At 39.2% G+C, this 67599-nt stretch overlaps 2 protein-coding genes across 2 annotated transcripts; both read left to right on the top strand.

The window, feature by feature from the left end:
• Positions 1-32674: 32674 nt before the first annotated feature.
• LOC139739336 (uncharacterized) lies at positions 32675-35278 on the top strand. Its single transcript, XM_071649953.1, has 3 exons — positions 32675-32871; positions 34124-34418; positions 35102-35278. Exons 1-3 carry the CDS (start codon positions 32675-32677, stop codon positions 35276-35278), a joined length of 669 nt encoding a protein of 222 aa, XP_071506054.1.
• A 4159-nt stretch (positions 35279-39437) lies between these two features.
• Positions 39438-67286, top strand: LOC139739344 (N-alpha-acetyltransferase 25, NatB auxiliary subunit-like). The gene is made up of 24 exons (XM_071649959.1): positions 39438-39498; positions 42910-42995; positions 44828-44966; positions 46535-46653; positions 47281-47355; positions 48137-48323; positions 48916-49027; positions 49988-50074; positions 51206-51420; positions 52181-52362; positions 53192-53417; positions 54317-54427; positions 56025-56094; positions 57491-57590; positions 58240-58391; positions 59783-59838; positions 60483-60555; positions 61384-61663; positions 62921-63044; positions 63701-63772; positions 64416-64513; positions 65091-65204; positions 66008-66154; positions 66908-67286. The coding sequence occupies exons 1-24, from the start codon at positions 39438-39440 to the stop codon at positions 67028-67030; spliced, it is 3009 nt and encodes a 1002-aa protein (XP_071506060.1). The 3' UTR covers positions 67031-67286.
• The last annotated feature ends 313 nt before the right edge of the window (positions 67287-67599 follow it).

The raw sequence follows: 67599 nt of genomic DNA, 5'->3' as shown, positions 1-67599 counted from the left end.
GAAAGCGGGAGAGGGAGAGGGAAGAGGGAGGAACTAGGAATCTGCAAAAGATTTGAGAGGGAGAGCGAGAGAGAAGAGAGGAAAAGAGGGGAAGACAGATGATTGGAGATGAAGTATGTGTGCTCGTGTGTGTTCGCGGAAATGTGTTTGTACACGTTGCAAAACAATCACGAGAGCCCCTCATCATATAAACCCGTTTGAAGACATGAAGTTCGTATAACATCAGGAGGAGAATATGTACATTTCGTTGTAGTACTGCGTGTTTTCAGTACTATATATCGTCCCCCTTCTCCTCTTCCCATTCTCTCTCCCTCTCCCTCCATCCCCTTCTCTCCTCTCTCTTTAACTATCTCTTCCCTCTTCCTTCAACCTGCAATCTTAATGCTGACAGAAAATATTTGGAGGGGCGATCGAAACTTTCCCCCTCCAGGAAGACTTTCATCTCCGTGAAATACTTGTAAGATCTACACCTCCATGATCTCCCGGGGTCCCCCCCCCCCCTCCCTCCTCCCCAATCTTGCAGCCAAGCGGACCGTGGGTTAAGACTACAGAGAGGCGCCGCTATGAGGGAACGGTGGCGCCAGGTGGGAGCAGTATGATGAGCCAGGAGAGAGTCTTCAACGAAACGATGCAGTCTAATAACCCTTCTCATCATTCTCTCATCGTGTTCTGAGTTCTTCATTCTGTTCACTTCGTCTTAATCTTTGTGTGTGTGTGCGTGTGTGTGTGTGTGTGTGTATGTGTGTGTGTGTAAATGCATACAGTAAAAGTTGTTTTGTTTTTTTAATTTGAAAAAAAAAATCATTCATATTTCTTCAGTGTACTCCTTAAAAGGATATACTATGTTTTGTATACATATTTTGTATATTTGAAAATCGGTGCATTTTATTTATCTGAATAATCAAGCAGAATGATTTAGGGGTTCTTTTTGACAGGAGGCATCCTGTTTCATGTATTCATTATGTGTATTTGAACATTCAGGTGGAATGTACATAGCAACGGATGAAATCGAAATAAGATTTTAAAAATGGACACAAAAATATCATCTAAAGAATATCACCGTTGAGGAATCTCTCTGACCCTCCTGTATCCATGCTATTTATATCTGCTGATTTAGCAATTTTATCTTCCTATCATCTACCTATGATAATCCTAGGGTGGAGTCCCCCCCCCCCCCCCAACATCAGGCCCATTTTCTTGTTCTTTTCAGTCCTCGGCAGGCGCACTTTATAGGGCAGTGTAATTCAAACTCCCCACTCTTATCAATTTTTGAGCAGACAATAGCATGACAAGTGTAAAACAACTTTTCAAAAACATAATAATGACAAGAATACTACTTTATTCAAAATACCGGGTACTAATTTATTCAGGAATACTACTTTCACCCAGAATATCCTCTTTCTTCTACTAGAAGTTCCTGCAAAGACATCTACATCTACCAACGACTTCTCTGATACCCTATTATACACCTACATGGGTCAAAAGGGACAATGAGGGTAACATATCTTTGGCAAGGATGAACGCGGCGAGCAAGATTTGAACTCAGAACGTTCTTTTTAAAGATCCTTAGTCAATCCACTGAACCACTGTACTCTCATGCTTTTGCTATTATCTTTTTATTTGTCTTTTATTATTTATGTTATTATATGTTTCAGAAAGGTGTAAGAAGTTTAGAGAATTTTGAAAAGAAAATGTGAACAACCTCACAATAATATTATGAACATGAATGAATCTTTTAAAATAATTAAGCACTTTTCGTTGTACTGATACAAATGTTCTTCGAAATCATGAAGGCGAAGATATGTAAACCGATAATGATCATGCAAGAAGAAAACACTGAGGAGGCGAGAATCGAATAATCTATATTTCTCTCAAATGCAAGATTGCCCTGTCTGGAATTGATGACTGACATATAGAGTTGATCGGCCCTCTAGTTAAGTCACATTCGAGTTTTTTGCTATTTTTTGCTATTCAGACAACCACGCGGCGGCAACACACACACACACACACACACACACACATACATACACCTAAACATATTCTCAAAGGGATACTCGCTTTCTCTTTGTCGTTCTAATATATACATATTATAAAGAATACATATATGTTTTATATACGTAAATTATATATATACACGTATATAATATGTATATACATAATATCTGTATAAATGTATTATATATCTGCATTTACATCCATTCATAAAAAGAGAAAATATGTATTATCATCTTTCCATACAGAGGAGATTAAGAATATATTACAGTTATATGACTCCCACCTCACCAGTCTTCAGCTTCATTTCACCACACTTAAAGCCTCACATTGCATGTGATACGAGGAGATGATACCAGGGATGCATACCTCCTTGATGAGACCCATTTAACAGGCAAATCACTGCTTGTTACGTAACCAGGACATAATGACCGCCCAGAGGGGAGGAGTAATGACCGCCCTCGGGCACCAGTGGCTCTCGAGTGGACAATTAGCTCTCGATGGAACGCTCATCATCGCAGTCGAGTGTCGGAAGATGCGTTGGACATCAACTGGAATATCCCGCGATATCCATAATCTTTTGCTTCTGCACGCTGGGATATATCAAGATTATCATCAGCCGAGACAGTTGCATGTGCACTTAACACACATTGAGTGCAACTCAACACGATATGATTTTAATCACCTTGCTTGCCAATCGCCATCAGATAGTCTTCGCCACACAGACCGTGGTTGGGTGTGTTGTTTGCTTTTTTTTTCAGTTTCTACAGATAAGGCGATACAGAATCAATGCATCACAGATTCTGAGTTCTGGTTCCAACATGCATCTACCAATATATTCAGGTTTTATAATGTGCCTGTATCTACTTGAAGATTTTAGTTAATTGTAAGCACTTCCGAATGTACTTTTTGCGTTTATTTCTTCGCCCATCTTCTTGTATTATCTTATGACAAATTATCAGCGGGATTATAGAAAAATAATACGGAGTTTAAAGAAATTGCTCGTAGCAAGGATGCTGTCGGTATGACCAATCCCTTCCAGCTAACAGCAGGGGGAAAAGTGTGAGAAAACGGGTCATGACAGAAACTGTATATTTACTGACATTATACACACACACACACACCGACATACAATGTAAGCCGGACAGTCCTTTGTCTTTCTACAAGATCATTGTTGAAAAATGCACCTATATCTCCATCTACAAGGTATATTATGTATCTCATACCATACCTCAACATCAATACAGTCATGCTGTAACACATATGTCCACACGTTTAACTTTAATATGCACTTATTTCTCCGTGTATAACGGGTAAGACGGTGCTCTTAGCATCTTGCTGAAAGTGAGATCTTATCAACACACACACACACACACACACACACACACACACACACACACAAATATGTATGATTTTCGTATTTACCATGATATGTTCTCGATACACAACATTACCACTTTCACATATGATTGTTGAATCACATTTGCACTCGAGATGTAAGACATTCCAAGACAAAAAGGTTTGGGCGTAACTACGTGATATCTTGAGATTTCCTGATGTGCAAGCGTGATTATCATAGATGTGCACATCATTACACTTCAACATTAGTCTTATAGTCAATGCGTGATCAGGTTGTGCTCTCTGCTTGTTTTCTTTGGTGCCTTTCACGGCAATTCTCACAGGCTCTGGGTTTTGTATGTGTGTGTGTGTTTTTTCTTCATGGTCACATACATTATTGTTTGTTTAAAGTTTGGTTAATTGCACGCATTTCATTAAACCATGAATACATGAATATCTGTACTTTATGTATACATAATCATATATGTACGTGCGTGTGTGTGTGTGTGTGTGTGTGTGTGCGTGTGTGTGCGTGTGTGTGCGTGTGTGTGTGTGTGTGTGTGTGTGTGTGTGTGTGTGTGTTTTGTGTGGCGAGATTTTATGGCACATTCGAAAACACAAAGTCACTCGTAGTTGGACGGGATAAGAACACTATTGTTTCAATTGATTGACATAATATTTGGTCAAACACAGGTGCGGGGACATGATCGACAACAGAGCTAGCCTTTAAACAAGGCGACTCGCTCTGCGTGCCCCCGTATAGCGCGTTTACCCCACAAACCTGTTGGCCGGCGAGTGGAGCGAGCCGCCTTTATCCACTCGTTCAGGGATGTGTACTTTTGTCGTTGTTGTTGCTTTATATTCTTTGACAAATTTGCGTACAAATTTGAAGCAGAAAATACACACGGCACCAAGGCAAGCCTCGTTAATATTAAGTAACTATTCTTATTCTTATTCTACTTAATATTAACGAGGCTTGCCTTGGTGCCGTGTGTATTTTCTGCGTCAAATTTGTACGCAAATTTGTCGAAGAATATAAAGCAACAACAACGACAAAAGTACACATCCCTGAACGAGTGGATAAAGGCGGCTCGCTCCACTCGCCGGCCAACAGGTTTGTGGGGTAAACGCGCTATACGGGGGCACGCAGAGCGAGTCGCCTTGTTTAAAGGCTACAACAGAGCGTGCTCTTTTCGTTCTGCAAGCAATGTTCTGAGTTGCACACACATGTCACCGAACCTCCTACGCCACCACGCGTAGGCGGTCACGTGACTGATCAAATCGACTTTCGGCAGTGTGATTATAGTGCAGAAGACCTCTTCATTTTTATGTGTAGAATTGCAATGTTGTATACACTTGCGGAGGCCGTTGTCCAATTCAGTCAAGCGATTCGCTTATTGATAACGGTCTCCCCCACCTGTATACTGGCCATGAAATATACGTATTATTTCACCTGATTTTATATATTTGTAATGTGAACTCTTATTTATATTTTCTTGACTTGTGAATAATATGATTGATGTTGTCATACTTTTTTTTCTTTTATATACAAGTGGAAAAATAAACTTACTGAAACTAAAACTGAAACTGAATAGCGATGAGGATTTGACCAGCATCGGACAATGTTTTTAACCATAGACAGAGTGGGGTTTTTTTTCTAAGTGACTCCTGGCTGATTTCTCATGGGTTTATTTTGTCGGTATTTTTTTCGAAATCTACACTTTCTTAGACACTCTACCCAAGACCTATCAATGGCAGTGTTTTCTCAATAATTTATTCAAGACTGGAAATGCAAAATCCTGGGGGAAAATGTGTAGATACTTATGCCACATGTCTTGCGCAACTTACCAGGGATTTCATAGTCACGTTTAAAAGAAGTCTAGTTTAAGGGAAGCAAGGTGCCAAGTCTGATAAATTACTGACATCAAAATGATCATGTTTTAGAGGTATCAAAATTATCTCTGTTTGATATATGGCTTTTGTTTCAAATGTCCTTATTTGAAACGTCTTTCACTATTTGGTAACCCCTCCTCTGATACCGATTTTAGCAGTGATGGTTAGCAGTGATCGGAGCAATTCCCAAGGAAATTCTCCAAGAATGATTCCCTGATTTCTGTCACCCTTCGCTGGCCTTTGTATACAAGTTTCAAGTGACTTTTTTTTAATGAAGATGAAAACGCACCTTAGGCCGAGTCCAATAGTTGACGGCATACACGGGTTAAAACACTGACTGACATTCATCACACTGACCCCCGGGGGCAACTCTCTGATGGTACACTCTATCAGTGACAGAAACATTCGTCAATTTCATTACAGCTCCATTCAAACATTGTCGGAAGGGTCCACTCCAAAACCATTATGCAAATACAGACAAGACGCGTACACTGTGAGGACGTTTGTCAGCCATTCTCACAGAAAACATCTCTGCATACAGGGGACGATCCATCTCATTTATCAGGCCTCGAGTCTGACTTCAGGCACCATCTCGAGAAACGGTACGTCCGGCTCACCCCCGTGAGAGAAGACCTTACAAATCAACCAGCCCTATGCATGGCACTCGACACTCGCGCACGTGCTCGGCTGGACGCGCACGTGGCGATCGTTCCGGTGCAGCGCCCACCCGTGACGCAACCACTCTGCTAGAGTTCTACGTCGTCATGTGATAGCTTCAAACAACGGCGTCGGCGGAGCTGAGAGCTAGCCTAGCCTATTATGTAGCCCGAAACGCCGACAAATTGTAAGTGGCAGTAACCTTATCTAGTTCCACTCCACGTATGCTCTTCAAAATAAATTTTAGACAGGACGACTCTTCAGTGCGTGTACCCCATTCATAACAGTGGGAATTTATCCCTCCGAAAAGTATTCGGCAGTCGAGCGTGGTGGGACGATGCCATTTGTAGGACACTTAAAAAGCCATTTCAAAGACATTTCTGGCGTTCAAGTTTTTAATCTGTCATGGTGGGTTTGCGCCCTCGTGCGACAGTTTTGTGCCACAGCATCTTTCACAGAGAAAGACCTTATGTGCCTCTAATGCTGCTTTCCCACTTTCACAATTGGCGCCGCGATAGAAATCATGGTCTGAATCGTGGAGTAATCATGATAATCTTATCAGATCTTATCAGGTCTTGTGGTCAGTAGTGGCAATTGCATTGATAATAGACAAATTTTGGAGATTTTTAATCATTTATCAATCGTGATCATGTCTTCAGATCGCATTAGATCGTAACAAAGCGCAACAGATCGCATCTAATCGTGCTTCTAAACCACGGTGATCAGGATCAACCTTGGCGAAGATTAACATCATACACTGTTGAGATGAGTTGCGATCTCCTGCGATTTGTCACGAGCTGTACCATTGCCTACAACCAGGCAATGAATAACTAACGAGAAGATACAACTTCATGTGTGTAGATGCGAGTAGATACGAGTAGTCGCACTCTTTCCATGGACACTCATGATCTGTTACGAGTTCTCGAGACCATATTTTATCATTATATGTATCACGCAAGACTGAATGCTCCCCATGAGCCTCAATGGCACTCTGCACTTGAAGAGAGCACAAATATCCTTTCAACTTGCTTTGGCAGTATAGTATTGTGGAGCCTTAGACATGCCACCCAAGGGCACCAGAGGCAAGAAGGACAAGGGTAAGGGCGCCCCATCCCCTGAGTCTGAACCAATTCAGCCACAGCCGGCACTGGTGGAGACAAAGGAAGCAGAGGAGACAACATCCACAAAGAAAGCAAAGAGGAAGAAACGGTAACTGTGTTTACTGACGAACAAAAAGAGGAAATTATTGAGTTCTTCTTATGAAATGGGGTGATCTACAGCAAACGCCATGCGTGGTTCAAGAACGTCACCCAGAAGGATGATCTCTGGGCTGCACAGGCTGCCAAGATGAACAGTACTGTGGGGTACCTTAACAGTACGGTACCCAGGCATGAGCACCACGGTATATAGGCAGGCTGAAGTAATGAACCAAAAAGACGACATTGGTCAGGAGGAGATGTCATTACTGACTTGGACAGCACATGAGAGAAGTGGATCTTTGTACGCTTCAAAGTATTGCCTCTGGCACACTTCTAGAGCCATTTCTGAGATGCTAGACAGTCTATGTAGTCCGCCCCTGGAGGTATACGTATAGGAGACCGATACTTGTCTCCTGTTGCAACTATGCAAGGTGCCTCAGTGTCACTGCCAGTTTCAGTCCAGGTGAAAGGGGTTGCCTGAAACAGGTGACTTCCCTCTCAATTGCTGGTGCCACCCTGTGCAAAACTTTACCAAAGAGCTGTTGTCTCCTAAACCTCCGTGAACCTCGGTCGCACCCAGAACTGCCTGAATGCAACTCTCCTGATAGCCTTTCGTGTTTAGGTTTAGGACTGATGTGACTGCTTCTCGTCTTCTTCCTTTTTGGTAGTAATGTAAGCACACAGTAATACTGCCAATGTCAAGTTGTCATCCTCAACTTCTGCCATCATCAGTGGTTTTGTAGAATTTCAAGAGACAATGAAGTCCGTGGTCAGTTGGGCTGTATAAATACCCGTCATGCAGAGTCCATTCGTAGCTTAAATGTGACCACTCTTTATCCCGTCATGCAGGGTCCATTTGTAGCTTAAATGTGACCACTCTTGATCCTGATCGTGACAGAAATCGTATCCTATCGCAACATAGCGCATCGGTTCGTGATGATCGTATCGAAACGTATCGAAACGTATCTGCACGTACCAGATCGTGACAGATTGTATCGCTTCAAATTGACCAGTCGTGTCCGTATCATATCCGAGCGCATCAACTCGTACCAACCCGTATCGACTCGCATCACCTCATTATCCAAACGTGAAGTTTCAGATTAGTTGAATAAAAATTCCCCAATCAGTTAGGCCCTACGAATGGCCAGTCGTGGCGTTCGTAGCTAATCGTACGACGGCGAGAACCTATCATTATGGATATCAGTGTGAGGGAGACCAGAAGTTCAATCTCCATCACGAAGTCAGCTGAATCGATGCATATAAGGTCGAAGTATTGTTGAAGGACTTGCCATCTTTCTATTATTATTAATGTACTTTGGCTGCTATAACAAATTTAGATCACGAGTGTTTAACAATCGAATCATTTGGGCCTTCTATTCCCTTTCATCAATGGCATCTTGCCAAATATTGATTTTTTTCCTCTCACCAACTGATAAGGACAACGTGGAAAGATAAAACCAAAGCATCTTCTGAAAAGTCTTTCCCTATCTTTGTGTTTTTTGATATATGCTTTAGTGGCATACTAAGGCTGACAAATTTACAGAATGGAAGCTTTGATAATTACAGAATCCAAAGAATGGAATCTCTGCCAGCTGTGAAATTTGGAATCGATGTCGTACAAAAAGCGGCTGCGTGTTTTCATACAATTCCATTATGGTCCCGACGGCATAGTGGGTGGAAGGTCATCGTTAAACAATGCGCGGGACTGCGCGATACGCGGAGGCTGTGCGCAAATTTAGCGGCAGGCAGGTTGAATCCATGGCCACGTCCCTTCTCCTGTGGCCGGCAGCGCCCGACCAAAAGTTTTTGGCAGTTCCGCTGGAAACACCTGCAAGACGGGAGAGCGTCGCGAAGATGCTACGGGCGAAAATTCTCTTTCTCCCTCTTCCCCACTCTCTCCCTGTCTACATCTTAAGGAATAAGACATTCAGCACTGTTCAGGGCTTTTTCTCTCACCCTTCCCACTTTTAAAATGAAGCATGGTAATTCTATTCGTCAATGTGATTAAAAAGTCTGAATCTCATATCTTCCAGCTATTATTCTTTTCCGTCTTTCCGCTCAGCCGAAGAACGTTGAAAAAAAAGTAGAAGAAAGAAAAAAAAAGGAGCTTTTATGAAGAAGGCTCGTGTCTTTTATAAACATGACGCAAATAGTTTAACAAAAAGAGCTTTTAACGCTAGTCACGATGTGTAGCAGATTCGTTTATGGGCTGAAAGTGAACTCTCCTAACCGGTTCAGGACCGGCACCTCGAAATACCACCGGCTTTGCAAAACAAACGCGTTGCCCATGGTAACTCAACATTTCGTAATGAAAGTGGTTGTCGACTGAGTTATGGTAAACTCTACTTGTTTACTTCTTAATTTTTAGCGTTATGACTGTAACAAATCGTAGAAGGCTTACGTACGTGTATGTCATTCACCCATTTTGTTATTGTGCATTGAGATACTTTTCGTAACCATGGGTTTTTTTGGCCACAACATTGTATGCGCTTGTGTATGTATGATTAAATGCGAAGATCATGCAGCAAAATTGATTTCCCTGGACCTGAATTACAGAAGAGAAGATGTTTTCCGATTGCCATTGTCGTGTTTGAAAACAAATACAAAATAAAAAGAAAAAAAAATAATGAAAAGACGCGAATATAAATTTTGGTGCAATCGAAATCTTTTGCGCGAGGCAAGATTTGAGCCAGGTACATCTTGCTTCAGAGTCCATACCACAGTGCTTTCATGTTTTTGTAGATTCACATCCACAAGTTCCATGCATTGTCAGGCATTATCAAGTACAATGTACCAGTGAATGTGTTTGGATGACTAGTGACAATTATAGCGAGGCATCTTGCCCAATAGATGTGAGCGACAGATAATATTTCGAACCAAGGATCGCATGATTTAATGCTACATCACAGATTTCGTATTTTTTAGGTTCGAAGACACCATTTGGTGAGATTGAGCGAGAAAAATACGCCTTTGCTCCTACATATCGGTCAAGCATAAATGACTAGATCGCAGAGTAGATAAAGAAAAAAGATTAGTTACTATAAGAGGAAAAGATTAATACAGTGTGTCGGTCTCTCCTACATGTCAAGTTTTATGCATATCATGCAAATGACTACGTCACAACTTTCTCAGGTTGAGGCAGTGTAGAGGATCAGTTCCTAGCTGCTCTCTGTTTATATAAGAATACTTTCTGTATAAGATTTCGATTGAAAAACATATGGTCCAGTGATAACTTTAATAACATTGTTTCACAGTGCAATTTCTTCATTGTGGTGACTTTCCTACCATTTAAGTACTGTCGGGGTTACAGTTAGGTGAGTAACAACGAATGGCATGATGATGAGAATGAATAGGGATCCTTACTGTTAAGTTGTCATGGTAACATTGATGCGATCAGGAAAAGTGGAAACGGTTAAAATAGACATTACAATGCTGCCTCCTCACAAAATTCCAGTTGGGGATAACTAATGAGATGCCAAACCGATATATGGACGGTGTCAATTTCTTTCTAACCATGACATTACCGGTTTGGGAAGGTCATCTCTCCGTACCATCACACCTCTTGTTGGGTTTTAATTGTTACCCCCATTCCATTGTCTCCTTTCTGCTCAATAGTAGAACACTGACAAGCGTAGAACGTCTCTAACACTTATCCGCCCGAACCCAACAAATTTGATTGTATTGCTATATTGCAATGATCTTTTTTACATAGCAAATATTGCCACTTTTTTTCCTTTTCCCTCCCCTCAAGATCCCTCATTTTCTCTCTGTATCCCATGATTTTGCTCGGCGGAAAGTAGGGGCCGGCGCGCCGGAGATTTGGGCAGGTGAATTTGGCCGTGCTCGGGCGCTCCGCAGGATGTACGCCACGGGCCTGCTATAGGTTTTTAGCAGGTCGATTTGTACTACACGTCGTCATACATGCGCGCGAACAAAAGAGGAGTATTATTGCTGGGTCGGGCCTGCGACGGATCAATACGGACACGGAGGGGGACGGCGCGTGGGCCGGTTGCCGATGGAGAAGAGTCGTAGAGGTCTCGAAGACATGGTTACGAGTGAGGGAGAATTACGGAAGAGAGAGGAGGACAATGTCCGATGCGAGAAGGATTTGACTAGGCAAACTCCTCCTCGCTGATTTCATGGGCGTTCCTGGTGATGAACTGGCTGCCATGTCATCGTCTGAGCCTCGATCATAAAGAAAACGAAGTCAATCGAACATAACGGACCCTGTAGACAAGTGGTACGAGAAGCCAATGTCTTTGGTTTGAATTGTGGTGGATGATCAACTCATATAGGCTATGTCACCTTAGTTGGCTGAATCGCAAAGATGTTGTGAGGAATTGGCATGTTACCATAGTGACTATCACCCAATCTCCCAGTGGTTGAAGTGCCATATACCTCCACTCCCCCTTTCTCTCTGCTGCCTCAATAAAGATTAAGAGATCATAATTTCCATAATGATCTATTTCAAAATACCTCTGTAATATAAATTGGAACAATGAATGATATTCCATAGCTATCTGCCATAAGTATAGATGAACATTTTGTTAATTTTTATTCACATGCGGAGTATGTTTCCCCGTAGCACTGTATTCATACTTAACCTTCTGATACATCTACACAGTTTTAGGGCTAAAATCACAGAAGCAAGGGCTAGAATCCCAGAAACAATCGCTCGAAATACACACACACACACACACACACACACACACACACACACACGCACGCACGCACCACGCACAAACACACACAATCACACAATCACAATCACACAATATACACTGACCCGCACACAATAAATATGAGCAAGATATTGCCACAATTTAATGATATGATGACGGTAATAAAATATAAATTATAGTAGCAATATTGATGATAGTCACGGTCATAATCAATACCATAAGTCTTTCTTACAACGTTTACCTTCTTAGGTGCTCAGGGCTTATAAATGACAACAACAACAACAACAAAAAAAAACCAAACAATGCACATAGTTTTGTTATCATACGCAAGATTGAGTTCATGAGATATTAGATTGGATTCGAAAGTTTTTAGAGTCGAGCCCGTCGAGATCTTGACAGGTATCTTCTTTTAGGAAAGCGCGACAGGCCAGTATTGAAGGATGAAAGCTTCTGAGTTAGACAAAGTTTTCTTCATGCAAACTGTACTTTTGTTGTTGGGTGTATTCAGAGGAAAAAAAAAACTACGAACACAGTGAAATGAGTAACAACAACAACAACAACAATAAAAATGAATATCATCCGTAGTGCGAGGATAGCAAATGAAAAGTGTAGCGGACAGGTGTGAAGTGGTCCGTTTGTTAAGTCGGGTGCCATTCGCAAAAAAAAAAAAAAGAAACGAAACGAAACAAAGAAAGTTCCCTTGCATCATGTTTGCGTCATCCCATTACGTCATCTGAACGTCTAAGCCTGAGGTTATCTTTTCACATTTGCCCTTGACAATGAATAAAACTGCGATCAAATAAGCAATTCAATCATAGTCTATATCATCAAGACAGTGGAGGTCTAAACTAAAGAGTGATTCTGAGTATCTAAGGCTGGAGCATTCTCCATTGGAGCCCGTTCCATCCCGTTGACGACAGGAAGAAGAAAACCGAAGGCCTGAAATACATCCACGAGATGACTATTTAGAAACCACGGGAAGCAGAAGAAGAGAGAAGTGGAGATGGAGCAAGGAAAATAAAAAAGGAGGGAAAAATAAAGAAAGAGACGAAGCATGAAAGAGCTTAAGAAAGAAAGAAAAAAGAGAGGGGAAAGAGAGGGAGAAAGAATTAATTTCGAAATTTGTCAGGGTCAAAGCCTGGCCATTTCGACCCATGTTTCTCGCCCCTGAGCGTCCGTCGCGCCACTTTTAGATTCAGGATGAAATTATTTTAGGGTATCTGGCAAGGATCAGGCCGTTTGCGGTTTGGAGCCGCTCGAGTCGAGCCGAGTTATCCGGCAAGGCAAAAATGAGACGCTCAGCCTGTTTGCATAACAGCTAGAACTCGAGAAACAATAAGGCAACGGCCGCTTGTGGTGCGTGAACTACTTTCCCCTTAAGGTAAAACAAGAAACAAAAGTTCAGCAGGAACGAGAAAAAAAAAACACAAAAAGTCGTACTGAGCATGCAAAAATTTCTTGCAAAACGCAAACGCAAGTTTCATTTATTATGTAAAGTAGAGGAAAAAGCTACAATGAATGATACTCTATTTATACTATGTGCCACACTACAGTTAATATTCGTATATGTCCGTGGGCAATGAACCCTGCATGCAGGAACTTTTCATATGATTTGTTTCACTTCCAGTAAAACCATAAACTACTATAGAAGATTTCTAGAAGCAAGCCGCAGATCATTGGGAATATTGCAGTTCAATCAGTTACAATAGGAAAAAAAAAACAAAATAAAAGCTTGATTTAAAAGGTCATAGATGAGTAACTTTTAATGTTAAACAAATTGTTAACGCTAATTTTGATCAGAAACTATCAAACTCTTTTTTCTAGATGGGAAGAATGTATTCTTAACTTGGGGAGATGTGTCTTTTCCCTTGATAACGACCATTTCTACACGTTATCTTCCCTGACTCCGCTTCATTCAAGATGATTCCTTTCATCCCCTACCAGTAATGTAGACAAAATAATATTAAGTTAAGAACAAGATGGACTATAACAAGATTAATGTAGGCCCCTCTGGTTCATAGCTTACACCAAGATTTAAAAAAAGGGTGGTTTTTTGTTTTGTTTTGTTTTTTGGTGCACGCGAGTAGGAATACAATATTCGCCACGAGGAGCAGAAAAAGTTGCATATCACGAGCTATACACTCACGAGTCATATTGCCCACGATTTATATATACAGCTCACGAGTCATACAGCAAACGAGCGAGACACTAAGTGAACATGGCCCACGAGCTCGACACAGCAGGTAAAAAGAAAGGCCACGAGCTTTACATTACATAAAGGGTATGATATACATAGTGTCGAGTTCGTTGATTTTTTTTTTACTTGCCTAGAGTATCGAGATCATGAGGCTTATTTGCCTAGTTTCGAGTATACGTGGGCCTTATTATTTGCCTAGTGTCGAGTTTGTGGGCATGTGTTACTTGATGTCTAGTTCGTGGACTGTGTGTCTCGTGGGCTGCATGATTCGTGGTTGTCTAGCACGTGGGATAACCCTTCTGGCTTCTAACTGACTCCAAGGATAATTATGTTTAAAGAAAATAACTCCACTGCAATCTTTCTTCAGTGCACTATAGTAGGAATCATTCTTGGCCACGAGGAGTATAGAAACTTGTATCAAGGGCAACCATAATCCATCTGCTATACAGTATTCTGGAAGTTATAGAAAAGGGATCAGATTTAGACCCCTCAACTAGAAGGTTGTAGATTCGATTACCTACATGTAAGAATATGGTCGTAGTGTTGTGTATCATATTTGCTATTTGTTATTAGCCTCAACCCAGCTGCGAGTTGTGTATGGAGCTGAATGCGTTTTGAAGAAGGGTGAGGTGTATCATAGTGCGCCATTACAGAGAAAAGGGGGTGAGTTCTGATTTCAAAGGTTCGTAAAACTTGTAAGCAAGACTATAGCTTTAACTTTACTTAACCCTTTCTATGCCCGGGACTTTGGGCATGTGCACAGCGCTATGGAGCTTCCCGTGCCAATTGACACTCAAAGAACACAGAGTTACAGACATAACATCATCTGTGAAATTTTGCTCTTTTTTAGCTCTTTTTGTGTAATAACGATTGATCAACATCTGCTGTGATTGAAAAAAAATCCACCAACTGTCTTGTGCATTTAATTGGCATGATCAGGAGCAATATGAGGAATATACAGAGGTGCTTTTACGTACTCAGATGTCATAAACACAATAGGGAGTTTCCTCTTCTCTTGAATGGTTGCATCATCATCTTACGTCTTTCTTGTTATTTCTTCCTAAATTTCTGTTGTGATTTTCGCACTAAAAATCATCCCAGACACCCCTTCCAGCGATCCTATCTTTAGATCCTTTTTGTTTGATAAGCACTCTTTCATGGTGTTTTTAGTCTTAAATCCGGCGTAGAATAAGCTAGTAAATTCATTATTAGTCACTGGGGTTTATTATCTTTAATCAGGGCGGCAAACGGGAAAGAATCGTCTTTGATATTTTCACTGAATTATATAGTCCGCCTTGATATACATTCATGTCAGCGACCGCACCATCAAAGTACGTTGGCCTAGAAGAGATTAGCGTATTAGACCCAAGAGAAAAACCCTTCTAAATGCGTACTAAACGCCATATTTATTCATGACGATCTCGTTTAAATGTTGATGTGTAAAGTATCAAGATAGGAGGGGGCGCAGGGGGAGAAGGGGGATGGGGAACGGGAGGTGCGGCGTGGTCGGTTCCTGCACTTCTCCGCTGATTGATTTCCGACATGAGCGTTATTCTTAATTGATGCAATATTAACAAGCGGGATGCCCCCTCCAAGTCGACCCGACTCTCCATAGAATAGCGGTCGCCGGTGTTTTGTCTGTGAAAGAGATTTCACTTGAGACACCCACTTAACATCCCTGTGAGTTTTTCGCATTTCACTAGGAGATGAGATGGTCGGGGAGTAGAACGCAGTCCTTTTAAATGGTTGTTCCTACCTTTTTCCCCTTAATCATTTTAGTTTAATCCGATTCTTCTTTTCCTGTTCAAGTGCTTGGAGTGACCTTGGTCAGTTTTTTTTTCACACTTAATAGACAGAGGGAAAATGAAATAAAACCTAGAAATCACTGATATTTAAACAAGGACGGATAAAGAGGGGCAATACTGTGAGCTGCGTGTACGAAATAATGACTCTGCGAAGCATTCTTCCATCGGTTTTGCGTACATTGAATAGATTGCCAGTTGGCGTTTGATTCGGGATCCCCTTCAATATGAACGAAGCATCGTTATCGGGCAGCGATTTCAATCAAATTTTGGAGAACACTTCATGTACCATCATCTACTCTATTCTTACCTATATCACTTTTCTTCCTTCTCTACCACCAGACAAGAGAGCTCACCTGATAGAAATGGGGTCATCCCACGAGACCGACACCCACGAGTCATAGGGCCCACGACTTCGACATTGAAAACAGGTCCATGAGTCATACAGGCCAAGAGTCGTACAGCCCATGAAATCGACACTAGGCAAATAAGGCCTATGAGTCCGAGCTTAGGCAAACAAGGCCCACAAATTCGACACTATGCAAAAACGGCTCACGACTTTGACATTACATCACGGGGCTTGGTCTCGTGGGCCTTGTTTGCTAAGTGTCGAGATCATGGGCTATACGAATCGTGGGCTGTATAACTCGTGGGCTGTATGACTCATGGGCTTTACGACTCGTGGGCTGTATGATTCGTGGGTGTCGAACTTATGAAGTGCACCTATAGAAATTACGAAAGTGATATTAAACACCACGACCACTTTAAAGTAGAGTTTCGAACACAAAATGAAAATACTGAGAGATTGCTATTGTATGGTTAGTGAAAAGTGTCAAGATTCCTTATCCATTTCTTGACTGCAGGGCAAGATGTTTGTTCTTATGTAAGAAACTGTTTAATGTCATGTGAAAGAATAATTCTACAGTCAACGCCAATTGGACGATTTTTATACTAAAAAAGTAGCGCTGTTTACTGAAACAGAAACACGATACAAGCAAACACTCCAATAAGGATAACAATGCACACTATTAAAATTCAAAGTAATGATTCTTGTGTCAATTTTTTATTGGAACTGACTGACAAATTGCTCTCCATTGATGTTATTTACGACAATTTGTCAGTCAGTCGCAACACTATCAAAACTTGTGTTTCTTCTGTTTCTTCTTTTGGTTAAGGTATTGTTCAGCCCCTTTAATAATATTTTGTCAAGTTCTCGATGAAAACCAGTATGTCTACCCATATGATGTCTATTTTGTTTAAGAAGCCTTCCACGATGCCTTGCACAGAAAAGACAGCTTAAGGAAGTTTCAAGAGCCATCGACAAGACGAGATAGATCCTCTACTTCTCAATCCTTTCGGGTCTGAGATGTCGAGAAAGTGAGCAGGAGAGTTATGAAATCGCGTCCTCTCGACATCTCGGACCCGAGAATTCGAGATGTTGAGATCCGAGATCCGAGATCCGAGATTCGAGATTCGAGATCTTGACGTCTAGACTGAATTCTCTCGTCTGAGAAGGCGAAAAGGCGAGACATCACTATGAGATCTCGTCTTCTTGCCTTCTGTGACTCGAGAAGTCGAAAAGACGAGATCTCCTATCTTGCCTTCTCATCTTCTCGGACCCGAAAAAGGTCGAGGAGACTAAACTTCGTCTCGTCTTCTCTGTAGCTCTTACAAGTAAGCTTCCGTAACTGCTACCTTAAACTGCAAGCATCTTTTTTCCCGAACTGTACACTCTCAACAGAGTTAAATGATGCGTTGTCACGTGATACGCACTTGTAAGGTTAACTTCCGAGAGGTTGTGCCGAGGGGAAACCGCCTAGATTGCATGGAAATGGAAAAGTTAATGGAAGAGGTTAGCAACGCCGAATCCCAGTTTTCGCTGACGTTCGAAGCAGCGAAGAGTACAAGGCACTTCTTTTCTCCCGATAGGTCTACGTATAGAAGTAATATTCGTGTCTTCTGTTTAGCGGTTGTTTTTGACCGTGGCCTTAGAATGCTCTCTTTCATCTTGAGAGATGGAGAAATGATTTCTTTAATCTTGAGAGGGAGCAAGAGAAGAACGATATGAGGTGTTTCTCTTCTCTGACTGGAGGTCAATGTTGAGCACCCTATAAAGATTTGTACAGCTGGAAAATACTGTCAAAAAAAGTTCACCGCAAGAATGCTCATCACCCATCCATCTACTCCAATTAACCGGAAGAGAAGGTACAAAAGTCAAGAGGTAGTCAATTCTTTATATCTAGCGACCCCGCCCCAAGAAAAATAAAGATAATTCTTGTGATTCAAATAGGATTGTTGACGAGCAGGTGTTTGATATGAAAGGTTTACCGCATCACGTCATGTGTCATATAACAGCATCAATTGATAAGTGATGTCTGTGTCTATAAGAGAATGAATAAAGCTCAACTTCCGCTTCTATTTTCTTCTACATTTTAGAGGAGGAAACCATACAAAACTTGTCATCAGCAGGATAGGACACAGAAAGATCATTTGAGAGACAAAAAGATGAAAGGTCAAAGGTCATTGGCGCCTTCTTCCTCACCTCCCCCTGCGTCGATGACACGTAGCGATAGTCTTGCAAGTCAGTCATCTTAACAGTTTTATGGTGTTGCAGCTCCTAGCGCAGTCGAAATGTTTCAAGCTTATTTCTCAAACTGAAGCATGTGGTTATGATTATGCATATGATTATATAAAAAAGAGACTTGCAGAAAGTTATCAACTTACCCAAACTAATAGTCATGATGCGGAATTGAGCAAACTTCGCATAATTTCAAACCGGTAATTCCTCCATGCACAGTTGGATCTTGACAATGATATTTGACGATTCTTTAAAATATTTGGACTTCATTGACTGAAATAAAAGGCTTCTTATCATGAATTCTCATCGAAATTCATGTCTTCACTGGCAAATGGTTGTCATCAAGTGTTAGCTTTGTTTATTACTCGGGACAATAAGCTGAAGCTAAACCAAAGCACGAGACAATGAAAATAAATGAATGAACAAATTATAAGAGCGGTAATTATTCATGAAGCTTGCAGGCCGAGATACAGTAAGAACAAATAATTTTTAAAAAAGCCGAAGAGGAACGGAGAAGTACTAAATACTGGAGGATGACCTTAAAAAAAAGAAAAAAAAAAGAACATATATATATATATATATATATATATATATACATACATACATATGAATAAATGTATATAGGCCTATATATAAGTATATATGTGTATATATATATTTATCTATTCATTCATTTATCTATTTGTTTATATATCTATATATTTATATGTATATATATACTTATATATGGTGCCCTTAATGCTACAGAAGGAAATGATGACAATGACGATGACGACGGCTTTTGTTGGTGTGGTTGTCGATGCCGCCGCTGCTGCTGAAAGTGATAGAGATCACCATCAACTTCATTATGACATCATAATGCTTGTGACTATTTTGATGACCATTTTGATGATAGCACTGGCAGATATGATATGAGGTAATTTCTAGAGATAGTAACCAAGTAATATTTGGGTGAATTAAATATCTAGTTGAATACATAGGGAAACAAAGAAAAACGTTCTATCTTGAAATGCTTTTCACAAAATGAAACACTAAAAAAGAATAAAGAATAAAATTTGGTGCCTCTGCAGAAAACACGTCTGGTGATGCTGGCGATATACTGGTGATGGTCTCCTGACTGCCCATTTTGAGGGGGTTACGTGACGAGACTATTTTCGGGATCCCATAACATGGCATCGCACTTTTGCCAACGCTTTCTGCACAAACACGGCGTAATTTTGTTCTCCGCGATGTCGCGCCAATCTGGCGGCCAGTTAGATAGTCTGCTTCTATAAGAGAAAGAGAAAAAAAAGGAACAAGAGAGGGGTAAAAAAAAAGTACCAGCAAAGATAGAATGATGAAGAATAAAGACGAAGAAAAGAGAAGACGGAATGGAGAGGGAAAGAAAGAGAGGGAGAGAGTAAGGGGAAAAAAAGCTAGAGACAAGAAGCACCTGCTAATATTTTCATTTCCATTTCTACTCATCTTTCTTCCGCTGCCGGTGATGCGGGGAGGTTCGGCAGCGCGGTGTGATGCTTCTATTTTCAAGCTGCATATTTTGACAGGTTCCCTTTGTGTGTCTGAGGGGTGCAAACAATCAGGGGCTCGTTGGATCAGCCCTCGATACATATCCGGCCGGTAGTCTGATTTGGAGATGTTTAACCTTATTTATGCCAGGGATTTTGGACAGTGTGCACAATACTATAGGGCTTCTTGTGCCAATCGTCACCCATAGCACACAAAGGGTTAACCAACTAAATCTCACTTCTTTTTTTTATGACAAAGTCATTGGAAACAATTTTTATTGCATCTAATCTTGTGCAATTCTTAGTCTCTGAATAAGTAAGTAAGAGAAGTTAATGTCATCTAAGTTTCATGAGTATAATTTAAGCAAACTTTCAGACAAGGGTTTAGCTTTTGTTGGAAATGAATGTGAAACAGATTTATGTCATATTCATTACCCTAAGAACATTATCTAAATCTTATAATATATCTGACGGTTGCAGCATAAATTTACAAAGTTGCAGCTTTCTTCACTAAAGTTTTTTTTTAATTACCTGTTATCAGCATATGTTCCATATTCTATATTCTACATTTTTATCAGCATTTGTCCTAGGAATGCAACAAGCCATATCTCTTGGAAAACTGAAGCAGAACCTCAGATTAGCTTCCATGACCGATGTCTACTAATTTATCGTTTCTTCCTCAATTCTCTTCCCGCTGTCTTGAACCGATTTATTATTCATCTTTCATGATTAAAAGCAAATAGGTGCTTTATATGACGATGGGTATAAGTTGCGTGGTGTGGACAAGATACAGCTTTAAGTTTGATACTATCAGAGTTCTCTTAGAGCCTAACTCGTTCGGAATCAGATTTAACTGATCAATCCCAGGCGTTGTTTATTGACACGGTAATGGATATATAATGTCAACAAATCACATTGGAATGAAATCGATTTATGTTTTTCAGGAAAAAAAAAAGATATTGAGTTTTGAAACCCAGCCGAAATTTCAAATCTAAGCGGTGAAGTTCAAAGGATTCTCGAGAAATAGGGCGATAGATGGGGCGAAATTTCCTCCCTTTCCGACAAGAGTCTGCATCATATAACTCATCACGATGAATCGTATCAAGAAATGACATTTTCACCGATCGTGGCATATTTGCCATATTTCGTTTGTATTACTGCTGACTTAGGCCGCGTCCTTTTCTTCTTTTTTTCCCGCTTTTTGTCTGCGCAGAGCGAGACATTCGTTGTGCAAGGGAGCGCGTTTTAGCCCCTGGCATTCGTTGTATTTAGGGCAAGCTGACATAACAGTTCCACCTACTTGAAGGAGAAGTGAAACAGTTATAGCCGAGCTGGGAGCCCAAAATCGACAACTGCTTCGTCTGGGGATTAGAACATTAATATTTTTGAAGTTTTGGAACCGAGCATGACGAGTACAATTGAAACAACCAAACAAAATATTACCGAGGTGATAACGAAATTGCCATCAGTCTATGTCTCTGTGTGACTGATTGTCCTGCATTTTCGTTCTTAACGCTTCGTTTCGATTATAGATCATTGTTATCAGTCAATAACGGATGTGTGATTCTAAAGATGGTTTAACTGATGTGTTTTCGATGTCAGGCTATATATGACATGGTGATACATACAAACTGGAAAAAATTTTTGATGACGTGTGCTGGTGATGAGTATTCGTGTAAATCCTCCGATATTTGGGGAACTGTATAAAGACAAAAACGAAATGTATGTCCCCCTCCCCAGACCATGAGCCAATTAACGCAATTGGCCTTCAAGGGATATGGCCGTCTTTCCGAAGTCACTGTCCTTTTTAACACATTAATGAAAATTTCCACTCGGCCAGAAACCAGTCCTTGCGGTGTGCAATCATTTTTACACTTTGAAATTATCGTCTCAAAACAGACTCACTGACGACCAATCAAATGAGTTTGGAGGTAAGATAATCGAAATCAGTAGACGTCCCGAAAAATTTGATCGCAGCGTTCCATCACCGTGGTATTAGAAAATTAGGCCAATTGCAAATTAATTGCTGAACACATTCGTGGCCACGTCCGAAAACCACTTTATTGTTTAAGTTTTTGGTGCATGACGGCCTCGAAATAAATTTGCCGTTGAGTCTTACAGCGAAAGCTCCGAGTGTAGCCTCATTTAATGTACCGATGAAGAGCATGAAAACATATCAATTATTCAAGAAGATGTTGTTCACGCGATTGAGAACAATGCAATAACAATTATTGTGCTTCGTCTGTCGTAAGAGTGCACCACAAAGTGCATTCGGGACATTGGACTTCACTCCCCGTTTTCCTATAATATTATCCTTTCTTGGTACTAACCTTCAAGCGAAACAGTCTGCTAATTACTATTTCGGTGAAGGCGTTTCTGATATTCCAGTTGCTTATTGGCTGCTTCAGCCTTTAAACTTTGCAATACAATTCTTTAAGTGGACCGTGATCTCCGAATATGGAATAGAACAATAAGGAACGGAGACGTACATTGAGAAAATTACTATCTAAAAGGATATCACAAGTTTGAGAAGAAAACTTACCTTTACAGCCCTTTACATTCTACTTTTTTTTCTTTCTCCAGAGCATATCATTCTCGTTAATATACATCTCTCTCTCTCTCTTCTCTTCTCTTCTCTTCTCTTCTCTTCTCTTCTCTTCTCTTCTCTTCTCTTCTCTTTGAGTGGTTGGGTCTTTCGCCCCTTTCTTCCAGTCACCTCGCCAACGCCTTTCTGGCAGTGATATTGGCATGTTGCAATGAATAACTCCACACGCGGTCACGTTTCAAAATACCTTTATTGGTTTGTATGTGGATTTAATTGTCTATCAAATTTTTATACTCTGATTTAATGCGATGCATCCTGCGATGCATCTGGACAAGCCAATTGTTCTTGCCACGCCAAGGTAAGCTACTCTCAGAACAACCACTGCTCATCACATTAACAATGACTTCATTAGGAAATATTAATCATTACTTTTTGCATTGTCTTTAAGTTACAACTGGCTTCATAGCCATATTTGTAATGCAGAGAAGATAAACTAAGGCTGGTAGAAATTGATTTGTGGCACAAGCAGAATGTAGATGCAGGCATGCAATATAAATGAGTACTGACCAAGGTTAGCACATTACATTAGGCTTATTGGAGCATCTCATCAAACGCGTTTCTGTGTGGAGAGAAAGTAAAAAAAAATGAAAAAAGGACATCAGTCGTCATCATTCTGTTGCTAGGCAACCACACTCTTGGAGCTGGTAGGCGTGGAATCAGAGCGTGACGAGATGCCACCCAGTCGGGTCATCCGGAGAGATTCCCATCACTGTCATCTAGGGGACACTCAGAGAAATGGAGCTTCTGGGGGGATGGATTGAAAGATATAGGATGGAATAATGATATCGCATTGAGGAGATAACACAGCTGAAACGAAGAGGGTGGAGGATGAGTTTTAGAGGGGGAGGATGAGATGATATGGAAGGAAAAGTTGATAAACAAGATAAGTCGAAAAGATGAATCATAATGAACAAGCAGCACGATGAGAAAGACATTTTTTTTTCCTTAAAGAAGGAAGAGGGGAAGGTACTCGATAATAGAATATTGATAAAGAAATACACATAGATATGCGAAAGTGAAAGTACTACTGCAGGCGAGAAAGATGAGAATACGGAGAGAGAAAAAGAAGAGATATGTATATTTAGAGAGAGTTATGAGTAATATTAGCTCAAGACAGCTCTCCAATTCATATAAGGCAGAAAAACATACCACAGGAGGATAACTATGACAGTGAGTAAAGGTAAGAAATCTGAAAATTAAGAAATGAACGGAGAAAAATACGCTGAAAGTGGATGCAACCGACAAACACACCAGCAGTTAATACTGTCGGCAATGTGTGTGTATACACAATACCAGTGTCATTAGTAGATGATGTTCTTGAGGGAGTTAAACAATGTCATACGTTACACCTTCAAAAGCATTATAAAGCGTTCTTTCCCTCTCTATTAAGATATCAGCGACGTAGTATTTATAGTCTTTTAACAAACAAAGTATTCATCAACATTCTATTCTACTTTTTCACATTCCCACTTGATTTTGCGTAATATTGTACCTTACAGAAAGTAAAACTACGGGAATTTTCTTTTTTCTGGTCTTCTAGTGACTTGTTAGATTTCTACAACTTGAATTGAGCAGAATCATTATTTTCATATGTATCAGTTGTTGATGTCGATGAAAATCTGATGAATTGAACTATTATTTGCTATTAAGTATCATTTCATCCAGAGTATAATGTAATGTGTGAAACATACGTTTCGTGTGTGTTTTTTTTTATGGTGGATTTGTGATACGCCGTTAACATGGTTAATTTGTGATTTCCATTTTTATTTGTAGCATGGGGTGGGGGAGGCGTGTTTCATAAAGAAATTATTTGTCATTGCGACAAATCGTGCCTGTGACAGAATTTCTTTGTTATCAATGATAAGGTGAAGAGCTGTGACAAAATTTCACCAGATTTGTAGCTGATACCAGACAGTTGTCGCAGCTTTCTAGCGACAACAACGCTGCAGTGGGATTTGTCGCTAAAACCCTGATTTGTCGCTGAAATGGTCATTTTTGTTGTTGCGACAAGTGCTTTATGAAACACCCACTGCCTGATTGTTTACTCTGAGAGATCATGTTTACAATTAAGTGTGCTACTTAAGTACAATAATTGATGAATCCGAGGCGAAGGATTAAAACTCACATCTGACCATAACAATTTGATGAATGCGTGACAAATGCGAATAGACGTGAAAAGGAAGTGAGATAGCACCTCTGACACTGATTATAGGTATTATACCGTAGATACCCATTTTAGTGAATATGAATGTGAATTATGGTACGTTAAACGTGGCTGCCAGGCAAGCAATGAATGTTGTTGTTTTTTATCCAATATTTGTTATAAAAGTCGCAACATTTACCTATTGCATATCAGTTCATAGTATTTTCCTTGATTGCATTGTTGTACTATTTTGTGTCATTATGTGTATTTGAATGTCTTATTGCAATTGCATTCTTGTTGGAAATGAAATAAACGAAAAGAAATGAATGAACACTTGCGAGCAAGCAATCATTAGACTATATGTATTATAGAATAACAATAAGGCTATAAATTCCCTCCGAAAGACTTGGCAATGAATACGGAGGATAAAGTGCCTTGATAATGATGATGATGATGATGGTAATAATAGTAATAATATGATAATAATGATTATGATAGTAGTAGTAGTAGTAGTAGTAATAATAATAATAATGACAATAATAATAATAATAATAATAATAATAATAATAATAATAATCATCATCATCATCATCATCATTATTATTATTATTATTATTATTAGTAGTAGTAGTAGTAGTATAATGATAATAATAATAATAATAATAATAATAATAAGAAGAAGAAGAAGAAGAAGAAGAAGAAGAAGAAGTATTTGGGACGTTCTCCGTAGTTCAAACTACATCACAGCGTTTACACAAAATAGTCAAACAACAAAAATGATAATCAAATAGCATAGAAATGATACAGAAAGATAACTACATATAAGTATCTATTTGGGGAAGCGATACGTTGTCAGGATTTTTTTTTAAATTCATCGGTAGAATTAGCTGCTTTAATGAACGAGGGAATGTTGTCCATTCTTTGAATGCAGTTGCACTAAATAAGTTATCCTCAGATTTGCTAAACGGATCTCTGGAATGGCAAGCAGAAATGGGTCTTGCTTTAGAGCACCACCGCAGCTGCAAAGAGACTCGAACCAGCAACCTAATGATCGAAAGTCATTGATCTTACCCACTGAACCACAACACCTCCGACATTAACGAGAAAGAAGTTATAGATGATAACGATGATGATGATGATTGTCATTATAAATCATCATAATTATCATTCTTCTTCTTCGTCATCTTATATCGTTATCATTATTGCGAGACTATATGTTCGAGACTGAAATGTGAAAGCTAAATCGTGATGATTAGGAAGACATTTTGCCACCTCAGCTGAGCTTTCCGCACTGTGAGCAATATCTCATTGATAGACTCTTGTAAAGAAACACCAGATTGAATACAGGTGATCTTTGTTTTATCTTGTTTAAGTGGCCCCTCGACGGAAAAGCCATAAATGCTTGTAAGCAATCAACCATGGGACCAATGGCTTTCGGTAACATCCTAAGGACTAACCAATGATGATTAAGTGTCTTGCCTAGAGGTTCAGGGGGACTTGAACCAGCAACCCCAAGATTGGAAGTCCTTGGTCTTACCCACTGAGCCACAACACATCCGACATTAACAGGAGAGAAGGTATTGGAAGCTCAAATACAGATTTCAAAAAATCACTAAATTTCGTAAAAGACAAAACAAGGAAGAATTGTATTGACAGTACCAGAAGATTAGGCTAATGTGAAAGAAAAAAAAAATGTCGCATTCTAAGAACACGACGTACATTCTGATCATGACATTTATGAGAGTGAAAACGTGAAGAAGAGTTTAACGTTTTCATATAAAATAGAGAGAGATAGAAAAGCAAGATCACTATAAATGACTGTGAGGGACCGGAGGAGTTTCACCGATGTGGAGAATTGGTTGAAATTGAGTGAAACAGACAACATATTCTCGCAAGTAAACGGAAAACGGGGAAGGGACGAAAATGTAACGACAGAACTGGAGAATTGTAAAGTTCAGAAGACGACACGGAAAATCTCACACTGAGAAGGAAATGCAAAGACATATGAGAAAATGTTTTAAGATATACATCGTACGTATATACTTAGTAGTTGGACGATATATTGACCATGAGATGAATTCGTTGAAAATTGATTATTCTATCAAATTTCGTCAAACAGATGAATGTCAAGGAAGACCTGAAACTCTTAAGCTCAGCTGTGTGTAAAACGGCGAAGGCTGTTGAAAAATGAAACAAGGAGAAAGACAAAACAAAGTCTACCACCTAATGACTCTTCATGCACAGAATATCATTTTTTTTTGGGGGGGGGGAGGGGAGTTAATACATTACACACTCGGGTAAAAGATGAAGGTACTTAAGACTTTTATCTTTATCACTTAAACTTGTCGGTGTGCTAATCTAATTCTATAGTTAGCTTAATTGATTTGCTCCGAGAGCACCAGAATATTATTCTAGGGTCATCCCACGAGAACGACACCCACGAGCCATACAGCTCACGAGTTCGACACTAGGCAAATAAGGCCCACGAGTTCGGTATTACAACACGGGGCTTAACGTGTCGGTCTCGTGGGCCTTGTTTTCTTAGTGTCGAACTCATGGGCTGCATGACTCGTGGTCTGTATATGACTCATGGGTTGTAGGCCCTATGACTCGAGGGCTTTATGATTCGTGATTGTCGAACTCGTGACGTGCACCCTTTTATGTAAAACATTAGGAATGCCATTGGAAATGACGACACACCCAGAAAGAACGGAACGTTTCAGGTTGAGATTATCGTTAATGTTACACTCATGTTTTCTAAAACAATTGCGTAACATGTTAGCCCTTTGGCATTACGTCAGCCTTTACATCATCGCTTTCGTGTCTAAAACATTCAAAAGTGTCAAAATGTCCCTCATCAGTGTCTGAAAGTAAAGTTTTATCAAAATTGTAAGGAGTCACTCGCAAATTTAAGATTTCACATCCTCATAATAAATGGAAGGGTTACGTTTCTTTCCTTTTAGAATTAGCATGCATGACGGGAGGCCGAAAACGTCCCGTGTTTTGTTTTCTTTTTTTTCAGAAAAATATCACAAAAAAAAAGAAAAAAGAAAAAAAAGAACGATAAGCCTTCAACAAGCCAGAGGACACGACGGGAAAGCTAACACCCCGTGCGATCCCCCACCGCGGCCCCTCATTATCACGCGTAATTTGTGGACGTCTATTGGTGTCCCGCCAATTCTGTGTTACGAGTTGCAGACAATCAGATTGTGGGATATTTATTGTATGGGGTTGTGTTATTTTTTTTTCTCCCTCACCCTGCCTCACTTTCTCTACATCTGTCAGTTACACTTCTGAACATTGGTATCGATCGTGCTCGATCACGATATCCAACTCTGCTGGGTATGAGAGTGATCTTCGTTAAACGAATCGGTGCCAAAAAAGAAAAAAAAAAAGCAGCGATCGAGACAAGTGCAGAGGAAGTGTGGACAAGGCTTGGATGTCCTCGAATTGATATTGAACGTGTGGCGTGCCGGTAACAGTATAGTTTCGTATTTTGCTCCAGAAAATGTTAATATTAACAAGCATTCTAAACATTACACTCTCTTAGGCCGTTTGTTATTACCTAGATAAAGCTTCCATGTCAAATATTGTATCATTCTGGACCAGATATAGATTGTGTAATCTGAAAAAAAAAATAATGATATATTATACATAATCATAGGCTTATCATAACGACATCGCTTTGGATTAATGTTATGTAACGAGGTATAGGTTGAAAACAATTGTATTTTCGAGTCTATCAAGTGTAAAATAACTAAATTTCATTTATCTTTATTTCTCACTTCTGAACTAAATAAGGTGTTTACACAAACGGCTTTGCAAGTTATGTTAATAATATGACCAAAAGAAAAAAAATCATTCTTGTTTTGGGATCTTAACATAACATAGTTTACTTCCGTACAAGAGCATAACCTCTTCATATCAAGGAGTCATTCTTGGGCATTAATAGGCAAAGTAAAAAGAAAAAAATGCAAACATTCTGTCTTGTTCATTTCATGTGTTTTGACAGTAATTAATTGTTTTGGGATCTTAACATAACATAGTTTACGTCCGTACAAGAGCATAACCTCTTCATATCAAGGAGTCATTCTTGGGCATTAATAGGCAAAGTAAAAAGAAAAAAAAAATGCAAACATTCTGTCTTGTTCATTTCATGTGTTTTGACAGTAATTAATTGTTTTGGGATCTTAACATATAGTTTGCTTCCGTACCAGAGCATAACCTCTTCATATCAAGGAGTCATTCTTGGGCATTAATAGGCAAAGTAAAAAGAAAAAAAAATGCAAACATTCTGTCTTGTTCATTTCATGTGTTTTGACAGTAATTAACTGCTCTGAGACTTCTGTGCTGGTAAGTTTTACCGCGCCAACATGAATATTTTCCCTAATCTGCATTTGCCCATTGGCAGAAGAACTCGACGTCATTTTGCGACGCGGTTCACCGAATTCAAAGTCCCGCTTTACAGGGATAGAATGTCTTCCATCGGACCATGAATTGAAAGGACTGGTAATGGAGAATTCTACCTGATCCCCTTCGTTGTCACGACGTCATTTACATTTTGCACTTTCCCGAAAATTAATAATTTCTCTGGTATCGTTTCCGCGACTTCTCTCTCATTCGCAGTCGAAAGATGACACCCTACCCTTAAAGAAAAAAAAAAAGCGGCGAGGAGTTAGATAAGGGAACAATGCCACGAATCGTCCTTCTAGCATCTCCCACAATCCAATCAGAAGAGTACAGGGGACCCTTATCCCTTGCTCCGTACGGAATAGTAATAAGTTGTTCCCATTTTGTTTTAAATGTGAATAAATATTAATGGCGTTTTCTGCCCGCTTCGACTCCCATACGGGCGCAAGGGCAGCCTGTCTTGCGCTCGTCATGTGGGGGCGTATGTTTCATTGTAGGGTGACTGCTTGAAACGGGTACCGGTACTAATATTTATAGTGCTGAAGGTCTCGCCCCCGTAGATAGAATGGATCCTTCATGAACCGAATCACTTTGTTTCATGAAAGACACTAGTACATACTTGATTAGGGAAGGACTAGCCAAAACATGGAATGCCAGCATTAAAAATATAAAAAAAAAAGAAAGGGGGAGGGGGTAATAGGTCGATGGCGGTATAAATTTCTCTACAACTTGCTTTAGATTGTTTCGTCGTGTAGCTTCCAGAAATGGTAAAGAAAAAAAAAAAGAAGAAATGATGAAATGAAATATGAATAAGGGAGGAAAGGAGAAGAACTAGAGAAACACGATAAAAGCGGAGCAGAAGAAAGAGAAAGGAACCAATGAAAAAAGGAAGAAAAAAAAAGAAGGCGAGAACGGCGATGCCGATAGATTATAAAGACAACAATGAATAGAAACTGGTGGTGGTGGAATCAATTACAATTACATCCCTTGAGCTGGACACCAAGTAAAATCCAATTCAATTCAATAGTTTATTCATTTCTATAAAAAAAAAATTATACAAAGAGGTACATGTGACAATTTAACATTCATCTTGCTGGAAAGGACAGTTCATTGAACACAATATGAAATATATGCACGTATGGTATCATAGCAACAACAACAAGAAAGGAACAATGCACACTTTGTCATGGTAACATTAACGAAGAAGTATTCACAACGATGGAAAGGAGTGTTACACTAAAAAGCAAAGCTTGTGAAACAAAACAACAGCAACACCAATATACCAATAAAATGCATTTATATTAAATTCACCTATGTACCATTGTACATTTAATCATTGATATAATTGTGATGGTGATAATACAAGCATACTATCAACAATACTTGTTTTAGAATGCAAATAAAATATATAACGTAGCAATATTGTGGCGCAGACACTTTTAGGTCATGTATACCAGGAAAATCAGATCAAAAGAGAAGACAAAACAGGCGCAGGAGCCAGACACTAATGGGCATATTTTATTTGATGTCTTACTCGTGGGTCTTTTTCACTCAAGCTCGCGGACTGTATGACTCGTGAGCTATAGATAACTAATGACTCGTTGGCATTATGACTTGTGAGCTATAGGGCCTATACATGACATACATGGGCTGTAGAATTGTGGATGTCAAGTTCAGGACACGCACCTAAAATCACAATAATGATGGAGATGTAGATAAAAGCAAAAACTCAGTTGATTTGACGCAAAATGATAGAGACCTATATACGAAAGAATATGATGCGACTGTTCACCGCAGCAGAGTCACACGTACAATAGAGGGCTCACACCTGTAAATAAAATGGACTGTCCCAGACCCCTTCACAAATTCGTACCAAAGATACCAAAATAAATGAAGAAAAAATTAATTAAAAATCGATGATGTAGTTTGGCAAAAAAACTGAATAGCTGTAGATATTGAGTATGAATTCCTCTACAAACTGCATTTTGGTTGGAAGATGACAGCTTTTCTGATGGAATTTGAGGGGACTATATTTCATTGGGTACGTGTACGGAAAATAGGTGATTTTTTGAGTGACAAGAACTCGTAGTCTGGCTTTGCGGACCCCTGGACAGAATTAGAGCAGAACAACCCACCCTAGAAATCTGATGGATGAAGGTAATATCTCAATTATTCAGGTTAGAGAAGATGAAACACCTCATTTCTCCCAGCTATTTTACAGAATTTTTTGAAATTTGAATTTTAACACACGTCTCTATGGGGAATTATTTACCCGTGTGAGCCCTATACTGTCCCCACCTGAAATTGAGCGGAACTGATCGCTAGAGGGGGTAGTTCTCGCTTAACCTACGATGTGTGCACACATCAAAGGAAACCAAAACCCAAATGTTAGCGTGGATTGAATGGAAACAGCACACTATTAAGTAGAACACATCAGTTTGAGAAAACACTTGACTTACCTCTTTCAAAAAGCGTAGGAATAATATTACCCTTTACATAAGTATGTCGACAGAATGTGTACTTTTCATGAAAAGTGAAATTTTGTGGAATTCTCCTTAAATTTTCTTTCTATTGTTGTCCATAATGACGTCATGAACTGTAGTAGTCTCCCTATCTTTATCCTTATCTGAAACTTCACAAATTCAGAACTTATAAATGGATAGTTCAATTTTCCTCCAATTTTCTTCGATGTTTTCAGCTACTGAGCACTTATTGCTGCTTTTACTCATCTAGTTGGGCGTTGGCTTCCTTCAAGCGCAACGTGTTACACATCTTGCTTGTTCACGTCCAAATGTTGATGAAAATATAACCATTATGTTTATTTAATAATTTTTATCATACACTCGAAAATGAACGCGAGGATGCATTCAAACTGCACGGCAAACAGTAGCATGATAGAAGCCAATGTAGTATCTGTACAGATCAATAAAGATTGACTTTCTGCGTGCATCAGGTGAGTAATCAGTATTGTTTTCAAATACATGTACTCGACTTTTTTTTTTTTTTTTTTTTTTTTTTTTTTTTTTTTTTTTTTTGCTGCTGGTTTTCCCAAGTGGCGTGTGCAAAGTGAAGGACAATAATGATGACAGCATTTTTTTTTTTTTTTTTTGGGGGGGGGGGTTACATTTCCCACTTGATACATGCAATGATCACCCTGAAATCGGATCATAACAGAGGAAAATGAAAGCAGAAAATACTCTCAATTTGTTCGTGTTTACATACCCGTATATTTCTCAGTGCGTGTTGCGTGTATGATGAGCGTGGGTGTGTATGTACGTGCTACGAATATATCTGCAGCTTGCGTGCATTAGTGTGTATGTGCTCATGTGTGTGGTTTTGTGTGTGTTCGTATCACTCTTCAGCACACTCCCCGGTGAAGCCTGGAAAATGTCATTTTAGCTTTGCGCTATGAATTAAAAAAAAAAAATCATCATTACTCCACCCCGTCTTGAAATAAGACTATAACAGGGTAAGCGAATGCGGAAATTGTTGCTTGGTTGTGTTGCAATCCGCAATCTACATACAGAGTACTAGTATGCCGTCCGCTGTGACGCGACTGTGTCGTAATCTTAGAAATTTCACGATTGTTAAGGTAGGTCCCGATATTATAAGGACTGCTTCTAATACTTGACTACCAGTAAACCTGAATCGTCCTGAAAGAGCAGCAGCAAAGATGTCTTCATCGGATCAAGCGGCCTGCACGAGCGCAGCTACGGGAGCTGACTGGGAAACGGAGCCCTACAACGACCAGGAGGGTGTACACTGGCCCGTAGCTGGAAAACATATTCTCGCTCAGTTCGATGACAATAGTATAGTCGTGTACCAGGCGTTTTGTCCAGCTATTGCGGACTGGGCTGTAAAGCACCAACGGTAAGAAACCTAAATGAACTGCGCTCTGATCGCTCCCTCCTTTTCATCATTCCTTCTTTCCTTCTGCTTTTTTTTCTCTCTCTCACCCTCTCTAATTTCAAAGAACTCTATGTTTGCAGTGCAGAGTCTACACTTTATATCAATTCAACATAATTTTCATCTTTAGCGTAATGAATGATTGACAGAAAGATTCGTCTGTCCGGAGGAGTCTTTTTTTTTTTTTTTTGACGTTATCGTTATGCAATGATCATTACATGATCATCGCATTTTTTTTTTTTGACGTGGCGTAAATGCTCAATTCTGAGTGATACACGTCATTAAAACCAAAACAACAACAACAACGTTATCGCTCTCCCCAGTAGGAGGGGATCCGTGAAGCCAGACGCAGTCTCCACGAAACATATCCCCCCGACGACCAGATACAGACCGATCTTTCGGTCAAAATAAATGAGCACTTGACTTTGGTATATATGGATCTCTTTCAAAAAGTAGGGGTAAAAAAAGTACGTCACTAACAAGTTGATGGAATGTGTTCTTTTCATTAAAAAAAGACATTTTGCATTTGTTTTATGCTCATTGTGGTATTCTCGTTGAATTTACTTTATATTGTTGTTCAAAATGACTCGATGAACAGTGTGGTAGTTTTCTTATCCAGCGATGGAAGCACCAAAACTTTTTTTTTTAAATTATAACTTTTCAATAGATAGTCCGATTTTCCTCAAACTTTCGCAGATGTCTTCTACTAATATGGTTGTGTATGTACTTGATTTTGTTTCCTTTCAAACAATGAAATGGAGATGAAGAACCTGTTTTCCCATAATTTGTTTGTACGTTGATTTGTTGAAATAATCCATCGTAGTAGTGGCATTTATGAACTGATTCGTTGATTGGTAGACTTTGTCATAATCACGAGAGTCAGTGATTTAGTGTGGTAGATTCATCTAAACTTTCTGTTTCCGCACATGTCACAAGAGTAAAACGATTGATCTGAACAGGGGTATCAATACATTGTAGGACCTACCTGTATTTTCCACGAAATAATTTATACGTTGTAATGATTCTACTTTTATGTTAAGTCCAGTCAATACGTCCACCTGATGATTCAAAAAAGAAGTGGCATAAGAATCGGTTGATACGTTATTGCTTCCAAATATACCTTGTAGATGAAGTCATAAAATCAAGAGTAGGATAGAAAATGTGTTTTCATGTATTTCTGAGTGACAATTCATTGTTTGATTTGTTTCCATTCCAGCTTCGGAGGGGAAGCTTTTTCTTTCGCCCGTATGTCGTGGATTAAGACCAATTTCCTCTGGATGATGTATCGATGCGGCTGGGCGTCCAAGCCTAATCAAGAGCGCGTCTTGGCAGTGCGTATTCGGCGCGACGCCTTTGACGAGATTCTTTCGCGCGCATACACCCCGAACGCGCAGGCCAACGCGGGATTGACGAAGGAAAACATCGAGGTGAGACTGCAGTGGGATCCCGACCACGCCCCCGACGGTGAAAAGGTGCAAAGGAGAGCGATACAGCTTGGATTGAAAGGGGAGGTGAGAATATTAACGTGCTGTATTTCAGATACGATATTCTCCATTTTATCTGTGAATCAAGGTAGAGATTTTGCAACAAAATGATCTGTTTAAATGATTTGCTTTAGTATGTTTTATATGAATATTGTCATTCATCATTCAAATTGTGAACGAAGATCTGTGTGCTATGTCGGCTATAAAATATTACTTTACATACGTGTACGTATAGGGCCTATATTACAGAAGTGAGTTCTCGGCTGTGAAGAAAGTATTCTTTTTATTTACGCGTATGGGAAAGTGAAAGTGAATATTGACTTCTTCTTTTTTGAGCCCCGATAGGATGCAATCCGACAAATGACATTTGTCTAACAACATAAAACAAAACAAGATGTCGTATACTGTACCATGCTGTTTTACTGACCAAGGGTTGAAATCACGACTAGTTTTGTGATTTTAAGAGATGATATTCATCTCACTTGCTCTCACCTGCTTTTCATGTTTCTCTGAGTTTGATTTAATTACTTCTAATGTGTCAAGTATCGCACTGAAATTTCGTATGTTTCAGTTTCTGTTTCAATAATACATATTCATGAAATGAATAAAGAGGGTCCTACATGAAAGTCGACGAAGTAAACCTTTTCTATCCATATAGTGTGAAAGAGAACATATTGCATTGATTTTCTCACTTGTTTCGCCCTCTGTAGACATTACGGAAGTACGGGACAGAATGGATCGTCAACATTCGTGACGTCACTGATTTCGTCCACGAGCAGGCCAAGAACACGAACAAGAAACAGCTGAATCTCTTGGTGGTTGCCAGGGAACGTGTCTACCCCATATCGAATCCGAAAACAGCAAGTCTGATTGGACTGGGCTGTTGAGCATTGACACGATCGGATGTATGATATTGCCATGGCTATACAAAAACAGGCTTTACAGAGGTTGAACTGACTTTGGGCATGTGTAGCCAGGATCTGTGATGTTTTATGAAGTGAGATACAGGACATTACTGGCTTGTTTATCACGTATATCATGCATGACAAAGATACTGGGGTGTTGCAAGAAGTTGGAATCAATTGCAACCACCTTTCTTGCAACGGAAACTTGCGATTGATTGCAAGTTGTTGATCTATCTATTGCAAAGTTTGCAAGAAGATATTGTATTTGCAATCGATTGCAATTCGACTTTCTTGCAACACCCTATTAGTTTTCAGCTACCTCACGAGTTTGACATATCGTGTATCTCAGGCATTATGACAACAAGAAATTGGCGACTTCATCGAAAATAATGTTCTCTTTCCCCTCTTTTGCACTTCTTCCATTCCTTCATAAAGTGGGGAAAATCTGAATTGTCCCTGTTCCCTGTATAGCCGCACAAGGAAAAACCTGTTAATAATAATATACATGCGCCACTTTTGTACGTGAGACTGTCTTCCTCCCAGGGGGTTCACTCAGAATTGCTGCACTGTAAAAACATCGGTGTTAGATTTAACACCACGGGTGTTAAATCTAACACCGATCAATCTTCAATAGAGGACCACACCCACAGGTGTAGAAAATGTATTGTGACGGTGTTAAAAAGTGTTCACCTGGCACTTCGTGGTGTTAATTTGACACTGTAGCTGGTGATATTTTTGACACTGCACTAGAGTTATTCATTAATGACGCCGCATGATGTTGATTTGATATTGGTGGTGTTAATTTCAATGGTATAACACCCGTCCAGCTTTAATAGGACACCACACCAACTGGTGTTACCGTAAATGGTGTAAATTTGTTTACACATTTTTTTTTTCAAAAATCAAGTACTTTATCGGAAAATTCTTCATCGTCTTGTTTGAAGTTCAGAATTAACAAGAAATTCAGTAAGTAAGAATCTATCAAAAAAACAATTTTATATTTTGAAATGACACCCGGAGGTGTTAATCTAACACCATGAATGAGCACCGGAAATTTAACACCAGCTCGGTGTTTCACTTAACACCGGACTTTTTGCAGTGTGTGATTTTATTTTTCACCGCTTAGAGTAATCTGAGCTTAATCTTGACATAATGATGAAAACTGAAAGAAAAAAAGTTAAAAGAAAGCATAAGTGTTATTCTCCTTCAAGATAGCATACAGCTGTAATGCAGTTTCAGGCCGTCAAAATACATTTGTCATACATGAACTGTCATCATAATGCGCAAGTTTTCCACTTTTACTGGAAGTATAGCCAATCTAAAAAACAACCACTTTTACGGGAAGTATAGCCAATCTACAAAAACAACAAACAAACGAAAGGTTTATTTTACTTCTCAGTGGAAATGATCTTATACAAATTTTACATAAATTCATAACTATAGAGTCTTTTCAATCTTGTTTACAGGGCTGTCAAAGTTTGTAATCGTGTTGCATAAATTGCTAGATAGTTCCTCATAATATGTTTTTATCCCTAATTCCTCTGAGTCATAAAGTAGGCATAAAGATAAAAGTTTAAAGAACTTTTCGAGTAGTTTTACGGTACGAAATTCACTTGTATCACTGCCTGGGCTTTTATCTTTAATGATTACACAGTTATGGTATATAGAAGCAATATTCATTTTCTTATAACGAGACGCATTTTCCTTTGAATATGTCTTTCTGTATATGAAAAGACTCGGAAATGGTCTGCATGGGTTAATGTGAATTTCGTTATTCATATCATGTACGCTTTACTGTATAATGAGGTTACCATGCAATTGCATGGATAGGGTAGCATCGGCAATGTGTGCAATTCTTAACGACATTAAGAGTCTCTTTATGAAGTCTCCGTGTAAGATATAGTGTTCAGACACCCACTGTATATTGTGCATGGAAATTTGACTGAATATTTCTATTCTATATTCATTATTATTCATCTATTTTGTTTTATTTATTTTGTACTACATGGTAGGCCTGTTCAGTTCTGTTGAGCCCTGCAGTAATTACAAACATTCTATCCAACATGAAAATAAAAATACACTACAAACATCAAGAGTGGATTAATGACAAATAAGTAGGCCTATGCGAAAATACATGTTCATGTTAATGTATTTTTGTATGTGATAGTTTTATAGACAATGAATTAATTTTGAGTAAATGCAATAGATAAAAGTTCTTACATTGAAAATCTCAGACGAATTTTAACACATGGAGGTAACATGTTTATTTTCTTCTGACCAGGAAAGAATACCTTATTGCTTTTAAGAACTAAATACATTGTAATGAGAAAATGATCTGCAAAAATAAAATGAGTGTCATCATAATATCAAACTAATGACTGGAGATGCATGGTGCTTTTCTTTTGTCTTTCTTTTTGTCTGTTTTACTCATGAAATTGGCAATCGGTAATTCAGGTTTCATTCCTCCACACTGAATTTCCCAGAATCATCTTCTTTCTGGTGTGTAAGCCTATTATATTTATTTACCACTGTTTTATAAAATTGTTAAGTTATTGCTAATTCACTGCATGTATCAGTAAAGTTGTCTAGAATTAGGAGTTCGCTTGCGTGTTCGTGTCTTTATCATTGTATCGATTTTTATTTCATAAAATGAAGTAGCTTTTTCTTGGAGGAGATCAACGGAACACCCATACCAAGAACTGACTTCAAAGTTTTGAAAATGACAAAAAAAAAAAACCCTGTGAAAACTGCATGTGCGCACAATGATATACAAATTGATAATAATAATGATACAATACATTTATAAGGCACTTACGGATGTTTCTAAGCGCATAGTTTACCGGAAAATTAATATTTAGTCCAAAATAATACAAAAATGCAAAAAAAAATAGATACAGTGTATAAATGCGATAAATAAATACTACAAATCAAAATCAGTGTGCACCTCCATCGACCGACCCAAAACTGGACCATTCCAAAGGACTACTAAAAAGATAAGTTTTCAGCGGAGTCTTAAACTTATTAACGGAAGTGGCTAGATGTATATAGGCAGGTAGAGAATTCCAGAGAGAAGGGGCAATTGTAGAAAAAGCACGATCACCATATTTTGTGGAATCGCTACACAATCTTATCACCATTGCAGTCAATCCAAGCCCATTGCAGTAGATGCTGAGAACTCTCCGTCTAATGCTGTTATGTTTCCACGTGATTTTATTTATTCACCGGCATTTTTCTGGACATACACAACGAAGTGCAGAAAAAAAATGTTTCAGTACAATCGGGCATTAAGACAGCTATTTGATTTTACAGTTTTGCAAGTTTTCATCAAAATAGTGATACAGATCACTATTGCTTGCATCTAAAGTCATTTGGTATAAGTTTGGTTGGTGATTATTTCTCTCATTGGCGTACACAGTGGTAGTCTTCATGATGAGCAAGAAAATGGAAACATTACATCTCAGCCATATAGCATCTGTCTTCTTTTTTGTTTTGTTTTATTAAATGTAACTTTTTAACTTACTTACTTTTGCTGATGTCAATGACATATTAACATTTATATCTACAAATCCCGAACTAAACCTCTTGCTGTTGCTTGCTTCAAAACCCAGTTAAAACGTACGAAAGATTTAGAATTTCACTTATAGCATATACAGTATAGAAAAGAAACAAATTTAGCTCTTCATTTTCAAAAGTGGAGAATCGATTTTGACACCTGAAAGTGTCATGCGCTTTTCTTTAAGGTAAAGTCTTTCACATTACATACGGCAACTTTATATATAATGCATAAATAGATACGCTATTAATGAGTTTTATGATAGTTTCAGTTTGTTCAATTTAACTACTGTAGATTTAAAAAAAAAAAAACAAAAAAAAAAACCTTTATTGAGCAGAGGTGGCCTGGTTCAGGAAATTAACCGGACTTTCACACAAAGTTATTTTCATGTCAAATTTTGCCCATACCTATGTAGAAAATTAATAAAAAGCTGAAATGAAAGAGGAAAAAAAGAAGAGGAAGATGTATTTCATGGACATGGTATGCGCGGCCACACCCTCGTCGAAAATGCGCATTGTCTCGTTCGACTTGCCCTGCGCACAATAATCTCGCGAACTGCGAGAAATGTGGTCGTAGTGAACTTTCAACATGGCGGGTCGCAGTGGCCATGTGGATGCTGTGAATGAACGTCGACTGAAGCCGTTGTATGGTACGTACGACAATTTCAGATATGATGTTGAGATGTTTCGTGTTGAGTCTGGCTTAGGAATGTAATTAATTGTTCATTTATGTGTTTCCTGAAAAGGTGTGCCCACAAGTTGACTTAATTGTGGCTCGAGGCAGTAGGCCTACATCCGTAATTACTATTTCTGATGGGGGAGAGTCCCCTGTGCTCGCTCGCTGCAAATGCACCGTGTGGTGTCTTGTGGTGAAAAGCACGCATATGAAGCAGCAGATTGGATGGCACAATAGAAACAGTGTTTGCATTTGACCGGAAACTCACTATGCAACTCTGCGGGCAGACATGCCTGAGCATATTTTGGGCCTGAATACTGTCTAAACAAACCCAAGCAAGCCAGATATCAACGGTGAACAATTTCGACAAACATTAAGCCAAAAAAGGATTCTACTTGTCAAAAAGGAATGGCGCTCGTGTACACAGTACTTTTTGCACCTCATTATTGTCGAATGATCTCCAAACATGCACAAACTCACTCATGTTATTCAGAGACTCCAACTCTCCCGTTTTCAACTGGAGATCTCCCGCCAAAAGCCCATTTTTGCAAAATCTCCCGTTCTCCCGCTTGAGATTTGATTTCTCCCGTCCTGGCTCTGTGTCTCCCGTTGGAAAGGATTTCTTACCTATTGCTATCGTATGTTGAAAAAAATAAGCCTTTACAGCACCAGAGAACATCTAGAACCCTGGGAACTTCGCACACATCAATTTGGAGTCTCCCGTTTGCTAAGGGTTTCGGGCGGGAGAATCTCCGGATCAGAAGGTGCTTGGTTGGGGTTGGAGTCTCTGGTTATTCAGTATTAACAGAGTGAGCTCAGTGAGTAACCCAACATAATTGTATCTGAGCCTCCAAAGTTGTTTGAAAAATCTTCAATCGCTTGAAATGCAGCTCAGTAAGTACGAATTCATTCAGCGTATGCAGTAAAAAGGGTCGATCGTTTGATTTGAATGTAGCGATTACAGCGGCTGTTCTGTGGTGTCTCTGCTGAAAAGCTAAAATTTGTTTTTCCCTTTTCCTCAAATGAGTCTTGCGGTGGCAGTTGTAGCTTCTATACAAAGCAGTTGAGGGCGAGTGTGTGCGCATGTGTGTGCAGCCCCCATCTTTCTCTTTCTTTTCTATCTTCTTTAATTTTCAGGTATTCCAAGCTTTGCCTTTCCTCCTTATAAATCATTTCTTTGTGGGTTTCCTCTTGTCTAACTTTCTTAATTTCCTATTCAATCACACTTTCTGCCTAATTGTTCTTTGTTTCCTTCACGAGTTATCTTTCCCTCCAGCTACCTTCCCTTTCTTACCGCTGATATCTTTCTCTTTAATTTGTTTCGCTTTGATGTATCCTTTTCTTTATTTCATTTACAACCTGTTATGTAGTAGCACAATTCTTTTTTTTCTTCATATTCATCCTTGCTTTCGTCCAGTTTTGATTCATGTTTCATTCTATTTAAATTGTAGGTAGTAGTTTTTTGTTTTCAATATTTTTTTTTGCTTTCTGCTTTTCTTTTCAAACAAATTCATCCCTCCCTTGCTTTCCTTTATAATGCAAGTTTCTCTTCTTTTTCCCCTCCTATTAACTTTTGTTTTTATTTCCCCTCAAGTGTATTTTCTATTTTGTAAACCTTATGTATTATTTTTTCCAGGTTTACTTTTTTACAAATTGTAGTATCTTTTCATGTTTCCTCCCCCTTTCCTATCCTTTTTCTTTATATTCTTTCACCTTTGTCTTATAACCACATTTTTCACACACACACGCACACCCACACACACACAAATGCACACACAACACAACAACAACCCCAAACCTCCATCAGTCGCTACCGCAATACTCGTAACAAGCTGAGGGAAAGACGGAAAAAAAAGATTTATCTCTTTAAAGATACCTTAGAAGAACTTGCTGTGATCGCTATGAGATCACTATATTCAGATCAATCGCAGCGCTTGCTGCTGTGCCGTGAACGTATTTTATATGCTGTACACTGCGCTGTCTGCTCCTGTGTTAACGCAATTATCGCAGAGCGAACTAGCTGCGATCGACTTATTCGGACAATTATGTAAAAGTATCAAAACAGCTAAAATTCATTTTCTACTGGACTTTGGGTCTCACACAGATGCAAATATTTGTGGCTGTTGGGTAATTAGAGCAAGTTTGTGCATGTTTGGAAATCAATTGACAAGGAGGTGTGAAAGTACACTAGCACCCAAGGAATTACCCTTTTTGGTAACTAGTGGTTGTCTAACTAACTAGAATCTAGACTAGATTCAGGTTTTAAGTTGGGTGATGACTGATGTGAAATGGCCCAGACGGGTCTATTATTAGAAATGGTCTAATTTAGTCTAGAGACTGTAACGCAAGCCGCCCATAATACGACCACACCGCTGTCCAAAATGTGACCGCATGCTACACTTTTAGGGCCTATATGCTTTTGCTCACATTTGAACTTTGGCGTGGGAGGTCCAACCTTGGTGCAGGTGCCGTGTGTGTTAGCTGTGTTTTGTATGGGGACTTTTAACTAGGTCTAATCACTGACATTTTATGATGACTGATTCATGAATTATTCATGTAAATAACATTCATTAGATTCTTAAGGCCGTTTCTTGTTTTGTAAGTTGTAGTTGATAGTCAAGGCAAAGTGAAGAACATGACATGATTTGTAATATTAATAACCTGATTGCAATTATGAATTACCTGTGCTGTGCAGTATCAAAATGAGGAGCTTGGACTTGAATTGAAGCCCGGGAGTCTTGTAAAAGCATACATATTAGACATTGTGCTGCAGTCTGCATTGTCAATGCATGTTGCCTAATGAGGATGCATTAGATGACTTAGAGTCATAGATCAAGTGTCGGTATCGTGTTTACTTTTCAGTTTTGATAAATGAGTCATAGACCGATCTTTGCTTTGAATTATATGTGCCAATAATGTTAAAATAATGAGTACTGGAAATAAATAAGTGCCGCACTCAGAGAGTTTCACCTTCTTCTCAGTGAGCATTTATACAAATCTTAAAGGTATTGTTTACCATTGGGAGCAGTGATTTAAAAATGTTTGCGTTTATCACATGTGATGCATGTCAGTTGTATCACAAAACATCCTGCCATATAAAAATTTTGCAATAAAGCCTAAAATATCAAGGAGATATTACTATTTTTCTCACTAAATCGTAACTGTAGATGGTTTATTCTAGAAGCTAGTATTGTTCACATTTTGTATATTTGACAATTTACTTATCATTGATTATATTGATTAACATGTGTACATTGGTTGTTTCTATTGCTAGCTAACATTTTAGAAGTATTTTGAAGCACCAAAGTTGGGTTTTTGTTTCATCTGCAAATGTTAAATAGTGCCTTTAATGTAAATCTTTACATGTAAAATATGTCTTCAACAGATAACCTTGACAATGGTAACTACAAGATAGCGCTGCAGGCAGCTGACAAGCTTCTCAAGAAGCACAAAGATCTCCACTGTGCAAAGGTACGTAGGAGGAACTTGGCATCTCTTTCCAGTGTGTATCTACTACAGATTGCATTTGTTGGTCAAGGAGCAGGTGATTCGCTTGGTTACAAAGACTGCATATCACCCGCCATGCATGCTTTTATCCTTGAATTATTACTGTGTAAGCTGTTGTTTTTCGTGAGAGTTTAATTTTTGCGATTTCATGAGTTACAGTTGGATTGCGAATTTAACAACACACGAAAATGCCTCGATCACCTTGGTGATAGTGCATTTACGTTCGCGTTGGAGTCAATTCGCAAAAAGAACATCTCGCGAAAATGTCTATGACCTCTTTATTCACGAAAATATCTGTACGCGAAAATAAAAGCGTATACTTCTAGAAGTTAATAATTAATGATAAAATAGTAGGGGTATTTCTAATGCTTCTTACCACTCTGTCAGAGGGCCCAAAGGGCACCAAAAGAAAAAAAAAATAGCTAGTGATCAAATATTTGAATACTTAAAATACTTTAAACTTGCCTTAAATGCTTACTGTGCCAATCAGTTGTTTGTGTTTTGTAATTTTCCTCAGTGAAATGTTCACTCTTTTGCCAAAATGAGTTGACATATATGTATTTATGATGTACAAGCTTGAATGAATCAGTGAAAACTGGAGGCATGACTTCACTTTAGAATAGATTAAACTCATGAGGTACAGTGGAATAGGTTTTAGACGGTTGCCAAAGTCACATCCCAAATACACCTGTGCGTCAAACCTGTTCTCCGAGATGGGTGCTCGAAAATTTTAGCAAAATGACAAAAATTAAACCTATTTTCCTAAATTGTGTGTGTTTTGCTGATGTGTGAGTCAGTTTTAACAGACACAGATGGTACAGGTACAAGCTTTAATGCAGGGCTCGACACTAATGGTGGCCTGGTGGCCCAGGGCCATCAAAAATGAAAGTTGGGCCACCAAATTTCAAAAAGGGCAAATTTGGTTGCCCGCCTCGGGCCACCATATATTTTCGAAAAGTACTTGTATGTCAATAAATTTGTAACTTTTTAGCAGTCAAATTTGTTTAAAGCATGGATGAAAAGGACTGAATGAGTGCCTGAGAGTAAGTGTTGCGAGTTTGTTGAGGTTTATTTATGAGTAGATATGTCCAACTTCCAAGTCTTACTATGATAAAACTTGAATATCTGACTCATCAAAAAAAACAGAACTTTTAATGTTTTTTATTGGATTTTTCTTTTGGGCCACCAAATTTTTCTCTGGGGCCACCACAAATTTGAAATTGAGGATTTTGGTGGCCCCATCAAAGTTAGTGTGGAGCCTTGTTTAATGTTAATGAATTTGGACACTTTAGAGTATTTATGCATCCCTTGGCAATCAGCCAGTTGGATTGCAGAGATTCTGAAACCTGCTTTTGGTAGATAATCATTATGAATAGTAATGTCGGATATGCCACCTTTAAAATATTTGCTGTATTTCGTACTGTGTTCTTTTAGCCAAAAGACTTCAGGTTTCATGGGAAATCTGTTTTCCCCAGTCCTAGTTTTGTACATGTCTAATGCAGGAAAGGTAAAAATACTTACAAAAATATACATTTTCTGAAATGCTGTCAACAAGGTAAGCATCCCTGTGATATTGTATCAGGGCAAATCCCCCCCTTCCTGACAATTACCCCTTGCCTACATACTGCTTAGTGATAAGATTAGAGTAAAGATTAGGGTTAGGGTTAGAGTTTGGATTAGGGTTAGGTTTAGGTTCAGGATTAGGATAAGGGTCTGGAGTAATTGTCCAGGGGGTAATTGCCCTAGACCCCCGTGATATATCAGTTATGCATTTGTGACCTTTTACTGACGGACAGGTTCTAAAGGCTCTGGCCCTGCTGCGCATTGGCCGAAGAAAAGAAAGCTTTGCCCTGACAGAGGAGGTCGTCGCTGTGAAACCAACAGACGAACCAACACTGTCAGCACTGTCAATATGCTTCAGGGAGATGCAGAAACGTAAGGAATTCTCCAATACTTTAGCCTAGCTATTGGCAAAAATTGAGAATGCATATTTTGTTTTGTGTTTCCTTCAGTGCTGAATTTCACTGCATTCTCTTAATGCATTTATAATCCTTTTTGGAATTTCTGTGAATTTTGTACTACCAAAGCTACATTAGATTGTACACATGGCCTGAGACCCGATATGATTAAAGGGATGGTACAGTCTTGGTTGAGGTGAGGATTTAGCTTTTAACTTTTTGCGTGATACTTAGAAACCACTTGGTGAAATGTTAAAGAGTATACAATTCTAAGAGGAATTGAAAGGTTATTTGATGAATATCAGTTAAGAAATGGCTGAGATATCCAAAAACAAAGTCAAACAGAGTGGTCCTAATAAAAGATGGGTCCCACCTTTTACGAGGATCGCTTTGTTTTGGATATCTCGGCCATTTCAAAACAAATTTTCATCAAATAAACTTTGAATTCCTCTTAGAATTACATGCTCTTTCATATTTCATAAGAGTTTCCTCATTATCTTACAGAAAAGTTGGAAACTTGAAGCAGCCCCACCTCAACCAAAACTATACCATCCCTTTTAATGGATCAGATTTCACATCTCTGTAATAAGATGTTACACCTAAGAGAACTTGTGTACATAGGATGCATTTGCATTTTGCAGCAGCAAATATTTCTAGTTTTATTATTTGAATTCAATTCCATTTTTTTTTTGGGGGGGGGGGAAGCTAAATAATAGCACAGCAAGACTGGAATAGGGTTTCCACTGTCTGGATGTATTTGACTTGTGTTTTGTAATTAACACCAGTGCTTTGAGGGACAGCAACTAGAGCATAACTGTTGGTGTAGCAATGAATAACTTACCTGGATATATCGGCATCCTCCTTACAAGTGAGCACTTTACCATCTGATTGCTAGGTGCCAGAATGTCGAGAGTTCACTGTGCAAAACCAAAAACCAAAACAAAAGCATCCCAACAACAAACAAGTAAACCAACCATTTATATCGAACGTATCATGTAGTGCTATGATATGAGATTTTTGGCATGTATAAAAATAAACCTCTTGGTTATAGTATTAATTGCCATTTTTTGTGCTTGAAGTTCTGTGTTTATAGGTATCGATTCTTAAATTGGCAATCAAGCTTTACTGCCATCATTGCGTGTATGAACGTAAAAAAACAAAAAAACAAACAGGTTTTGTTTGGCAGAGAAAAGAAACTACGTTTGTAGCTTGGTGCCCACTGTGTCTGTGGTCCTTTTTATTTCAGGATGTTAGGCCTGTACCCTAGTTTTTTTCCCAGTCTATGTTAGTGACCATTGTTTTACCATGAGTGTAGATAGGCTATTACTTATCTATGCTATTTTGTACTCAAATACTGTGTTCAAGTCTGTGCACCTAAAATGATTTGTTGTAAATATTTTGTTGTAGATATTTACCCTGTACATGCATTCCTAAATATATAAAGACAAGATGAAAATGCGTAGTGCTTACCAGCATGAATCTAGATGTATTCGAGCATGATATCTTGCTTCTTACCCATTTTATTGTTTGTTTGTTTGTTTTCAGCCGAACTTATTGTAGAGATATACTCAAGTGCCCTGAAAAGCCAGCCACAGAACGAGGAGTTTCACACACATCTCTTCATGGCTCTAGTCAGGATAGGCAATGCCAAACGTCAGCAACAAGTGAGCTTTTTTCTCCATATTTATATTATATTGGATGGCTGTGAATGGGATATCACGGAATATTGCACGAGTTAGGGCCAATATTGCACGCATCGAAGATGAGTGCAATATTGGCTCTAACGAGCGCTATATTCCCCGGCATTCCATGAATTCATGCCATCCAAAATACCGGTAATTATTATCATCTGCAATTATGTAGAGAAAGCATATACTGCACAAAAATACAGTAGGCCTACTTTTACTTGTCTTTGAAGTTGACTCGGCAGTCCCATCCCAGTGCTGAAAAGGGAAGCCCCTTAAACTGCGTATGAAGCAAGCAACTAGCAAGATAATTGCGCGCTTGTGAAATGTAACAAAACTTCGCGCACTAGTACATGTAGCAATTGTTTATTCCATGCCTTGCAATCGTTACGGCTGTAAGATTTTAAAGTAGTGAATGCCAACAATCAAACAGCGGTTAAATGCCTCTTTTACTAGCACACATTATCCTACAGTATCAGCTGAGCATTGTTCATCACATTTTCATCACTGCCGGTTCACACAAGTTTTCTGTAGATTATTGTTTCAGATGATTTAATGTGTTCAAGTTTCTATCTAGCTATGTTCAATCCCTGTTTGTTTATACAGGTTGCCATGGCATTATACAAAGTCTTCCCAAAGAACCCGTATTACTTCTGGGGCGTTATGAGTGTTGTCATGCAGGTGAGTTACGCAAAGGCATTGTTAGGTCATGATATGCTTAATGCAGAAGGCACTTTCTGTACAGGCTGAAATTCTAGTGTACAGATAATTTCGCATATTGCAACTTGTTGGACATTTTCCTGTGTTGGTGATTTCACAGTTGTGAGGGTCCAGTAATCGTTGATTCGATTCTGTTGCATCGATTTGCAAAGTTCACAAAAAATAAACCACCGCAAAAGTTTCAGCTCTTACAGTACAGTACTTGGTAGATATTTGATGTTTATCAGTCTGAAGAAACATTGAAAGCAAGTATTATTTCAAAACAGTGTTTATCCTATTGTTTATTTTTTATGTGCAATATAGTTTGGGTTTGTTTATTTTCTTCATCGTCATGATTCCTCTGGCTCCTGGTCTTGCACTGTGTTCTAGTGTGTGTTTCCAACACATTGATTTTTCAGTTTGCCTATGTCCTGCTGCAGGTTCAGTGAGAGATGATATCACAATTAGTTTACAAGAAATATACTGAACTTTTTTTGTCATCATTTCAAGAGGGCATATTTAACTTGAGAGATATTGCTTTAAAAAAAAGTGTTAGTTTTTCAGACCAGCAACAACTGAACAAAGTCTTTTCAAAATATGATTATGTGTAAACAGTTATGATTTTCACTAAAACTTGCGTGAAAGGCACAAACTATGGTTCAAGGTAGCATCTGTGACAACATCAAGGTTTAATGTGGAACAAAGCTGCATTTCAATACACTTCTTCCTCTATGAACTGTTCCTCCCGACTTTTATCCTCCAGGGTATAACCAGCCCAGACCAGAAGTTGTCCTCCACCATGTTTTTCCCGCTGTCCGAGAAGATGGTGGAGAAGATGGTGAAGGAAAGGAAGCTGGATGCGGAGGCCGAAGTCATCCTCTATCTCATGATCCTCAACTACCTCGCCAAACACGAAAAGGCTCTGGAAATCCTCGACAGTGATCTTGGAAGTAAGTCTTGTCCCCCGTCTTGTGAAGAGTTATGATTGGTTCAACTCAATTGTAAGTCCCCCAATCAATCATAGCTTTACAGTTGATTGTAAATCCCTCTTATAAAAACATTGCGATTGAAATCAACAGTAACTTTTGCCTTAATTGATTGCAAATCTGTCTGAAGTTGCGACTTATTCTTAATCAGTCACAACTTTAAAAAGAAATCAGCACCAGAATTGCTGTGTTAGCAGGTCATGATTGATTGCTTTCTTCATGAGACTGCATGCTCTTTGAGTATCTACTTTATGTCCTGTGGTAATGAGTTCTTTAGGTCTCTGGCCATGAGTGTGTAAATAGAGTGTTATTTTTTTTTGACTTATAGTCTTCATTAACCTCTGTGACATTTCTCTCTGTCTTTGTGTTCATGATTCTCTTCTCAGCTGCTAATCATACTTTGCCATGCCCTCAAAAGTCTTACTGTGCCTTCAGAAGTAATCCATTTTGCATCTCAGACCTTCTATCATTGTCATCTGTCCTTTTATCAGCCTTATTGTCAGCCTTTGTTGATTGTCAATGACAGTGTAACATCCATCCTTTTTGTTGTTTGCAGAATTAATGAACAGCGAGTTTCACGGGATTCCGTGCCGGAAAGCTGAACTCTACTCCAAGATGGAGAAGTGGGCGGAGGCCAACAGTGCCTACAGAAAATTGCTGCAGAATGAGTATGTGCATTAAATCCATTTGCTCCTCTATGAGATGAACACACTAGACAGACATAATGGCCCGAATTCATGAAGGTGGTTTAAACGTAGGCCATGGTACAAATTTAGACCATGGTCTAAAATAAGCGTTAAATAGGCGTACCAATACATGTGCGCAGCAATGCACGTTTTTTTACTGGATGCCTGTTAACGTACGCAATCTGTCAATCATATCTACGCAGAAGAAATATACATAAACCATGGTTTAAATTTAGACCACCTTCGTGAATTCGGGCCTTTACGTTGTATTTACTTCACACTAGACAGACATAATATATTATATTAATATTTACTTCACTACCATATCAAGGAGTACAGTTTTTAGTGCGGCATTAATATGTTTTGCTATATGGATTTGTTGCAAGGGATAAATTTATACAACTCAGGCCAATTTTTTTCTTCTTCATCTGGAATAGCAGGTCCAAGAAATGTGATACTAAACTTGCATTTGAATAATGTGTTGTTCTTACATTTTGAAACTAATGTCAGAAAATGCTCAAAATGAACCAAAGATAGTGTCTAAACATCCCAATAAGGGATGTTATCAGGGAATGCTGCCATTGTGTCTACATCGTGAATTAGTGCAAATGATCCTTCTGTGTGGTAATGTAGTCTTCATTGCGAAATACAAATCTCTGTGTCTGCGTCTAGTCTGGGTCATTCCACTCCAGCCAGTCAAGCAATGAAGTGTGTTAAATGCAAGATATGTAATAGTGGATTTGATTCAGTATTGCTGCATCATGTCAAAAAAAGAAGAAAAAAAATTTAAAAACCTGCATAATTGTCCATCTGCTACATTTAGGACAAGCTTGTTGAGTCCTGTATTAGTTTTGTATGTAATTCTCAAATAAGTGACTTCATGATGCTCTTGTAGACAGTGTTTGGTTGAATGCTTTTTTGTGAATTTCTTCCCCATTGCAGGCCAGATAATTGGTCTTTCTATGAACAGTACTACAAGTCAGCATTCAAACTCATAGACTCGGCGTGGACACCCCCAGAGAGTGAGGAGTAAGTGTCACCCAGAATATGTTTAACCTTTTCTGTGCCAGGTACTTAGGACAGTCTGTACTTTGCTATTGGGTCTCTTGTTTCAATCAGCACTCAAAACACACAAAAGGTTAAAGTAGAATAAAGTATCAATATTCATTTGGCAGTAACTAGTCAACATTTGGGGTTTTTTGTATGGTTTCATTGATCTACTAGAGGTTATAGGCAGTTATTATTTTCCAAATGTCAGTTAATTAAAGGGACTGTACAGTACTGGTTGAGGTGGGGATTCATGTTTTGAACATTCCTAAGTGAGATAATGAGAAACCTCTTATGAAATATGAAAGAGCATGTAATTTTAAGAAGGATTCAACGTTTATTTGATGAAAATTGGTTTTCAAATGGCTGAGATATCAAAAAAAGTGATAATAATAAAAAGCGACAGGCCACGCCTTTTATTAGGATCTCTTTGTTTCACCTTGTGTTTGGATATCTCAGCCATTTCAAAACCGATTTTCATCAAATAAACTTTTGATACCCCTTAGAATTGCATGCTCTTTGACATCTCATAGAATGGTTTTTGAATATCTCGCAAAACATTAAAAGTTAAATCCTTACCTCAACTAGAACTGTACTCACCCTTTAACACTTGGACAGAAGAGATTTAGGTTTAAGGTAATTGCTTGACATCATTACTGCTTTTAAAGCAAAGATACAGATACACTAACAACCCAGCTCCTCAAAACAGATTATTTAAATGTGGCACTTTCATATATTGTTCTATTATGTTTGCTGAAGTAATATGCTCTCTCAGTTTGGCCATGTTTCATGGCATTGTACTTGTAGTGTAATTTGTTGCTCATGAAGGAAATATGTAACATTTTGACAAAGAGACTTCTCTCTTCAGTCAAGCTATAGCAGTTACATTAATTGCATTCGAGTAGCATTATATACCCACTTTTTAGTCTGCTGTTATTCTCAAACGATGTCATTGTTATTTTTTTTCTTTGTGATCAGCATTTTATTTGTAGTGCAAAGACGAGCACAGTTTTCTTGTCAAACACTATAGATACCTCAATAACATGTCCTAAATGACCGCACGTTGTGACCAACCCTGACCAACAATCAAATCCTCTGCCGCCACGCCCACAGAGAAAAGTCCAAGCTCGGTCAGGTGGACCACACCTTGGACCTGGTGGTGAGCTTCGTCGAGGAGCGGGTGGAAGCGGAGACGGCCAAGACCAACACTGGCGGGGATGCCGGGGGCGGCCGGATGGTGAGGGGGCCCTTCCTGGCCCGCCTGGAGCTGCTGAAGCTACTTGTCGAAAGGGGGCGTGAAGAGGAGACGGCAACCAGGGAGAGAATAGGTACAAATCTTTTCAAGATTCCGCTATGAATCCATCAAACCAAAGTCTAAAATATCCCTTCATTTTCTTGTCCACTAAACCACTGTTCAAAATTAATAGGAGGGCTTAGATGTTGTGAAAGAGAATACAGTATTAACTCACATGGCCAGCTTCTCGCTTTCTGCGGATGATACAGGTTTTTTCTTATTAATTGATTGAGGTACATTTCCAAACATGGAAAATTTGTGAAGTTTTGTCTGCAAGTCAATTGGAAGCCTTGTGAAATGATGACATCGCCACTTCATAGTCGTGTGATTTCAACCAATGTCATGGTATCATGTAAGTGTATAGAACTTTAAAGTTCTTTAACCCATTCCATACTGAATTCTGAAATGCCCATAGACTTAATACGCAGGCCACCAGGTCCCGTACGGAAGAGGTTAGCTTTCATATTTTAGGTCAAATTTTGATGATACTTCCCCCATTCCATTTCGTTGCGTTCCATCTGTGAAGGTAAGTGCAGAGAGATTGTGGCATTACACTGTGAGTGATAAGCAAAGGATGAGATCAGATCAACAATGCCTGTCATCAGATCTTGGCAGCTAACAGCATAATGTTTTCTTTCATGTTGGGAACATCTCGTACCCTTGTGGAGGAGACTTTATTTGCTTACGGCATCTTGTCATATTGGTTGGATAAGTCGTGAGAACTGTAAGACATTATTATTATTGCCCAGCTTCCCATTAAGTCATCATACCTTCGTCTGTCTCCGTCTATGTAGGTACTGCACCGGACCTGGTCAGGCACTACCACTCGCTGTTTGGAGCCAAGTTCTGTTGCTATAGCGACCTGTGTCGCTACACCGACCTCCTCGCTGGGGAGGACGGTGCCATCTTCACCCAGAGCCTGGTGGATGCTAGGTCCCCCAATTCAGAGGAGGAGGGGTTGTCAATAGCAACATCGGTGAGTTCCCTCATCTTTGATTATCAAACACTGTGGTGGCAACATGTTATGTTAATTTGAAAACTTGTTGGAAAAAATAATGCCTGCTGTTTCTCCTCATATCAAAGTTTGTTGCTCTCCTCAAATTACCATCCTCTCAAATTACAATTCTGGTCTAATATTGAAGGCTGCTTTAATCTAGTTTCAGTCAGAGATTAGCCAGAGCATACAGTGTACACCAAATATTTTGCGAGGTTTTATTTTCGCGAATTTCACCAGTCAGGTTCTATTCGTGAATACAAAGATGCACGAAAATATTGACTCTGATCCTGATATGAATGTAACATGCACATATACTTTTTCCCATTCAGTACTGTACACCATGATCGCGAATTTAACCACTTGCGAAATCATCGGAAAGTTCCGATTTGCAAAAATTTAGACTCGCTAAACTTAATGGCATATGCAGTAAGCTTAGTCACTAATTCAGTGAGGGTAGACCCCCCCAAAAAAAAAAAAATGTTAAAAGACATTACAATGTACAAGACCTGCAGGTAAGGAATGACAAGGATTCTAAGCCTCACAGGCATTATTTTGAGAGATTAATGCTACAGTGGACTCCCATTATAACAACGTCCTCGGGATCGGCAGTTTTCTTTTGTTATATCAAAATTTCATTATGATTGAACAAATAAACAAAAAGAATACATAGTGTGGATAACATTGCGGCCTGAATTTTTATTTTGTTGTAACAGGAAGTTAGTTATAACCATGTTCATTGTAACGGGAGTGCACTGTACTCCACCAGCTGTGTTTGAAACCTCTTTCTTTTGTCTTTGCCTTCCAACAGATCAAGGGTCTGCAAAGACACCTGAATACCATCCAGCTCAGCAGGCGGCTTGGCATCCAGGCCGACCTGTCCGTCTCGGAAAAAGTCGACGTCGCCATGGAGATGGCAACCACCCATCGGCAGAGCCTGCGCCTCGCCGCCGGCAACATCAACGCTGACCACCAGTACGCTGACGACTACCTCTTGCTGGCAGTGCATATTCTCCTAGATGTATGGGAGGAATCAGGTTGGTTGATCAGGTGTTCTTTGTAAAGCCAACAACTCTGCATCATTAGCATCTTTCTTTCAGTTACAGTATGGTCTTCTTTATCCAGGGTGGCCTCATCAGTGTTGCCACTGCTCTACCAGAGGGGCCTGCTATTATTATTACCCTGGCATTGCCAGGTACCCATTTTACACCTTTGTCAGGAGGAACATAGTGGGCAAAAAACATCTTGATGCAGCACTTCATAGGATTTGAATTTGGGACTTCCGATCGATAGTCAAGAGCCCTATCCACCATGCTATAGTTCCCCGTTCTTTATCTATGTGGACGGAATTAAAGGGTGTCATAATTATACTTTATGAGGGTATCGCTCTTTAGTATTTGATGCATACATTGTAGCAAATTTTTGTGAATTTGCTGCTTCCTTTAATTTAAGTTCAGTGGCTTAACCGTTGAAGAAGGAAACTCTTCATTTCAGCTCAAGTTTGAAGCTGCAGCTTTATCTTGTGATTTAAAGACTCATCCCGTATTATGGGAGTAGGTAGATAGTGATCAAGCACATCAAATTTACTCTCATCTCCACATTCACAGTGCATGTAACAGCTGTATGGCACAGTTTTTTTTTTTCCATGTACTGTATAAGTTGTTTTTTTCGCGAATTTCACGAATCACTGTGGACCACAAATTTAACAACACACAAAAATGTCGCCATACGCTAGGAAACTAATGCACATATGATAGCCTCGGTGTCAAATTGCAAAAACAACATCTCGCAAAAATTTCTGCGACCTCATTCGCAAAAATATCTGCACGCGAAAATAACAGCTTATATAGTACATGCCTCTAGTGAATGGATGTGTGATTTTGATTTGGAGACTCGAAGTGAAAAAAGTTATCTTTTATTTTACCCTTCTCTCCAGAGAATGATAAGCACTTGTGGAAAGCCATCCTTCTGCTTGAGATGGGAATCAAGAACAGCCAACACAACAGCCAGATGAAGCTCTTGCTCATGAGGTTATACTGTCTTGCAGGTAAGCGTAAGCGGGAAGGGTCAAGAGTCAAAGGTTAACAGGTTGAGATGAGTTGATATGGATGTCCAAATTGTATGCATATATGCAATACAAGTGGAACTGTAATACAAGTATTCAAAACTGTTTTATCATGGCAGTGATTTGAGGTGTAGCTTGCTCAACACACAATTGTTTTGCCAGTGATATGTGTAAGATGGTCTGGTATACTGAAATCATACTATAAGACTAAAGAGGTTCTCCTTTGTGTTTGTATTTGTGTTTTTGTTATACCCCCGCCAAACGAAGTTTGAAGGGGGTATATAGGAATCAGCGGACGGTCGGGCGGTCGGTCGGGCGGTCGGGCGGTCGGGTGGTCGGGCGGTCGGTCCGTTGCAAATCTTGCGTCGCGAACTACTTCCTCAGTTTTCAACCGATTCCCATAAAACTTGGCACAGATGTGTGCCTTGGGTTGTAGATGTTCAAGACGTATTTTTTGACAGTACCCAAAAGTACGTTGCCATGGTAACGGCATATTATGGGCAAAAATGGGTACAAATCTTGCGTCGCGAACTCCTCCCACAGTTTTTGATCAATTTTTATGAAATTAGGTACAGATTTTCATCTGAATATGTTAATGTGCAAGACACATATTTCCGCAGTGGCAAAAAGTGCGTTGCCATAGTAACGGCATGTTATTGGTAAAATATAGGGCAAAATGCTTCATGGCAAAACTGCTTCATCAGTGTTCTTCCAATTCTCATGGAATTCATATTGAATGTTTGTCTTAGGATATAGGTCAGCATGACACATTTCTTGACAGTGACAAAAAGTATGTTGCCATGGTAACAGCTCACATATTATGAGCCAAAATGATGGAAAATTTTGTGTTGCAAACTACTTCCTCAGTTTTTGCCCAATTTCCATGAAACTTGGTACAGATGTGTGCCTTTGGTTGTAGATGTGCAAGACGCTTTTTTTGACAGTACCCGAAAGTATGTTGCCATGGTAACGGCATATTAATGGCAGAAGATCAAGGAAAGATCTTGCGGATTTAACTACTTCCTCAGTTTTTTGACCAAAGCTTATGAAATGTGGCACACACCTTGATCTTGGTGGGAAGATGTGGAGACATATTTTTCGGACGTGTCGGAAGCTGCGTTGCCATGGTAACGGCATATAAATGGCAGAAGATCAAGGAAAGATCTTGCGGATTGAACTACTTCCTCTGTATTCGACTGAAGCTCATGAAATGTGGCACACACATTGGTCTTGGTGGGAAGATGTGCAAAACATATTTTTTTGACGTGTCGGAAGCTGCGTTGCCATGGTAACGGCATATTAATGGCGGAAGATCAAGGAAAGATCTTGTGGATTGAACTACTTCCTCAGTTTTTGACAAAAGCTTATGAAATGTGGCACACACAATAGTCTTGGTGGGAAGATGTGCAAGACATATTTTTCGGACGTGTCGGAAGCTGCGTTGCCATGGTAACGGCATTTAAATGGCAGAAGATCAAGGAAAGATCATTCCTTGGGTAAGACTGTCGTCACGGGGCGGGGGTATTAATCACCTTCAGTGATATTTCTAGTTTCTTTTTTCCTGTGTTTGTCTTTGCAGGTGCATTTGGTCCTGTGCCAGACCTCTTCACTAGTCTAGACATCAAACACATACAGCAAGACACACTAGGGTAAGAATACCAGCATGTTCACTCATAGGAGAATACTCACTGGAGACATCCTGGGAATTTCAATACAGTACTCTCCGCGCAATCGGGTATCGCTTAAACGGGTACTCCGTTTAATTGGGTAGTAATGTCAAAATCAGTTCCAGTGCACATTAAATTTACTTGATAATCGGGTTGCCTCTCCGCATAAATAGGTGAATAATTTCCTTCTAATATAATTTCTTCCAACATTTTATCGCAGATGTATTCCACGGCTAATCGCATTCTCTGCTTAATTTGCAAAGAAGACCAATAATTTGGGGAGTGATTAAACATGAGTTTTCTGAAGACATTGTCCGTAAAAAAGAGTGTAAATTATTGCTCGTGACTGATCAAGTGTAAGGTATGTATAATGTGCCGTGCAAGCATGCGTGTTAAGCATGCAGTGTAGGTGTTTGGTGCAGTGTACAATGCACGTATACTATACACACATTGTATGTGTCAACTGTGAATGAGACGTGTTCTTCTGTTAATCGGGTACTCCGCTTAATCGGGTAAGAAATGCTCTGCCCGAGCCTACCCGATTATGCGGAGAGTACTGTAGTTCATTTCAATTTTAAAAGTCCAAATCCTTTGGATGTGGAACTTGGAAACAGTACAGCATTATCAGTAATAATCATTTTCAAAATACATTCAGTCTTACAGTTGCAGCAGTTTTCACATGAACAGTTAGGGGTCTATTTGAATGACGTTCACTACTCTTGTACTTAATTGGAGGGTGTGAGATGAAGCAATGTTGAAATGCATTCTGAGTAAAGGTCACATGTTCATATGATCTAATACCAAATTGCTGAAAAGAGAGAAAAATAGCATGTAATGAGCCATGTAGAATTATATGTATATGGTGCTGTGCAGTACAGCAGTGTGGATAATCCCAATTTCATTTGTTTGTGTCTGAATACACTGATATTGTTTTAAGTTATTGAAGGGACCCTCGAGGTGAAGGGAGATTTATTTAATGTTTGTGTATGCTTTAAAACATATGCCAATGAAATATGTAAAGTATGACTGATTTCTGTGAAGATAATACCAAGGAATATTTGATGGTGTTTGCAGAATTTATCAAGTTTGTAAATTTTGATATGACATAAAGTGTAGGTATCTAGATCAGACATACAGAAAAATTGATAGGTAGATAAAATTCCGAGACAGCTAGATATACAGGTACATAGGTTGATGGATACGTAGATATAAGAATTATGTGTAAAGAAATAATGTACGTACAGGTGATATGTAATTACATGCTGTAGGTTTTGCCCTAGGAATGACTGTTCCATTATTTTAAGATGTTTAACTAGCCACTGACTTCCTGGAGACACAAAACATCTTCAGCTAAGAATCATGTAATCTCTCCTTGCAGGTACAATGCAGCAAGGTTCGTGAAGTCACTGGGTCACTTCTCGTCAGCCAATGCGCTGTACAATTCAACGCTGCGGTTTTTCACCTCAAATCACAAAGACGTAAGTCTATGCTCTTGGCTCTGCCCCCAGACTGATGTTACTAATGTCTCCCTAGCTCAAAGCTGACTTAAAGCTCTGCCAAGTACTGATGTGTGTGTGCTCTACATGGTTTTAACTGAGGGTATGAGGGATTACATTCATCCAGTCAGAAAAATTTACTGAATGTCCAGGTGTCCCGTTTAGAATGAATGTACTTACATGAATGGGTGAAAAAATTGTCATTAGGTGTTTCCTGTTGGAGAATGGAACTGAATATCATTTTCCATGTGACCTTTTGACATATTGAGACATTAGGATATGCTTCCCGATAACAGAATGATGTACAAACAGACATTGTATGCCAAAGTCATTGTAAATCTAAGTCTGCTTTAGAGTGATGGAATGTTCACTTGCCATAAAATTGACTGTCGAGTATAGAAAAAGCACTATTTCTAAATTGTAACCAACAGAAATAATCATTTTCTTTTGTTGACGGAATAAGTATTTTCAGTCTAGAATCTCTATCTTAATTCTTGTTTTTCATGTCAAATAACAGAAAGCATATAAAAATATGTGTGTTTTGCTTGTGTAACAATGGTCTGCCTTTGTGAAATCTGCCCCTTCCGTCTCTTTATTGCTCTTGTTTCTTCGTCTTTTGTCTCCACACCAGACAACAGAGCACATCATAGCAGCGTACAAGTTTGGTTCCTTTCACAAGATCCCAGAGTTCCTGGCCTTCAGAAAGAGAGTCCAGCACTCGCTTCACTTCGCCCAGACGACGGTGGAGAAGATGCTCCTCGACATCATGCTGGAATCAGAAAGGTGAGACGGGAGATGGGGACAGAACGGAGGATGGTGCTTTGGGTAGAATGGCAAGATGGTGGTGCATGGAGTCCAGGGTGACATCGACGATGGAAAGGATTAGGTGGTAGAAGGATAGATGGTGGGGGGGGGGGGGGAATGTTGCGAATGGTAAAAAGGTGAGGTGGTAGAGAAAAGAGTCCAGGGCACTATAGATCATAGAAGGGATTAGGTGGTAGAAAGATAGATGAGGGGATATTGTGAATGGTGGAAAGATGAGATGGGTCAATGGCTAGACTGAAGGATGCCACAAATGGTCCTCGACATCATGCTGGAATCAGAAAGGTGAGGTGGGACGCGGGCAGAGCAGAGGAAGTCACTAGGGATAGGAAGGCAAGGTGATAGTGCATGGAGTCCAGGGTGCCATCAGTGATAGAAGGGATTAGGTGGGAGAAAGATAGATGATGGGGTATATCTTTTTTTATAGCTTGGATTGGAACCAGATGTGTGAATAAACAGTTGGGCCAGGTGAGGTGGTTAAGAACCAGTTTCCATAATGATGAATGGCTATGACATCACACTTTGGTACTCTATTGTGTATGGTGGTAAAGTTAGGTTGGTAGATGGGTAGAATGGATGGTGACACAGATGGTGGAACGGCCGAGATGGAAGAATGGAGGACATCCTGAATGATAGGAAGTTGAGCTTCCAGATGGATCAGATGGTGGATGCAACAAATGGATAAATGGTGGTAGATATAAGAGTGGAGGATTTCACAGGTGGTAGGAAGATTAGATGGTGGAAAACATGAGGGGAATATCACAAAATGTAGAAAATCAAGGTGGGAAATGCCAAAATGGTGATTGGGTTGGGTGGAGAATGTTGCAAGAGATAGATGGGTAAGCCCAAGGTAAAACCATAGGAGGTGATTGACGATGTAGATGATTATCATTTTGTGACAAAGACAATGCTGATGCTTACTACATTATTCCTGCGGATGGGTCTGATGATAGCAGCAGTAAGATAATAATGATGATGATGCATTGTGATAGTGATGATGATATGATGAGAAGGAAATTAATGGTGACTTTGAAGTAAACAATAAAGGGAGATCACTGTTCAGATGGCGACTGCTCTTGAGTCTAAATCATGGAGAGGGCATCAGTGTGGGAGTTAGTACGACTTTGGCAGAGCTTCAAAATATGGTTGAAATAAGTTATATTGTCTGCTGTGATTGTTGTTTTGTCAAAGCTTAGGTGTGTTAGTCTAAGTTGGCTAAAAATACCCTCAAGATGCAGTGTCGAAATTGCTGAGATTATCATACTATTTTCTTATCATTTGGTGTATTTCGTGCCATAAACTGTGTATTAAGTTTAATTGATACATCTTTTTTCGTCTCTCTTCTCTCACAGTGGCAATAAGACATTTGAGTTTGTAGTGCAAGATATGGAAATCATCCCAGCAAACGGTAAGAAACTGAGGTGCATCAATCATAAAAGTTACAAAATATCAGCAAAATTGTGTTTCTTCTTGACAGGGCAGTTCACCTGAAGGAGACAGTTGTGTTTAATTTAAAGCATTTGGATGTCACTGAAACCTTTGGCATATTTGGACAAACCTATGAAAGTCATGACATCTGGAGTATTGGCAAATCACTAGAACATGCCATTGGCAATACAGTGATGTTGGTCATGTGACCATAATTCATGTGCCGTCCCTACCTAGCTCTGAAATCCAAAAACATAATCACATGAATTGTATGATTAATTCAACATTATATATCAGGGAGATCCTGATAGTATTCATCTGTCGTACATAGCTCCTAATTTTCAGAAAATGTTGATTGTTGCCTTTGAAAGAAAGTTACACATGTTGAGATAATATGTATAAAAATGAAGACCTAAATGTCTTTCAATCAATGCTTTGAGTTCATTTGTACTTCGGTATGTAGTTGGTTCATCTTCTATAATTTCAGACAGTCCTCTTGGTGGGAAAATCCATTCAATCCCATCAGATCTGTAAATGACATATGGGATGTGAATTGAGACAGATAATGGAGATAAGATGATATCTCTCTCTCTCTCTCTTTCTTCCTTTTTTGTCTTTTTGCAGATGACACAGAGTGGGATTTGCTAAGAGACAACAGGGATCTCCACTGCTTTGTCTCGTGGGCACCTAAGGAGCGGTAAGTCTCGTCGGAGAGCTTTTAACAAGCATGAATATAACAAACTCCCCGGAAACTGTGACATTCTTTTTTTCTTAAACATTCAAATGGTAAAATTACAAACTGTAGATGGTAAGATATATGTGTATATAAATTTTCGTGCACATATATTTTTTTATCAGGATTTTATTACAATGATCAAATTCGATTGGCACCAGATGTCATTGTGATAAGGTTTACTTTTCCTTTCAAGTGTATGTCAGGCCTCTCCTTACATGGAAAATAGTTTTCAGATATTATCAAAAGTAAGTAAGTATAACAACCACATTACTGGAAGATGGAGTTGGAAATAGGCTACACCCTTCCCCTACTCCAATGCCCTTCTCTCTTGCCAATGCCCACAGGACCAGCTTCCTCTTGTATGACTTTAAAGGGGAATTTATCCCCAAATAGATATGTGGATTCACTGAATGCAGGAATGTTAGAAGTACAAATCATTGAAGTTTGAGGAATTCGGACAAGTTGGTCAAAAGTTGTACGTTTTTACAGTTGTATTTAAATTGTGTGTGCCATCATCACTGGTTGAAAAGACTACAGCAATTTCTGATGACACATCAAAACAGTTGTATAAAGAAATATGAAGAGAAGTCAACATATTCAAATCATTTTGCAATAATACTGACAGAGCTCTTGACTTACCTCCTTCAGAAGACAGGGAGAATAATTTTACCCTAAACATATGTCAATAACAAGTTGAAGGAAATGTATACTTTTGATTAAAAATGAAAATGAAAAATTAAGGAAAGAAAATTAAAATATTTCACTGAAATTTTGTCCTGCAAATGGTAGACAACTCAGTGAGGAGGACGCCGCCATCTCATCGGAGCAAGAAAAGCGGTGGTTGAGGCTACGCAGCCTGTTGCTAAGGGCCCTCTCGGCCGCCGCCCACCTCTCGCCGCAGCACCTCCCCAGTCTGACGCACGCGGAGAACGCGAACGCGTCGACGGCAACCGTAACCGAGAGCAACAATGGGGAGGCCATGGACAGGGGTGAGGTGCTGAGGAGGCTGATCGAGGAACTCGGCAGCCATGCGGCACTACTCAGGGAGGATCCAAACCTACACAAACGGGTATAGCAATAATAATCAGAGAAGCACTCTGAGAGCGCAGACCTCCGCCAAGCATGCAGCTCATTTCCACCACTGATCTTGTTCTTCCATAGAGATATCAGTGATTTCCACCCATACGTATACTTATAGCATTGTGTGCTGAAAGTCGCCCGATTTCCCAATATAGAAACCTTTTGTTACGTCATAAATTTCCAGTTAAGCGGCACGCCTCACCTTGGCAGAAACTACAGCACGCACTTTAGCGCGTGCATGCAAAATCTCAAATACGCGCAGCCTGAACTCCCAAGTTCGTTGACCCTACCTGCCAAAATATCAAAAATCCTTCATAAATTCCCAAAAAATTCTCAAATCACTACCAAAATTTAATCATCTGTTACTTGTATCATTCTAAACCTTTCTTGCAAGTTTCGTCCAAATCCGTTTTCTACTTTTTGAGTTATTTTGCACAAGGACAAACAAACAAACCAACGGTAATGAAAACATAACCTCCTCCCTTTGCGGAGGTAATAATTGTTTCTTTTAGGTAGCACCATTTCCTGCCACTCTGTGATGCTTGAAGCAGCCTGTGATATGTAAAATATAGTCAAACCTTCCTTAGTGGCCACCTGCAGTGTACAGCCTCTTAAAAATTTCCCATGAGAGAGATAAGCCATGTTAAAGTAAGTGTAGGTTTAGACCCTGTCTATAATTGCCACTTTTTTGTGTGTCTTCAGTGGGTGCCTGGTATAGACAGGTTTGACTGTTTAACTACAGGGTAACCTCCTTGTAATGAGGACCTAGATACCAAAACAATTTCCTTGTTATATTAGGTTTCTCATATAGATATAAAGAGTTTGGACCTGAAGCCTTGCATTTCAGATATGTGTGAGTTATATAATGCTAATACTTCAACAGCTAAATAAAAAGAATTCAACTAATATGCTGTGTGTAGTTTTTAAGTGGTTAAGTCATCACTACTACATATCAAAATTGTGTCAAATACACATTTTCAAACTTAGATTTACTAGGGCTTATCCAAGCTTGATGTATTATGGCCAGTCATGAGAATAGCACTTTCGTTTTTTTACCCACTTTCATCCAACCACATAGGTTGCTTGCACAATCCCACAAGTGCCCAGATCTCACGACTTGAGCAGTTTATCGATTTGGTCAATTTGCACTTTTTGACAGACATAGCAGCCTTTGATTAATTCAATTGGCCTTTGATTAATTGAAAGGTGATTGATAGTTATCTTATTTTGATCCCTCCTCTTGCAGTATCCACTACAAGGACCACCTCAGACAGCGACAGATGAATACTTGGCAGGGAACCACGACTCTCTCCTGCTAGCTGGCCTCAGATTGGTTCTCAACGTATACGACTTCTCAAGCCTCAGTTCAGGTGAGTGATTTCCTCCCAGAAGAGGAAGGATCACCCAGTCTCAACAGGACAAATGAATGATGCTTTGATGTGACGTTTCCACACTCCTTGTTTCATTTAGTCTTTGTTTGTTTGTTTTTTCACTTTTCTCAGCTCAAGAATAGTTTTTGGGAAATGCCAGGGAAAAATACAATTTATTATTATTTTTTTTTAGAAAGAAAGATATCAAATGGCGCATATACTGATACTATTTCTAGTCGTGGCAACTGCTTTGGATTGGTAATGTGATGGTCTTGTCATGATGAATATTTTTAAAGGCTGAAATTATGATTGTGGTTATCAGCAATTCCGTATGTTGGTACCGACATGCTGGATAGTTGTTTTTACAGAACACACAGTGCAGAAAGATGTAATGTTTGTTGTACATTTGTGTTCACTTTGTTGATGTATACATGTCAGAGAGTATTCTTCATATATGTATTTTTTCCTCTTTCTCTTTTACCAAAAGTCGAGTGAGACTTAAATCCAGCTTAATAATGTGTGTTCTCACATAACCCATAAGATAAAATATATATATATATAAATATATATATACATGCATCTCAACCATTCTTGCATTTTGAGATTATTTTGAAGTTTACTTCTCTTAATTGGTTTTCCAAATGATTCCCTGTCAGAGGATGCAAGCTATGAAAAGATGCAGACCACGATATCTGATTTGTCGCAGGAGTTACTGACAACACTCAGGGGTAAGTAAAAAAACGAACAAAAAAAAAAAAAAAAATCCAAAACAAACCTCAATGTTATGTAAATGATTGTGAAACGTTTTAGAGATGATGACTGGAGGGGAGGGGACATACACAATGTGTCCTCCAAATGATTAAATTGAGGAACTTAACGGCCTCCTCAGACATTGTGCATATTCCTGACAACAAATGCCATCAGTTGGTTCACTAAGTTGTCTTGTTAGAGTACATTGAAAAAGAAACACTTCACCTTCAGTGTCTTCAATGCAGTCACCATCAGTGCATCCTCACCAAGCCAAAAGCACATACAGTACAATGTTGTTCCCTGTACGCAGATTTTTCTGTATATTTCTACTGTTAAGCTACTGTTTTATGCTTGTATTTTGATGTCGTGTTGTGATGGGTTTGGGGTGTTTTTTATTGGGGGGGGGGGGGGGTTGAGGATTGAAGCTGCCTTATTTGTGCCAGTCATTGTCAACTTTCTGATGTGTTCAACTCTCCTGCCACCTGTTTTGAGAGCATTTCAAGAAGAAAGGATGGGAAAAAACAAGAACAAAGTGACTGCCTCAGCTAAACGTCATGTATAGTGTTATTCTTATCTGAGTGAAGGTTGGGAATCATAAATGTATTGTCATCATCCCCACAGACTCCCTTAGGAGAAGCAGGAGAAGTATCGTCATAGAGAAGGATGAAGAGAAGACCCTAGACAGGAGGATGCTATCAGAGGTGGAACAACTTGTGGAGGTAGGTTTACTCCGAACCTTCCCTGCGATGTTTAACCCCAGTGGCACATACACCTAGGAATACATTGTCATCACATACAGCATACGTGTTATGATCAGGGTAATGGTATGTAGTGTTAACACATATTACAGAATAATTACAGAATAGTAACAATTAGGAAGAATGCTCACATGTTTGCAAATATGATATTGATAGTGATAATGATAATGATGTGGGTGACACTGATACTGTACTATCATTGTTGTGATCATTGTTGTCTTTGTTATTATCAGAAAAATAATATTTTGACATGTTAGAAGTTAGGCACATCGAGGATTATGTTGTCATGCAGAAAATGAAATATTTTGTTGTGTGTATATTATAAAAAATTTTGCACTTGCAAAACTTGAATGGAAATAACAAAAATATAATAGAATGCAGATACTTGAAGAGATATTCAATCTGTACCAAAGTTACTCCAGTCGACAAATTTACAGACAAGCAAAGTTTGAAATTGTCTATTCAAGCATTAGATAGAAATGAAGCAAAAGTCTGCCCCAGTTTACTCTAATCTCACCATCCCTCTCTCCTACCACAGACCTCCATCTTTCTGATCCTGCTGACTGGTGTGTGCTACAAGACGCTGCGGAAACTCAAACAGGCGGCCCAGAAGAGAGGCAGGAAGAAGAAGGGAGGTCCCCAGAAGCCGCTGGTAAGATCCCATACACCCTCTCCATTTTCCCACCCCTCCGCAAAACAAATAAACAAACAAACAAACAAACAAACAAACAAACAAACAAACAAACGCCACAGACAGACAATAAAACAAATGTACAAAGAAAAGAATGGTAGAATAGATGAAAGTTTGAAAATGGCTGTGAAAGGAAAGCAGACTTTGACGGACATCAGGACTTTCTGGAAAATGTACTTCAAAATGCAGTTAACCTTGCTTAAGTCATCCTTGCTTAAGTTGAATAATCACCTAAGTTAAAGGTCTTTTCAAGTCCTCTTCTCTTTATATTCTGTTGATTTTAATCCCTCATAAGTTAAAGTTTCTCAAAGTCGAAGCCATGTCTTCACTCCAAATAGATTCGACTTAGGCAAGGTTGACTGCAGATTCTTTACTGTCTTCACTGGATTTTTTTTTCTACGTGCTATTGAAGGATGACATCTTTCATAAGTTACAACACTAACCTTAAGGCAAGTTCTTAGCTTTTCTTCAGAAAAAAGAAAAAGGACACGATTGTAAGAAACAAAAGGGCTTGCTGGAGAACCCGTCCAGATGAAATTGTCACAATTTAGATTTTAAATCAATATTCATTGTAAATTTATATCCATTGTGTGAAATATTTCAATATGTCAGAAACCCATCTCGGTATGTCTGAAAATATCTTCACACAAAAATTTTTTATAGGACATTAGTGGGGCTTGCAAGAGGGTATATGCTTCAGAAATCCTTCGGATTATCATTGCAACTCTCTTATTTTACACATCTTACTGTACTCTCTGCTGCAGCCTGAAATCTTTGAGAAGTTCAAGTCGTACCTGGAGGAGCTCCACCAACTCATGGACGGCCTCCACATGGCTGTCATGGATACGGACATCGTCTTCCTCTTCCTCAAGCTGGAGAAGATGCAACTCACCGACAGCGACCATGAGTTTGTGAGTGCCTGTCACATGATGCTTTACTGTAGAACCAGAAATTTTTGCGCGCCTGAAACTATCATGAATTTCGCGAGGAGCCAGGTTTCATGAAAGTTAAAATGCATGTTAAAATTTTTGTCTTAACACAATGCATTGAATGCCAGTTGCTAATTCGCGAAAGTTTCATGCCACAAAAAAGGCCATTGGCTCCAATTCGCGAAAGTTTCATGGCACCATTGTTTACGGTTTTACAGTATTTGTTGATGATTGCTGTAAAAGTGGACATTTTCGCATGAGTGATTTTTATGCCTCCGCCCGAAGGGGGCCAGAGGCATTATGTTTTCGGGTTGTCTGTCCTTACGTCCGTCCCCATTCGTTTACGTGATAACTTGAGTAATATTAAGAGGAATTTTACCAAACTTGGTCCAAGTATAAAGTATGATAGGGCAATTACTTCATCAGATTTTGGGTGAAATCGGCCAGAGGCCAAAGGTCAAAGGTCAAGGTCAAATCATGAAATTTATCTGTTTACGCGATAACTCAAGACTGGATCAAGCAAATTTCACCAAACTTGGTCGAAGGATGACATATGATGGGGCAATTACTTGATTTAGTTTTTGAGTGAAATTTTCTTTAACCCACTGTGTGCCACATTAATTACTTGTCCATGGGTATGTGTCTGAAATTTGTGCTCCTTTGACTCGTTAGTGTAGACAGGGTTAATACACACTTCTCCCCTCTCTTCTTTCTTCTCTTGTTGAATCTTTGCAGTATACTGAGGAAGAGGAGCGAGTGGTGTGGTCCAAAGTGGAGGAGAGTTACCAGGAGTCATCAAAGGAGATGTCCGAAGCCCTGAAGGGCAAGATAGAATACCTCGCCTCGCTGAAATTATGATGAACGACTGCAGCTTGAAGGAGAAGGAACTGATTGGACTCCCGTCTCCACGGTGACACTGGACCATCAAGATGAATCCTCCGGAGTTTGTGGCATCTCGCAGGATTTGAAGGCATCGATGGCGACGAGACTCGGAGGGAGAATGTGTTGACCACAAAGCTAGACTGAAAATGCGATAAGCAGATATTTTGATAGTGCAACCGATTGCAGAGACTGGTTGAAAATGTGCATGCGACATGTGATTCTATTGGAGAAAGAAAACAAGCAATCAATGCAAGAAGAAAAACACAGCTTAGCTGAAAAGTTTAGCGTATGATGCAGATGAGTTGAGAGATGTATGGAAGTGTGTAATTTCAGTATGAGACTGTTGGATGCTAGATATAGAACGAAAATTATTCTTTTATGTCTTTTTGTACCTTACGATGAGAAAGATGGACGAGGTTATGAACTCCTGGAATACATGGATCGACCAATGACCCAAAGCCAGTATCCCTTTTGTACCCTGTGGTACATCATTGAGATTTAACACAAGTACCAGTAAGTTTTCCTGCTATGTACTGCATATAGCT

Source organism: Diadema antillarum, unplaced genomic scaffold (assembly GCF_040938485.1).
Source record: "Diadema antillarum isolate AM-2024a unplaced genomic scaffold, OU_Dant_1.0 seq00000796_RagTag, whole genome shotgun sequence".
Lineage (NCBI taxonomy): Eukaryota > Metazoa > Echinodermata > Echinoidea > Diadematoida > Diadematidae > Diadema > Diadema antillarum.
This window is presented reverse-complemented; position numbering and strand designations above follow the sequence as displayed.

Coding starts and splice junctions, on each gene's coding strand:
- LOC139739336 (XM_071649953.1), top strand. CDS start 32,675: ATGTCTTCATCGGATCAAGCGGCCTGCACGAGCGCAGCTACGGGAGCT. Junction 32,872..34,123: donor TGGGCTGTAAAGCACCAACG/GTAAGAAACCTA, acceptor TTTCCATTCCAG/CTTCGGAGGGGAAGCTTTTT. Junction 34,419..35,101: donor AGCTTGGATTGAAAGGGGAG/GTGAGAATATTA, acceptor CGCCCTCTGTAG/ACATTACGGAAGTACGGGAC.
- LOC139739344 (XM_071649959.1), top strand. CDS start 39,438: ATGGCGGGTCGCAGTGGCCATGTGGATGCTGTGAATGAACGTCGACTG. Junction 44,967..46,534: donor CTTCAGGGAGATGCAGAAAC/GTAAGGAATTCT, acceptor GTTTGTTTTCAG/CCGAACTTATTGTAGAGATA. Junction 52,363..53,191: donor GGTTGTCAATAGCAACATCG/GTGAGTTCCCTC, acceptor GCCTTCCAACAG/ATCAAGGGTCTGCAAAGACA.